This window comes from Cetorhinus maximus, chromosome 25 (assembly GCF_964194155.1).
Source record: "Cetorhinus maximus chromosome 25, sCetMax3.hap1.1, whole genome shotgun sequence".
Lineage (NCBI taxonomy): Eukaryota > Metazoa > Chordata > Chondrichthyes > Lamniformes > Cetorhinidae > Cetorhinus > Cetorhinus maximus.
Window position 1 is genome coordinate 11,909,074 of NC_135903.1, and position 72,089 is coordinate 11,981,162.

General features: G+C 45.1%; 1 protein-coding gene across 1 annotated transcript; it reads right to left on the reverse strand.

Moving 5' to 3' along the window:
* Positions 1-21,181: 21,181 nt before the first annotated feature.
* Positions 21,182-54,233, reverse strand: cdk5rap3 (CDK5 regulatory subunit associated protein 3). The gene is made up of 14 exons (XM_078529464.1): positions 54,138-54,233; positions 52,088-52,133; positions 44,883-45,014; positions 43,852-43,952; positions 43,712-43,760; positions 41,854-42,032; positions 37,937-38,073; positions 34,262-34,418; positions 33,586-33,669; positions 33,381-33,474; positions 30,968-31,056; positions 28,458-28,663; positions 23,997-24,168; positions 21,182-22,011 (listed from the first exon to the last, which is right to left on the reverse strand). The coding sequence occupies exons 1-14, from the start codon at positions 54,141-54,143 to the stop codon at positions 21,946-21,948; spliced, it is 1,518 nt and encodes a 505-aa protein (XP_078385590.1). The 5' UTR covers positions 54,144-54,233; the 3' UTR covers positions 21,182-21,945.
* Between the last annotated feature and the right edge of the window lie 17,856 nt (positions 54,234-72,089).

The following is a 72,089-nucleotide window of genomic DNA, read 5'->3' on the forward strand; positions in this document are numbered from 1 at the left end:
AGGAGTTGGATCAGTTTTTGTTTCTCGCTGACCTCCCTGATGCTGGGCTGCAATGATGTGATGTGGGAGTCAGTGAATTGAATTAAAGTTTGTTATTATTGGTATAACTTTCTTCGTTTTGTAAAAAGTCATAAAATTGTAGAAAAAGTTTAGCTAGGAGTTACTTATATTGATGAATCAGTGGTGTTTACTGGGTGCTTCACGTTGTGATTGATTTTGCAGATACATCAGTGGAAGGACATAAGTGGGTTTTTATTTAATCTATCCTTAAATTTTTCTACTCTTTTGTGTTCTTCCTTTGAATTATAAATGATGTTATTCAGCTCACTATAAAACAAAATGTTAAATATTTTATTCTGGACTTATACTGATACTGGGACACTTAACTGCAAATGTCATGTGCTCAGATGTCATGTGATTAAGAATTGCTTGAGTAGTGCCACATGATTAAATTCCATGAGATCAAATGTCACATGGTCAAATCTCCAAGAATATGTCATACCAGAGTTGTCAATTCTTCTGAAGGCTCTGCGGGGCCACAAATGAAAATCGGGGATATGCAGGAGGCAGGAATTGGAGGAGACAGGGAGGTTAGAGGGTTTTAGAGATAGAGAAGGTAAGAGAGATAACTTCTCTCTGTCAGCGAGACAGTTTGGACCAACGACCAAAGAAAAACACCTTTCACAAAAAGAAAATTAGTTTTCCACAGTAGGAGTTTCAGATGTGACCTGCTTCCAGATGAAAGTCTCACATTCTGGCGTCTGACTGAAGGTTTTTAATTTCATTACAATTTATTACTGCCTTTATAAGATTGACTGGGATCCTGATGGTTTGTGACAGATGAACATATTACATGTGTAAGTGTATCAATCACAATGAGAGGCAAAGTGCTCTCAGGTGAACACATCTGAAACCTGAAGCCACATATCAATCCAACAATATCACATCAAATATGAAGTTTTGAGTCATTTTTCTGTAATCACCATCCTCAGCTGTTATTTCTCTCCCCTCTCCTGACTCAGATAACAAGACACCTTCCAGTATCTTGTCCAAGTGGTCATTCTTTAGTTGTGACTCTTCAACCTCACAGGGAATCACACTGAGCCTGAACTTGCCTTTCCACCTTTCATCCATATCTGGGAACCTTGCAGCTGCTGAGGGTGACTGAATTCATCCCCAGGATGCAGACATCACTGGCAAAGCTGGCATTTAATGCCCATCCCCTAATTGGCCTTGAGAACAACAGCAACAACAACGTGTTTATATAACATTTATATTATTTTACATATTTATAAAAGCAAAAGCAAAGTACTATGGATGCTGGAAATCTGAAATCAAAATAAAAATGCTGGAAATACTCAGCGGGGTTCAGGCAGCATCTGTGCAGAGAAACAGAGGTTTCCAGAACCTTTCATCAGAACTGTTCAAATGCAGTTTGATACCCAGCCACGTGAGGCAATGTTATGGTAGATGGCCAAAAGCTTAGTCAAAGAGGTAGGTTTTAAAGAGTGTCTTAAAGGAGGAGTGCCAGTTAGAGAGATGGAGAGGTTTAGGGGGGGAATTCCAGGTTTAAGGTCCAGCCAGAAGACATGTAGCTATCAATATTGGAGAACTTAAAAGTCAGGGATGCTCAGAATTCGAGGAGCACAGATATCTCAGAGACTTGCAGGGCAGGTGGGGATTACAGAGATAGGAAGGGCGGGTGAAGCCATAGAGAGATTTGAAAACAAGGATGAGAATAGGCTATCTTCTTAAACCACTGTAGTCCATGTGGTGAAGTTACACCCACAAAGCCTTTATTCCCTCAGTCTTTTCTCGATTATATCCAGTCTTCAAATGAGAAAGGTTGCTGGTTCTAACACAATAGGATAGAGTTTCAGCTCAGTTAAGCTGTTCTTTTCAGTGCAATTTTCACAAAATTTGTAGAGCTTGCACAAAAGATGACAGCTTTAAATGCAAATTACATTGAGTGCAAATTGAGTTTATGGGGGAGACTGTGGTGCAGAGGTAATGTCACTGGACTGGTAATCCAGAGAGTCAGAGTAATGATCTGGGGACCAGGGTTCGAATCCCACCATGGCAGATGTTGGAATTTGAATTCAATAAAAATTTGGAATTAAAAGTCTAACAATGTGCTTGACTCTTAATTGGCCTAGCAAGCCACTCAGTTGTAACAAACTGCACAAAGGCACAAAAAAGGAATGAAACCGGATGGACCACCCGGCATCGACCTAGGCACTGGAAATGACAACGGCAATCGCAGCCCTGTCGACCCTGCAAAGCCCTCCTTACAAACACCTGGGGGCTATTGCCAAATTTGGGAGAACTGTCTCACAGGTTAGTCAACAGCCTGACATTGTCATCCTCAAGGAATCACACCTTTATAGATAGTGTCCTAGACACCACCATTACCATCCCTGGGTATGTCTTATCCCACCAGCAGGGCAGAGGTGACAGCACAGTGGTATACAATCAGGAGGGAGTTGCCCTGGGAGTCCTCAACATCGGCTCTGGACCCCATGAAGTCTCATGGCATCAGGTCAAACATGGGCATGGAAACCTTCTGCTGATTACCACGTACTGCCCTCCCTTAGCTGATGAATCAGTGCCCCTCCATGTTGAACACCACTTGGAGGAATCACTGAGGGTGGCAAGGGCTCTGGATGGGGGACTTCAATGCCCATCACCAAGAGTGGCTTGGTAGCACCACTACTGACCGAGCTCTAAAGAACATGGCTGCTAGACTGGGTCTGCAGCAGGTGGTGAGGGAACCAACAAGAGGGAAAAATATACTTGACCTCATCCTCACCAACCTGTCTGCTGCAGATGCATCTGTCCATGGCAGTATTGGTGGAAGTGACCACTGCACAGTCGTTGTGGGGACGAAGTCCTGCCTTCACATTGAGGATACCATCCATCATGTTGTGTGGCACTACCACTATGCTAAATGGGATAGATTGCAAACAGATGTAGCAACTTAAGACTGGGCATCCATGAGGCACTGAGGGCCATCAGCAGCAGCAGAATTGTACTGGAACACAATCTGTAACCTCATGGCCTGTCATATCCCCCACTCTACCATTACCATCAAGCCAGGGGATCAACCCTGGTTCAATGAAGAGTGCAGGAGGACATGCCAGGAGCAGCACCAGGCATACCTAAAAATGAGGTGTGAAGCTATAACCCAGGACTACATGCGTGCCAAACAGTATAAGCAGCAAGTGATAGACAGGGCTAAGTGATCCCACAACCAGCAGATCAGATCTAAGCTCTGCAGTCCTGCCACATCCAATCATGAATGGTGGTGGACAATTAAACAACTCATTGGAGGAGGAGGCTCCACAAGTATCCCCATCCTCAATGATGGGGGAGCCTAGCACATCAGCGCAAAAGATAAGGCTGAAGCATTTGCTACAATCCTCAGCCGGAAGTGCCGAGTGGATGATCCATCTCGGCCTCCCTCCAGGGGCCCCCAGCATCACAGATGCCAGTCTTCAGCCAATTCAATTCACTCCACGTGATATCAAGAAACGGCTGAAGGCACTGGATACTGCAAAGGCCATGGGCCCTGACAATATTCCGGCAATAGTACTGAAGACTTGTGCTCCAGAACTTTCCGCGCCCCTAGCTAAGCTGCTCCAGTACAGCTACAACACTGGCATCTACCCGGCTATGTGGAAAATTGACCGGGTATGTCCTGTACACAAAAAGCAGGACAAATCCAACCTAAACAATTTCCGCCCCATCAGTCTACTCTCCATCATCAGTAAAGTAATGGAAGGGGTCATCAACAGTGCTAGCAAGTGGCACTTGCTTCGCAATAACCTGCTCACTGACGCCCAGTTTGGGTTCTGCCAGGGCCCCTCAGATCCTGACCTCAATACAGCCTTGGTTTAAACATGGACAAAAGAGCTGAACCCCCAAGGTGAGGTGAGAGTGACTGCCCTTGACATCAAGGCTGCATTTGACCAAGTGTGGCATCAAGGAGCCCTAGCAAAACTGGAGAATGGGAATCAGGGGGAAATCTCTCCGCTGGCTAGAGTCATACCTAGCACAAAGGATGATGGTTGTGGTTGTTGGAGGTCAGTCATCTCAGCTCCAGGATATCACTGCAGGAGTTCCTCAGGGTAGTGTCCTCGGCCCAACCATCTTCAGCTGCTTCATCACTGACCTTCCTTCCATCATAAGGTCAGAAGTGGGGATGTTCGCTGATGATTGCACAATGTTCAGCACCATTTGCGACTCCTCAGACACTGAAGCAGTCCATGTCCAAATGCAGCAAGACCTGGACAATAACCACGCTTGGGCTGACAAGTGGCAAGTAACATTCACGCCACACAAGTGCCAGGCAATGACCATCTCCAACAAGAGAGAATCTGACCATTGTCCCTTGACGTTCAGTGGCATTACCATCACTGAATCCCCCACTATCAACATCAATATCAACATTGACCAGAAACTGAACTGGACTAGCCATATAAATACTGTGGCTACAAGAGCAGGTCAGAGACTAGGAATCCTGTGGCGAGTAACTCACCTCCTGACTCTGCAAAGCCTGTCCACCACATGCAAGGCACAAGTCAGGAGTGTGATGGAATACTCCCCACTTGCCTGGATGAGTGCAGCTCCAATAACACTCAAGAAGCTCGACACCATCCAGGACAAAGCAGCCCCGCTTCATTGGCACCATTTCTACAAATATTCACTCCCTCCACCACCGATGCACATTAACAGCAGTGTGTACCATCTACAAGATGCACTGCAGCAATTCACCAAGGCTCATTTGACAGCACCTTCCAAACTGGATGACCACTACCATCCAGAAGGACAAGGGAAGCAGATAGATGGGAACATCACCAGCTGGAATTTCCCCTCCAAGCCACTCACCATCCTGACTTGGAAATATATCGCCGTTCATTCACTGTCACTGGATCAAAATCCTGGAATTCCCTCCCTAACTGCACTGTGGATGTACCTACACCAGAGGGACTGCAACGGTTTAAGGAGGCAGCTCACCACCACCTTCTCAAGGGCAATTAGGAATGAGCAATAAATGCTGGCCTAGCCAGCGAAGCCCACGTCCCGTGAATGAATAAAAAAAAATAATAATTAGCTTGAAACCAGCAAACCCCACAAAATTTTCCACACCCCAGGATAAATTATATATTAATTACATCCCTTTCTGGCTCTTTCAGGAGGCTCTTAGAAGTAAGCTGGCCTTTTAGGATGCAAGGACATCAGTAGGCACATATTAAAAGTTTTTGAATATATTTTTTAAAAGTTTACTCAGAAGCTAACTACTGTACCCCAATATAACTAGCAAGTGGTTCTGTAAAGTTTTTAAATGTCATTTCCAGTGATTTAAATTGGGTTACTCACAAGTGGTGGATTGACACTGATATTTAAAATGCTTCTTATTTGTGATATAAACCCATTTTCAGCTGTCTTAATAAAACTGCACCGAGTTATCATTCTGAAACACATAAAGGAATATTTCTCACAGTGACATTTTTTCAAAAAAAAATGCATTTTAGAATGGTATCCAATTCATGGCAGATTTTGTGCTCAGTGATATGCAAATAAGCTTGAGTGGAAACTGAAGGGGAAAAAAACATTTTTCAAAACAGAATCACAGAATTGTTACAATGTAGAAGGAGGCCTCTCAGCCCATCTTATCTGCACCAGCTCTCCAAATAAGCATTATGACTTAGTGCCATTCTCCTGCCTTATCCCTGTACCCTTGCACATTGTTTCTATTCAAATAATCATCTAATGCTCTTTTGAATGCCTCGATTGAACCTGCCTCCACCACACTTCCAGGCAACGCATTCCAGACTTGAACCACACGCTGTGTGAAAAAGTTTTTTCTCATATCACATTTGCTTCTTTTGCATATCACTTTAAATCTGTGCCCTCTCATTCTCGATCCTTTTACGAGCGGGAACAGTTTCTCCCTATCTACTCTATCCAGCCCCCTCATGATTTTGAACACCTCTATCAAATCTCCTCTTTGCCTTCTCCTCTCCAAGGGGAATAGTCCCAACCTCTCCACCCTATCCTAATAGCTGAAGTTTCTCATCCCTGGAACCATTGTTGTAAACCTCTTCTGCACTCTCTCCAATGTGTTCACATCCTTCTCATAGTGTGGCACCCAGAACTGTACATAATACTGCAGCTGAGTTCTAACTAGTGTCCTATAAAAGTTCAGCATAACTGCCTTGCTCTTGTACACTGTGCCCCTGTTAATAAAGCCCAAGGTACTGTATGCTTTATTAACCGCTCTCTCCACCTGTCCTGTCACCGTCAATGATCTATGTACATATACACCCAGGTCCCTCTGCTCCTGCACCCCCTTAAGAATTGTACCCCTTATTTTATATCATCTCTCAATGTTCTTCCTACCAAAATGCATCAACTCACAATTCTCTGCATTGAACTTCATCTGCTGCCTATCTGTCCACTCCACCAACTTGTCTATGTCCTTATGAAGTTCTACACTGTCCTCAAAGTTTACAATTCTTCCAAGTTTCATTTCATCCACAAACTTTGAAATTGTCCTTTGCACACCAAGATCTAGATCCTTAATATATATTAGGAAAAGCAAGGATCCCAATACTGACCCCTGGAGAACTCTACTATAAACCTTCCTCCAGCCTGAAAAATATCCAATGTCCATTATCCTCTGATTCTTATTTTTCAGCCAATTTTGTATCCACGTTGCTACTGTCTCTTTTATTCCATGAGCTATAACTTTTCTCACAAGTCTGTTGTGTGGCACTGTATCGAATACCTTTTGAAAGTCTATGTACACCACATCAACAGCATTACCCTCATCGACCTTTTCAGTTACCTCTTCAAAAAAACTCCAGCAAATCAGTCAAACATGATTTCCCCTTTAGAAATCCATGTTTGGGTCCTCCTAGTCAACCCACATTTTTCCATGTGACTTACTAATTCTGTTTCGAACAATTGTTTCCAGCAGCTTCCCCACCACTGAAGTTAAACTGACTGGTCTGCAACTGCTGGGTTTATTCTTACAACCATTTTTGAACAAGGGTGTAATGTTTGCAATTTTCCAGTCCTCTGGCACCACCGCTGAGTCTAGGGAAGCCTCTAAGACGGACACAATATTAGGCTTTTGTTTTCCCATTTGCACCTCAGTTTGCCTTGCACATCATCCTGTCCTACTTCCAACCTGTCACACAGCTTCCCTTTTGTTCTTCCCTCCCACACCTTCCCACCTTAAAACCTTTTACATTTCAAACTTTCTCCTGTTCTGACGAATGCTCATTCACATGAAAAGTTAACTGTTTTTCCCTCCACATACGCTGCCAGACCTGCTGAGTATTTTCAACGTTTTCTGTTTTTATTATAATTTTAGACACGGTTTGCACGCCAATTACACTCAACGTGAAAACTCTGCCCCACCTATTGCCAACTGTGGCTGGATGTTTGGAGGTTTAATTATGTGACTTTCCTCCAACTCACCTCGCCATTGGTTGCTTAACATGTCCATCATCATGTAGCACCACCTTCCCACAGCCAATCAGAACACAGACAGACTCTGTTATCAATCGGATGATCCCTGCCTGTCTATCAAACTGCCTTTTCTTTCCCATCAACAATATTTTTCTAACAAACCAACAACAGTGTTGAAAGAAAATGTTTTTTTTTTAATGTTGCTATGATTTTTATCTTGGGTCTGCACGCAGCAGTATCCTGGAGATTAATTAGTAACTGTAACCATGTTACTCAGGAACTTCAAAAAGATTGATCTTCATCCCCTCTTGCTCAACTGGATTTGAACTCTAATTCAGGAATTTTACACTTGTCAATGTCACCCGGCTCCAATCAGAGTGAGGAGATCTTTACATTCCTCTTTCTAGGTTAGATTATTAATTCAGGAGAAAAGTGCTCTAGAACTAGCCATACCCCTAGCCAAGCTGTTTCAGTACAGCTGGCATCTACCCGTCAACGTGAGAAATTGTCCAGGTATGCCCTGTCTACAAATAGCTGGACAAATGCAATCCAACCAATTACTGAAACAAAAACAGAATTACCTGGAAAAACTCAGCAGGTCTGGCAGCATCGGCGGAGAAGAACAAAGTTGATGTTTCGAGTCCTCATGACCCTTCAACAGAACTGAGTAAAATTAGGAGAGGGGTGAAATATAAGCTGGTTTAAGGTGGGGGTGGGTGGGGGGAGAGAAGTGGGGTGGGGGTGGTTGTAGGGACAAGCAAGCAGTGATAGGAGCAGATAATCAAAAGATGACCAACCAATTACTGCCCCATCAGTCTACTCTCAACCATCAGCAAAGTGATGGAAGGTGTCATTGACAGTGCTATCAAGTGTGCCACCTGCTTGATTGGCATCACATCCACCACCTTAAACATTCACTCCCTCCCCCACTGTTGCACAGTGACCGCAGATGATACCATCTACAAGATACAACACTCGTCAAGTCTCCTTTGACAGCACTGTTGTATTATGGCTTATGTGCACAGCAGACAGGTACTGTATCTTTAAGAATGCATGGTGCTTACTTCATCATGACATCAGAGCATGTGATGTAACAGTAAAAGAACCTTGGGCACTGCCTAGTACATTCAGTGTCAGTGAGGAAATTAACATTGAGAAAGAGGAGGTGCTAGCGGGTTTAGCGGCCTTAAGAGTGGATAAATCCACAGGCCTGGATGAGATGTATCCCAGGCTGTTGAGGGAGGCAAGGGAAGAGATGTGAAGGCCCCTGGCAGTAATTTTCAAATCCTCTCTGGCCACAGGTGAGGTGCCAGAGGACAGAAGGACTGCTAACGTTGCCCCATTATTAAAAAAGGGAGGAAGGGATAGACCAGGAAATTGCAGGTCAGTCAGTCTAACCTCAGTGGTGGGGAAGTTACTAGAAAGAATTCTGAGGGATAGAATACATCTGCACTTGGAGAGACACGGATTAATCAGGGGTAGTCAGCATGGATTTGTTAAGGGAAGGTTGTGTTTGACAAATTTGATCGAATTTTTTGAGGAGGTAACCAGGAATGTTGATGAGGGTTATGCACTTGATGTGGTGTACGTGGACTTTAGCAAGGCTTTTGATAAGGTCCCTCATGACAGACTGGTCAAGAAAGTAAGAGCCCATGGAATCCAAGGCAAAGTGGCACGTTGGATCCAAAATTGGCTGAGAGGCAGGAAGCAGAGGGTGATGGTAAAGGGATGTTTCTGTGACTGGAAGTCTGTTTCCAGTGGGGTTCCGCAGGGCTCGGTGCTGGGCCCCTTGCTGTTTGTGGTGTACATAAATGATTTGGACTTAAATGTAGGGGGTATGATCAAGAAGTTCGTGGATGACACGAAAATTGGTAGGGTGGTAAATAGTGAGGAGGATATCAATGTACTGGTCAGGTGGGCAAAGCAGTGGCAAATGGAATTCAACCTGGAAAAGTGAGAGGTAATGCACTTGGGGAGGGCTAACAAGGCGAGGGATTACACTATGAATGGTAGGACCCTGGAAAGTATTGAAGATCAGAGGGACCTTGGTGTGCCTATCCACAGATCCCTGAGGGTAGCAGGGCAGAAAGATAAGGTATTTAAGAAAGCATATGGGATACTCCCCTTTATTAGCCAAGGCATAGAATACAAGAGCAGGGAGGTTATGCTGGAACTGTATAAAACGCTGGTTAGGCCACAACTGGAGTACTGTGTGCAGTTCTGGTTACCACATTATAGGAAGGATGTGATTGCACTGGAGAGGGTGCAAAGGAGATTTACCAGGATGCTGCCTGGGCTGGAGGGTCTGAGCTATGAGGAAAGATTGGATAGGCTAGGGTTGTTTTCCTTGGAGCAGCGAAGGTTGAGAGGGGACCTGATAGAGGTGTATAAGATTATGAAGGGCATAGATAGGGTGGATAGGAAGGCACTTTTTCCATTAGTAGAGGGGTCAATAACCATGGGGCATAGATTTAGGGTAAGAGGTAGAAGGCTAAGAGGGGAGTTGAGGAGAAGTTCCAGGGCTATGGGTCAAGCGCTGGAAAATGGGATTAGTGTAGTGAATGGGATCTTTGTATGGACGTGGGGAAGATGTTTCCATTAGTAGGAGAGACTAGGACCCGAGGGCACAGCCTCAGAGTAAAGGGAAGACCTTTTAGAACAGAGATGAGGTGAAACTTCTTTAGCCAGAGAGTGGTGAATCTATGGAATGCATTGCCACAGAAGGCTGTGGAGGCCAGACATTGAGTGTATTTAAGACCGAGATAGATAGGTTCTTGATTGGTAAGGGGATCAAAGGTTACGGGGAGAAGGTGGGAGAATGGGGTTGAGAAACTTATGAGCCATGATTGAATGGCGGAGCAGACTCGATGGGCCGAATGGCCTAATTTCTGCTCCTATGTCTTATTTGTTGACCGGCACAGACATGATGAGCCGAATGGCCTCCTCCTGTGCTGTAAACGTCTGTGAGTCAATGAGGGTCAGTGAGTCTCAGCCAGTCAATGCCAGTGTGTAAGTTGGTCGGTCAATCAGTCTAGCATGTGTAACCAATCTGTCTGTATACTAAATAAGTACTGGTAGCCCAGACACGATATGTGCCTGTGAGATATACATTACTCTAAAGAGTTAGCTTTGTTCAATAAACCTTCGATGAGATCTTTACTACCTCAAACCTATCCTCAACTCTTATGTTGCTTAAGATAGCATAAGAACAATATCACATCAAGCACCTTCCAAACCCTTGACCGCTGCCACTTGAAAGGACAAGGGCAGCAGACACTTGGGAACACCACCACCTGGAAGTTCCCCTCTAAGCCACTCACCATCCTGACTTGGAAATATATCGGCCGTTCCTTCACTGTCGCTGGGTCAAAGACCTGGAACTCCCTCCCTAACAGCACTGTGGGTGCACCTACACCACATGGACTGCAGCGGTTCAAGAAGACAGCTCACCACCACCTTCTAGAGGGCAATTAAGGATGGGCAATAAATGCTGGCCCAGCCAGTGACACCCTCATCACACGAACAAATGAAAAAAAGTTTGGATTAAACACAGAAATGCTGGAAATACTCAGCAGGTCAGGGAGCATATGTGGAGAGAGAAACAGAGTTAACACTTCAGGTCAATGATCTTTCATCATTGGGCTGGATTTCTAACTAGGTGCTGGATTTGAGGGTCTCTGGCTCACTGCTATGTCCTGAACATGTGATGTGCAAGGTGAATATGGCTGCGTCCTTTCACAACTCTTCTATCACTCTGTGCAAGCTGATGCCAGTTTTAATTTATTTTATACAGAGGAATGTTTTTATACAAGAATTAACCACTCTAATAATCAGCAGAAATGTACACAGCATTCCCCGAAGTCCAGCTGTTTTTAAGCAGATTAAATGCCAATTTGCATAACACCTTCATAAGCTTTCCATTATGCCCGTTACCATTTGTCCTTTCAGACTGGGACAAGTGTAGCCTGCGGGAAGTTTGACAAATGAATTTCCACAGCACTATTTTCAGGGTGTGGATGGGGCAGAAAATGTTGTGACATTAACAGATAGCAAACATTGTAAATAGTTCATAACTCCTACCACATTTCCCTGCTGAAAGTGCCCCCTTTTCTCCAGGTCTGGTGATTAATTTGGGCCATCACTCTTGTGTCAATGTACCTCCCCAGCTCACAGAGTCCCCTGTCCTCGCCACAGCACTGATAACAAGCGGACAGAATAATGAGAGATGTCACTTCACTTTTCATTCTGAAGGCAATCCCATTACATGAGTCAAGCTACTGCCTGACAAGTCATGAATCAACCAGTCTTCTATGAAATTAAAATCAAATTATCAGTGCTGTTCATAGGCTACCTGTAACTGCAGCAGGTAGGGGAAAAATACAGAGATTGTTTATTTGTTAAATGAGGGAAGAGAGAGCAGGGAGAGTGAGGAAGCAGGCCAACAGTGATTGAAATGATGGCCAAACTCCGTGTCTTGGATCAAGAGATTCAGTGTCTCAATCCCGACTTGAAAGTCAAAGGGTTTCCTGAATTCCCATGGCCATCTCTCATTCACTTTCTCTCACTGGCTCTTGGAATGAGAATCCCAATGGATTTCTATGCAGGAGACAGAATAATCTCATGTCAGGGACATCATAAAGAATCATACCACACAGAAGAAGGCCATTTGATCCATCATGCCAGTGCAGGCTCTTTGAGAGAGCTATCCAATTAGCCCCACTCCCTCCACTCTATCCCCCATCGCCCCGTAAACTTTTTCATCTTCAAGTATTTTTCCAATTCCCTTTTGAAAGTTATTATTGAATCTGCTTCCACCGCTCTTTCAGGCAGCGCATCCCAGATCAGAACAACTCGCTGCACAAAAAAAAAGTTCCCTCATTTTCCCCCCCCGGTTCCACCTGAGTCAGAAAGTTGTGAGTTCAAGTGCCACTCCAGAGACTTAAAATCTAGGCTGACACTCCAGTGCAGTACTGAGGGAGTGCTGCACTATTGGAGGTGCAGTCTTCCAGAGTCAATAAACCAAGGTTCCGTCTGTCTTCTCAGATGGATGTCAAACATCCCATGGTTCTATTTGGAAGAGCAGGGGAGTTCTCCCTGGTGTCCTAGTCAACATTTATCCTTCAATCAACGTCACTAAAAATATTATCTGGCCAGTAACACATTGCTGTTTGTGGGAGTTTACTGTGTGTAAATTGGCTGCTGCGGTTCCTACATTACAACAGTGACTACACTTCAAAAGTACTTCATTGGCTGCAAAGCACTTTAGGATGTCTTGAGGCAGTGAAAGATGCTATATAAATACACGTCTTTTCTTTTCTTTGTACTTTGCTAGGAAGATTGGAAAATGTCCAGGTTAGTTGTTATGGCTTGGCATGATGATTGGAACAGGATGATTAATCCTAGTGTCCCTGAACTGGAGAGGGGAATCTTCCTGCTTTTGGGATGTCTGTGTCTTCACCAGTTTGTGTAGGTATGGGTGAGGATAGTGGCTATGATTCCTTCCATAGTTGAACAGCCTGTCACCATTCACTGCCTAGCACGTAGTCAATGGCCAAATGGTGATGTACCAAATGATATCAGTATTCCAGCTCCAGGCAAAGTCTAGAGATGGGGATGGTTATTGGCAGTATCACCCCAACAACAGTCACTTGCATTTATATAGCATCTTTAATGTAGTAAAACAACCCAAGGCTCTTCACACAAGTGTTATCGAACAAACATTTGACACCTAACAAGATATTCAGACACAAAGGCAAAAAGTGCTGGAAAAACTCAGCAGGTCTGACAGCACCTGTGGAGAGAAAGACAGAGTTAACGTTTCGAGTCCCTATGACTCTTCTTCGGAACTGACCAACAGCGATTGAAATGATGGCCAAACTCTGAAGAAGTCATACGGACTCAAAATGTTAACGCTGTCTTTCTCTCCACAGATGCTGTCAGACCTGCTGAGTTTTTGCAGCACTTTTTGTTTTTGTTTCAGGTTTCCAGCATCCGCAGTATTTTGCCTTTAAGATATTCGGACGTGTGACCGACACCTTGGTCAAAGAGGCAGATTTTCAGGACATCTTCAAGGAGAAGAGAGAGGCAGAGAGATTTGGTGATGCAATTCCAGAACTTAGGGCCTTGACAGCTGAATGCATGACCAGAAATGATGGAACGATGGCAATGGGGAGTAGGCAAGATGTCAAAATGTGAATCCTTATCATCAAAGTGGGGTTTGTGGAGCGAGGATTATTATGTGGGCCTGGGGTTCTGGTTTTCAATCCAACCTCTTATTGAGGAATCACTGCCGAATGAACTCTGCTTTTTCATAGATGCTGGGCTTGAGGAGTTTTGCCAGAATCTTCTCTTTCAAATATTCCAACACCTGCATTTGCTTTTTTTGTTCTTCCATCTCTTTTGGAATAATTCTCAGGACTCCGGGAGCTCCAAAGATAAAACTGGGAATGTGGAAGGTGATTTAAAGTTGACTGTGAGTGTAAAGGAATATCCAATTGATAGAAGCAACCAAATTAAGTTTTGATTCACCTGAATTGAATTTTTTTTAACCAGTTTCCATGTCAACAGTTTCATGACTTAAATGGAAATGTAACTTCAGAGCCTGATGTGAGAAGGAACTCTTTGTCCTTAGATGTTTTCCCCAGGGATCAGTGTCACTGATTCTTTCCCTGTCATGATTGTAATTTCTTTTCTGACCTCCTATTTCATCTCTTTCTCCCTTTGCCTTTTCCCTCCTTTAAGATTCTCTTGTGACATGTATTGATTCTACAGTTCCCACCACAGAGCCAGACAGGGATCTGGACTGAGGGTGGATTAGGGTTGCCAACCCTGATTGACACACTCCTGGAGCTTTCAGTACATGACCTCCTTCCCTAAAATGCCCAGCACCACCACCCCCCACCCCCCAACCACCAACCATGGTTGCACCATTGGTCACCCGACGTGTCAATCCTCAAGATTGCCCCTCCTACCTGTGCCAAACAGGAAAGTGACTCTTTATTACCTGATTGGCTCAGAGTCAAGAATCAACCAATCAGCCTTTCTTTGCCACCTCCAATACCTTTTTGTAACCAATATACAAAAGCATTTAAAAGAAAATACAATTATTTATTGCCCTCTCTCACAGCAGCAGTGCCCTAGAGATAAATCTTTAATTGCTGGAGACTCCAGGGCAATCCTGGAGGGTTGGCAACTCTAGAATGGATCTATGTGTACACAGACATAAACACAGAGACAAAAACACATGCACAGATGTAGACACAGAGACAAACACACACACACCCACAGACATAGAGACAAACACACACACACAGACATAGACACAGAGAAAAACACAGAGAGACAAACACACACACATAGACATAGACACAAACACACACACATAGACATAGACACAGAGACAAACACACACACACACATAGACACAAAGACAAACACACACACACAGACAGAGACACATACACACAGACACAAACAGACATAGACACAGACACAAACAGCAATACTTTTAAATTTAGGGACAGCAAACCAGAACGTGATTATAAAACATTCTGAAACCAGGTGGTTGCTCCTTGTACTGATTCTTTATCGAGCATTGCCAAGGTTTCTGATCCTGTTGCCGTCCTGTCCCCTCCCTCTTATCAAGGGTCATTTTTGCTCCTCTAACAGCGAAGTTGGGAAGGGTGGAATGTGGAGAGCAAGAGGAGGCAGGGGCAGAGATTGGGAGATATCACTCCTCGTTAGATAGACCTGGCAACAATCCAACATCTTTCCACCCTCATCTCATCCCTTCACCCCAGTTTTCTCCACTTGTTTCCTGAAGATGGCAACACTCATATCCTCTGAAATCATTCCCAAATAGCCACCCTTTATCCATGAGATTTGGAAAGTGAGTGTTGGCAAGACATTCGACCCAGACAAAAGATTGACATCAAACCACTTACAGAAATATTAGGACAGATGACTAAAAGTTTAGTCAAAGAGGTAAATTTAAGGAGCTTCTTAAAGAAGAGGGGTAGTGGGATGGTACAGTTTAGGGAAGGAATTCCAGAGCTTAGGGCCCAGGCAACTGAAGGCATGGTTGTCAATGATGGCATAATGAAAATTGGAGATGTACAAGAGGCCAGAACTAGAGGAATGGAGAGATCTTGGATGGCTAGATTACAGAGATAGAGAGGGAATGAGGGCACAGAGGGATTTGAACACGATGATGAGAGTTTTAAAATCGAGGCTTTGCTGGACCAGGAGCCAACTTAGGTCAACTGACACAAGGATGTCGGGTGAATGGGTCTTGGTGGGAGTTAGGATATAGGCAACAGAGTTCTGAATGATGTTACAAAATATTTCTAAATACCCGCTCCACACATTGACTGCTTTAATATACTCCCTGCAATTACAATTCACCAAATCTGTTAGTTTAATAACCAGCGCTGACAGACTGTCGCAAAGGTCAAAAACAGTGTGCTTTATATTCAGGGTAGCAAGTGCTTTAATTTAATTGAAAATTGATTGTCGGGGGGAAGTTATTAAGGGTGATTACTGTCTTGAGAGTGTGGTGATTGGATTTATGCAAATGAGTGGGTTCTCCAGGTCTACACTGCAAGTACAGAAACCTGTGTAATTAGGCAGTAGGTATAACCAGTTACCTTGGTTACTTATTAATTTAATGTTGCACAGTGGCAGTATAACACTGCTGGGAAACATTAACTGTTAGGGATGTCAGAATGAGTTTTACTACGTTGAACTCAGCTGGCTGTGAATATTTTTTTTATTAATTATGATTGCTAGTTGGATCATTTTGGTTTAAGGTTGTGGAAAGTTATTCCAAGCAGCAGCACTCACTTCTGAGGAGTTGGGTTTGGGTGTTGGGGATGGGGGGTGCTGTATAAATGCAATTTAACCCTGTACAAGCCTCCAATGTGATGGTTCAGTGCTTACCCAGGTACTGAGTCTGACAGCACAGGAAGATCCCAGGTTCAATTATCCCGATCAGAGTTATTGAGCACATACCAGGCAGCAGTACAGTCTGGTATAATTGGCTTCAGTAGATGGTAGAAAGAAAGACGTAATTTCTATGGAACCTTTCTAATGTATAAACACAGTAACCAATTTGCACACAGCAAGATCCAACCACCAGCAATGTGATAAATGATCAGATAGATAATTTGTTTTGGAAATGTTGGTTGAATGATAAATACCCACTAGACCTCCCCTGCTCTTGTTCAAGTACCACAAGATTTTTTACATCCTTCTTACAGAACAGATGGGGCCTTAGTTTAACATCTCGTTCTTACATCACTTTTTACCGTGCTGCACTTCCTCATGGAGCCACTGGGTGTGTCAGCTTATTTTGTGCTCAATTCTCTGGAAAGGGATTTAAACCTATAAGTTGCTGAATCAGATGCAAGAGTCTGTCCACTGAGCCACAGCTAACACCTGATAATGACAGAGACAGGTTCAGCTGTGATGCTCCTGGAGTTGAATAGACACACACATGAGGAACAGGAATTTGAGCAAGGTTACAAAGGCTGGTTAGTATCCATGTGATTGTAACCCAGCCAGAGGCAGCAAGAGCAGTAAATCTGGACCCAAATTGTGGTTGAATCTCATGCATTCCCATCTACTTGTTTGATCTTTTACTTCAAAATATCTCAAACAGAACCTCATTCATTCAGAATATGAAAACAAAATTTTACCTCTCAACATCCACAGGGTGAATTCCTGAAATTTTGTTAATAACACATGATCAAATAAAAATTGAGCTCATAGTCCAAGCTGACACTCCAGCGCAGCACTAAGGGAGACTGCATTGTTGGAAAGGCAGTGCTAAGGAAGTGCTGCATTGATGGAGGGTCAGTACTGAGGGAGTGCTGCATTGATGGAGGGTCAGTACTGAGGGAGTGCTGCATTGACGGAGGGTCAGTACTGAGGGAGTGCTGCACTGTCAGAGGGCCAGTACTGCAGGATTGCTGCACTGTTGGAGGGTCAGTATTGAGGGGGTGCTGCACTGTCGGAGGGTCAGTAATGAGGGGGTGCTGCACTGTCAGAGAGTCAGTACTGAGAGAGTGCTGCACTGCCGGAGGGTCAGTACTGATGGAGTTATTACCACCTGGAATGAGCTGTGTGAAAGTGGTGGAAGCAGATTCAATGGTAACTTTCAAAATGGGATTGGATAAATACTTGAAAGGGAAACATTTCGCAGGGTTATGAGGAGACTGAGATTAATCAGGTAACTCTTTCAAAGAACCAGCACAGGCACAATGCGCTGAATGCCTTCCCTCAATGCTGTATTATTCTATGAAGTCCCGTATGCGAAGCCTGGTGGGGTGGGTGAGGTGAGGACAATTCCAGCCTCCTGGAAACCATTCCCAAGCACCAAGCCTGTACTGGAGGGGCACAGGCCAAAGAAACAGACATGAGGAAGGTTGTTGGTGGGGAGATTGAATTGTTACAGGACATGGTAAGGTGACAAGTGTTGTAGCTCAGAGACACAAATTGACAAGGTCTTTGTTACACGTGTGAACGGGTACAGCCTCTAACTGGGAAAAAGAGCGCGCTGTAATTTGCGCTGCCGATACATGATGCCGGTCCAATAGATGCTGACAGCAGTGACTCTATGAAAGGGGAGTAACTCCTGGGATGTGTGGAGTCTCACATTCTTCAGCTGTTGCCATGCCAGCCTGTAGCAGCGAGTGAGTTAAAGTATTCGTTGAGGCAGAAACAAAGTGGCCTAACCCTGTGAGGGCTGAACCTTTAACCAGTGACCTAGGAGTCAATCCGCAATGAATAGGAAAGAACTCCTCCGCTGTCCAACTGCTGAATCTGTCTCAGTCAACATGCCCTGGTCACCCATAAGACTCAATAAAAACTCCCCACAGGCAACACCGAGCAAAGAATGTTACTTAAATATTAGAGTAACAACTTCATTCAGTGAGGTAGAAGGAAGGATTTGTACTACCGCAGCACCTTTCACCACCTGAGGACCTCCCAAAGCACTTTACAGCCAATCAAGTACTTTTTGTGTAGTCACTGTTGTAATGGAGGAAATGTGACAGCCAATTTTGAGCAGAGCAAGATCCCACAAACAGCAATGAGGTAAATGATGGGGTGGCCCTCTGATACTGCAGCATCTCAGCACAGTATAGGTTTGGAATTGCGCTCTTGGTGTGACGGATGAATAAACCACCTTCGGACCCAAAGAAGTGTGTTTTCCAGTAAATGCCAATTTTAGACCCATTGCTCAACACTGAGAACACGGTCATTAACTATGGGCTCTTACTGTGCAGCAGCACTTAAAGGGTTAGCACCAGTTATATTTTAAGTTATTTATGATCAAAATAGTGCCCAGAGTCTTCAGCTGGCTGTTGCCAGCATGGGGGGGGGGGGGGGAGGAAGCTTATTCCTGGAGGTTTCATCACATGACCTCCTGTCTCAAACCTCTTCCCTCGTTTCCCCCCCACTGCTTCCCCCCCTCCCCCCACCCCCAGGTTCATCATCTAGGCGATGCTGTCTTCCTGTTGCTAATTGGAATGGGAACAAACCCTATTGGATTCATTTGACTGTTGGTGGAAATAGCCTGGTATTCCCATCTCTGGTACCTTTATAATTAATACAATGAATCTTAGATACAGTGTCCCCCTCAGTACTACTGCAATCCATTATAGTGAGCAACACCTGGCTGGGGAACCCAGTGATTTGAAGTGGGTTTTACACCGGGTGTTACCATAAATAGGTCACTGGCCCAATCTAACACAACGTTCCAGCACAGTGGCTGCTATCCACTTACCTTCAAGAGTAAAACCTTCTCAGTCTAGCTCACACACTTGAAATGTTAACTCTATGTTTCTCCCCACAGATGCTGCCTGACCTCCATGAGCATTTCCAGAATTTTCTGTTTTTATTTCAGTCCAGTGTCCACTGGACAAAGATAAAGGTTCCAGGTTTGTGAATTATTGTACAAACTGCAATGGTCTCAACTCTAGGGGTCACGTCAGTTAGGGGTTAGCCCCCTAACCCTTCCTGATCAAATTCCAGGTGCATAACCTAGGCCAGAAAATGAAGAAGATTTCGCTACTAAATATATATTTAAATATAAATAAATTTAAATATAAATAAATATAAAAATAAATAAATATAAATAAATAAATTCGCTACTAAATACTTCCCCCACCAGAGGAAATAGTTTCTCTCTGTCAACCCTATCAAATCCTTCAATTATGTTAAACAATTCAATTATACCACCCCTACATTTAGGGAAATCAAGCCCAGTTTATGCAACCCATACTCATAAATTACCCTTTAAACCCTGGCATCATTCAGTCAAATTGGAAATCCCAGGACCTTGATAATTAAGTCAGAAAATGCGAAAGGGAGCTGCTGGAGGAGAGGATAGGTCAACTACACAGTCACTTGGAGAGTCCAGTACAATCAGCAGAGAAAAAGATCACAGCAAGTTGCAGAGCTGCACCTGAACACTGTTACAAAGCTGCCCAATAACAGTAGGGAGATTACACAATCATCTGCATCTGTGTTCAGTGTTGTGCTAGTTAAACAAACCTCTGGTCAGATCCTATCTGCAGGAACTGCATTCATTTCTGGGCACTGCACCTCAGGAAGGATATATTGGCACTGGAGGGGATACTGCACAGATTTACCAAAATGATATCGGGAGAAAGTGGTTAAATTATGAGGACAGGTTCCGTAGACTAGGCTTGTATCTAGGCAATATCATCCAAAATCACAGCATCAAATTCTGCATGTAGACTGACGGCACTTGGCACGATCTCACCATCACCCCTCTTGATCCTTTCACTGTCTCTGATTTTCCACACTTCTTGTCCCACATCCAATATCGGATGAGAAAAAATTTCCTAAAATTAAATACTGGGAATATGAAGTCATTGCCTTTGGTGCCGATCATAAACTTGCGCCCTGATCACTATTTCCATCCCTGGCAACTGTCTGAACCTGAGTAAGGCCTTTCACAACCTTGTTGTGTTTGACCCCAAGACGCGCTGTCAAATACATTTGTGCCATTTTAAAGACTGCCTACTTCCAAATCCATAGCCTCAGCTAACTCCAATCCTGCCTCATCTGTTGCTGAAACCCTCATTCGTGCCTTTGTTACCTCTAAACTATAGTAATGCTCTCCTGACCAGCCTGCCATCTTCCATCCTACATAAACTAAAGCTCAGCTAATATTCTGCTGCTTGGATTTCCAAAAGGCATTTGACAAGGTGCCACATCAAAGGTTACTTCACAAAAACCTCATGGAGAGGGGGGGTAACATATTAACATCGATACAGGGTTGATTAGCCACACGAAGCAGAGAGTGGGGATAAATGGGTCATTTTTAGGTTGGCAAGATGTGACGAGTGGAGTGCCACAGGGATCCATGCTAGAACCTCAACTATTTACAATCCTTTTTTAAAAATTCATTCATGAGATGTGGGCTTTGCTGGCTCGGCCGATCCCTAATTGCCCTCGAGAAGGTGGTGACGAGCTGCCTTCAGATACAGATCATCGGAATCCCTGGGACAACAATGCACGCTGTAGAGAAAGCGGCTGCATCATCTGAGGCAGATAGTAGCAGAAAGTGTACTCGATGCATGCATTCACCACAGATGCATACCTATCAAAACACAGAGAGATATGCACACAGGACTCAATATATATTTACAATGCAGGACGAGGAAGGAATTGGCACAATGTAAATACTATTTTATTGCTGGGTTTAATAATTAGTGATTTTTGCCTGTGAGAGGCAGGGGTACAGAACAACAAACAGCTCTACCACGCACGTGTCTCTGAATGTGTAAGAATGCTTGTGCATATCGGAGTATGTCAGTCTGCAAATGTTTCTGCATGCAGGTTTCTGCAAGTGTGGACATTTGCATGGGTGTGTGGGTGTTTGCCTGCGTGCGATGTCAGAGTAAAATCCATGTATGCTGACTGCGTATACTGATATGAACACCACAGCTTCACGTTCTTACTTAACTGGGGAGTGAGGTATCCAGCTGTGTCCTGGCCGGGTTTATTTTTTTTAACACGAGTTGAGGCCTGACCACCATAGTCTGAGTTAATTATTAACCAACGATAGTTAATGGGAGCTGCAGCTTTACTCACTTGGTTAAACAGTTCCTCCTCACGGGTAGAAAATACAATTTATTTAGTTACAAATGTTAACAAATATAAATCCCCCCCCAACCGGTACACCTGCAATATTCAGAGGGTTTTGCAAGGTCTGCTTTCTGCACAGATGGGGGGGGTTATGGAGCAAATTCAAATCTCAAAACTCTCAGAGCTCCTAAAGTATATTTGAGATTTGAGTCTCCATTTCATTCTGTTCCTGTTAAACCCTTGGTAAAATCATCATCATCTTTGGTGTGAGCAGCAAGTCCACAAGCAAGTACCAAATAATTCGGTGTGTGCTGGAGGGCCAGCTGTGCCAGGGCACTGCGCAGCTAGTTAGACGATGACCCCCATCAGATTTACACGGCGGTTCTGATACCGTTTGGAAATATCGGCCTCGATCTGAAAAAGATAACAGAGCAAAAAAAAAACATATACTAATAGTCCCATGTTCAACTCAATCGCTGTCACACGCCAATACCAGAGTACAGTCAAAAAAAAAGACTTGCATTTATATAGAACTTTAAATGACCTGATGTCCCAATGCCAATGAAGTACTTTTGAAGTGCAGTCACTGTTGTAAATGTGGGAAATTGGCAGCCCATTTATGCACAGCAAGCTCCCACCAACAGCAATGACCAGGTAATCTGTTTTTGAGATATTGATTGGGGGATAAGTATCAGTCAGGACATCGGGAAGAAACCCCCTGCCCTTCTCCCAAATAGTGTTGTGAGATCTTTTACATCGACCTAAAAGGGCAGACAAAAGGTTTAATATCTCATCTGAAAGACAGCACCTCTGACTGTGCAGCACTGGGGTGTCAGCCTGGATTTGTGCACTCACGTTCTGGGGTAGGGCTTGAATACACAATCTTTTGACTCAGGGGCAAAATAGCTGAGCCATTGTTGACACATCATATACAGAAATACTCATACGCGGATGCTAGTAATTTACTAATTTACCACTGGACATGCCAAGAATGAACTTTTTAATCATTTTCAATCATTCCCTATGCCCTCCTCTTTCCCAGCCTTAAGTACAGTGAGCTTCAACTGTCCAATGTAATTCTATTTAGGGTTACTGGGTGCTACAAGGAATTACTGCAGCATGCCGAGATTGTACATACAACATATTGAGGTATTCCATGGGTTCTCTCTGTCTACGATTCCATAGAACCCCAATTTCTCATTTGGGATACCTGGGCATTGAGCACAGGACAGGCTGTAATCCAAAGGGGAAACTGCGAGGAAACAAAATTGAGCCTCAGAGCTGCACTGTCAGTGGGAGGCCCGAGTAGTCCATGGTAACTCAACAGCCTGCAAGCACACGTAGGGGATAAGATGGAGTAAGAAAATCAGAACTGGTGGTCAGTTTTGTTTGTAAACATGTTAAATTATGCATCAAATTGTTTCCATCTAATGGATGAGAAATGTTAAATATCCCAAGTAGTAAACTCTTGGATTAGAAAACAGCCACAATATTTAAAATTCCTCAGACTCTGCATCACGCAGACTGATCTAGCTCTTGATGGAAAGAATTGCATTTAATTAGAGCCTTTCCCGACCACAGCATGTCCCAAAGAGCTTTATACTTAGTGAACTACTTTTTGAACTGTAGCCATTCTTGTAATGTAGGAAATGCAGGAGCTAATTTGTGTACAGCAAACTCCCACAAACAATATGATAACGATCAAATAATCTGTTTTAATGATGTTGGTTAAGGGCTAAATATTGGCCAGGACATGGAATAGTTCCACTTCTCTTCATCGAAATAGTGCTATGGGATCTTTTACGTCCACACGAGAGGGCAGATGGGGCACCGGTTTAATAGCCCATCCAAAAGACAGCAGACTGTGGTGTGGGAGGGGAGCACTCTCTCACTTCTGAGTCAAATTCAAGTCCCACTCCAGAGAGTTGAACATACAGCCTAAGCTGGCACTTCCAATGTAGTACTGAGGGAGCACTGCACTGTTTAAGGTGCCATACTTTGGATGAGACACAAAACCGAGGCACTGTCTGTCCTCTCAGGTGGCAAGAGCAAGAAGTCCCAAGGCACTACTGGATGAAGAGCAGGGAAGTTCTCCCCAATCTCCCTCAATCAACAACATTAGAATAGATTATCTCCCCATGATCACATTACTGTTTCTGGGAGCTTGCTGTGGCAACTTGACTGCCGTGATTCCCACATTGGAACAGTGACTACACTCCATTGGCTATAAAGCACTTTGAGACATCCTGAGGTTTTGAATATAGAAATATAAATCTTCTCATTGGTGACACCCAATGGTGGCAATAGGGACTGCAACAAACATTTTCATTTTTAATCTGACAGTGGAGTTTCTAACATCTTTAAACCCATGCATGCATGTGCCCAAATGAGTAATTTACCAGCTTCCGAAGATCTTTGGTTCTCTGGATTAGAAGGTCTAGTTTGGGTTCGAGGGCAGCCTGTTCCTCCAGAGACTGCTGTTGCTTTTTGACCATCAGGTGCTGCTTTTCTCCCACTGCATCTGCTTGTTTCAGCTTCTGTTGCAGGAGCTCAGTCACACGGTCTATGTACCTGCAGCAGTGAAACAGCAGCACCATTAAATGAATCCTCATTTCACAGTGTGATTTTTCATCTCCTCCCCATGCCCCAGATTTTGATTGTTGAAGAAGGGGAGGGGTGTTTGGTAGGAGGGGTGGGGCAGGAAGGGGAGGATTGGTGGTGGGGGGTGCAGGGAGGGGAGTTTTTTTAAATTCATTCATGGGATGTGGGAATTGCTGGCTAGGCCAGCTTTTATTGCCCATTACTAATTGCCCTTGAGAAGGTGGTGGTGAGCTGCCTTCTTGAACCGCTGCAGTCCATGTGGTGTAGCTATACCCACAGTGCTGTTAGGGAGGGAGTTCCAGAATTTTGACCCAGCAACAGTGAAGGAACGGCGATATATTTACAAGTCAGGTTGGTGTGTGGCTTGGAGAGAAACTTCCAGGTGGTGGTGTTCCCACGTGTCTGCTGTCCTTGTCCTCCTAGATGGTAGAGGTCGTGCGTTTGGAAGGGGCTGCCTAAGGAGCCTTGGTGAGTTTCTGCAGTGCATCTTGTAGATGGTGCACACTGCTGCTACTGTTTGTCAGTGCTGAAGAAAGTGAATGTTTGTCGATGGGGTGCCAATCAAGCAGACTGCTTTGTCCTGGAGAGTGTCAAGCTTCTTGAATGTTGTTGAAACTGCACTCATCTAGGCATGTGGCCAGTATTCCATCACACTCCTGACTTGTGCCTTGTAGATGGTGGACAAACTTTGGGGAGTCAGATGGTGAGTTACTCACCGCAGGATTCCTAGCCTCTGACCTACTCTTGTAGCCACAGTATTTATATGGCTAGTCCAGTTCAGTTTCTGGTCAATGGTATCCCCCAGGACGTTGATAGTGGATGATTCAGCAAGGGTAATGCCATTGAATGTCAAGGAGTGATGGTTAGATTCTCTCTTGTTGGAGATGGTCATTGCCTGTCACTTGTGTGGCACGAATTGTGTGCTGCATTTGGACATGGACTGTTTCAGTACCTGAGGAGTTGTGAATGGTGCTGAACATTGTGCAATCATCAGCGAACATCCCCACTTCTAACCTTATGATGGAAGGAAGGTCATTGATGAAGCAGCTGAAGATGGTTCAGCCGAGGACACTACCCTGAGGAACTCCTGCGGTGATATTCGGGAACTGAGACGATTGACCTCCGACAACCACAACCATCTTCCTTTGTGTTAGGTATGACTCCAACCAGTGGAGAGCTTTCCCCCTGATTTCCATTGACTCCAGTTTTGCTAGGGCTCCTTGATGCCACACTTGGTCAAATCCTGCTTTGATATCAAAGGCAGTCACTCTCACCTCACCTCGGGAGTTCAGCTCTTTTCTCCATGTTTGTACCAAGGCTGTAATGAGGTTAGAAGCTGAGTGACCCTAGTGGAACCCAAACTGAACATCAGTGAGCAGGTTATTGCTAAGCAAATGCCACTTGATAGCACTGTTGATGACTCCTTCCATCACTTTACTGATGAGGGAGAGTAGATTGATGGGACAGTAATTGGCCGGGTTGGATTTGTCCTGCTTTTTGTATGCAGGACATACCTGGGCAATTTTCCACATAGCTGGGTAGATGCCAGTGTTGTAGCTGTACTGGAACAGCTTGGCTAGGGGCGTGGCAAGTTCTGGAGCACAAGTCTTCAGAACTATTGCTGGAATATCGTCAGGGCCCTTAGCCTTTGCACTATCCAGTGCCGTCATTCGTTTCTTGATATCATGTGGAGTGAATCGAATTGGCTGAAGACTGGCATCTGTGATGCTTGGAACCTCTGGAGGAGGCCGAGATGGATCATCCACTCAGCACTTCTGGCTGAAGGTTGGTGCGAATGCTTCAGCCTTATCTTTTGCACTTGATGTGCTGGGCTCCTCCATCATTGAGGATGGGGATATTTGTGGAGCCTCCTCCTTCAGTGTGTTGTTTAGTTGTCCAACACCATTCATGACTGGATGTGGTAGGACTGCAGAACTTATATCTGATCCGTTGGTTGTAGGATCACTTAGCTCTGTCTATCATTTGCTGCTTATGCTGTTTGATACGCAAGTAGACCTGTGTTGTAGCTTCACCAGGTTGGCACCACATGTTTAGGTTTGCCTGGTGCTGTTCTTGGCATGCCCTCCTGCATTCTTCTTTGAACCAGGGTTGATCCCCTGACTTAGTGGCAATGGTAGAGTGGGGGATATGCCAGGCCATGAGGTTAGATTGTGGTTGAGTACAATTCTGCTGCTGATGGCCCACAGCGCCTCATGGATGCTCTGTCTTGAGTTGCTAGATCTGTTTGAAATCTATCCCATTTAGCACGGTGGTAGTGAAGGGTATTGAGGGTATCCTCAATGTGAAGATGGGACTTCGTCTCCACAAGGACTGTGCAGTGGTCACTCTTACCAATACTGTCATGGACAGACGCATCTGCGGCAGGCAGGTTGGTGAGGATGAAGCCAAGTATGTTTTTCTCTCTTGTTGGTTCCCTCACCACCTGCCGCAGACCCAGTTTAGCAGCTATGTCCTTTAGGTCTCGGCCAGCTCGGTCTGTGGTGGTGCTACCGAGCCACTCTTGGTGATGGACATTGAAGGCCCCCACTCAGAGTACATTCTGCACCCTTGCCACCTTCAGTGCTTCCTCCAAGTGGTGTTCAACATGGAGGAGCACTGATTCATCAGCTGAGGGAGGGCGGTACGTGGCAATCAGCAGGAGGTTTCCTTGCCCATGTTTGACCTGATGCCATGAGACTTCATGGGGTCCAGAGTCGATGTTGAGGACTCCCTGGGCAACTCCCTCCCGACTGTATACTACTGTGCCGCCACCTCTGCTGGGCCTGCCCTGCCAGTGGGACAAGATATACCCAGGGATGGTGATGGTGGTGTCTGGGACATTATCTGTAAGGTATGATCCTGTGAGGATGACTATGTCAGGCTATTGCTTGACTAGTCTGTGAGACAGCTCTCCCAATTTTCACACAAGCCCCCAGATGTTAGTAAGGAGGACTTTGCAGGGTCGACAGGACTGGGATTGCCGTTGACACTTCAAGTGCCTAGCTCGATGTTGGGTGGTCTGCCAGTTTTTACCGGTTTGATACAACCGAGTGGCTTGCTAAGCAATTTCAGGTGGCATTTTAAGAGCCAACCACATTGCTGTGGATCTGGAGTCACATGTAGGCCAGGTGAGGACAGCAGATTTCCTTCCGTAAAGGACATGGGGGCAGATGGGTTTCTACCACAATTGGCAATGATTTCATCGTTGCTTTTAAAGTTTTAATTCCAGGTTTTCATTGAATTCAAATTCCACCATCTGCCGTGGTGGGATTCGAACCCAGGTCCCCAGACAATCACCCTGAGTCTCTGGATTATCAGTCCAGCAAAAATACCACTATGCCACCTCTTCCTCTCGTGGGTGTGGGGGGCAGGCAGGGATGGTTGGTGGTGGGGGATGTGGGGAGGGGAGATTGGTGGTGGGAGGCGAGGGGAGGGGTGATTAGTAGTGGGGGACGTGGGGGCGTGGGAAGGGGTGATTGTTGTTGGGCGACGTGGGGAGGGGTGATTGGTGGTGGGGGGAGCAGGAAGGGGCGACTGGTTGGGGGCCGCGGCCGGGAGGGGTCTTTCCACAGGTGCTGGATACTCTGGGGTACCCCGCTCAGTGATGTTAGAGGAGGAACATCGTTGGCCTATTTAACCATGGGGGCATCACGGTTGTTAACAATGTCATGCTAATGTGATGATAATCTCCTGACTGCTTGGCATGTTAACAGAGGATGGATTGGATACAGAAGTATGACAAAAGATGAGCAGTTAGGTACAAACTGAGGTGTGGGGGAAAGCAATGATGGTGTTGCACGGACAATTAAGTAATTTACAAGATGGCTAAATGGTTTAACAGCAGTCAAGTTTATCCCAGCCTCAGGCTGATGTCAGACACATTCAGGTTAGAACCGTTTAGGGCTGTTGTTTCCCCTCCTAATTTCGGATGCTGCGTCTAAGTGTCGCACCCTGACTTCTGTTGCAATTCAGATTCACTTAACTCAGCGCACTCAGGATTAAAACATTGAAACACAAAGGGTAGTGGAAACCTGGAACACTCACTCCCTAAACAGTTGTTGAGCGGGGTTGGGGGGAGTCAATTTAAAATTTCAAAACTGAGTTTGAGAGGTTTCAAGGATTTGCGTAACCTATAGATCTAATGGAATGGCAGGCTCAATGGGCTGAGTTACCTCCTCCTCTTCCTACGCAAACCTCGGAGGGAGCAAATTAAAATTTCCAAGACGAAATTCAATGGATAAAACATAATTAGCACCAACCTGGGAGAGGCATGGATCATGAACAGATGCCTCATCTTCACGTTGGTCAGTCTCTGGGCGAGGTCCCTCACAACAGTCATCATGGCAACAACCTTAGCTACATCCTGACTCTGGACAATGGCCGGGGCAGTTTGAAATTGGTTGATGGAGAGGATGTCTGCCTCCTCGTTCATCTCGGTGAGTCGCTGGCTCAGGAAGTCCTGTAACTGGGAGGGATAATTTAAAAATTTCAATCAGGAAACCAGTTCCCAATGACGGATGGCAGCAAACAAGGTCACCAACAGTTTCGGAACAAAAACCAATCTGGTGTTTGGCCAACAGTGGCTCATGGAAATGTTCGATCACACATTAAGAAGTTTGCTGCTCTGGTTCGCCCACAGGTCGGGCACTTCCTGACCAGAAGCAATAACCAATCAAATAGGGAGTATTGGACCAATACCCCTCAATGTTTACTGAAATCATGCATCTCGACTACTATACAAGGACTGGGCTAGCCCAGCTTCCAACTAGCATTTCAGACTTTGCTAGGATTTTCTCAGCAGCAAGAGGAGGAAGGAAAGCTACTCTGTGTCTCGGACCAGGCAACATCACACGGTTGGGCATATCATGCAGAGTGTTTCCGTTGAAGGTCGGAGGTGAAATGGTAGTGGGCGCAAGGTGGCCTCCCTCAGACTTTGAGTACAGCTGGTGTATAGTTATATATATGAGAACAACTTGGAAATACAAAGTTTTCAACAACCTATCTGGAGAAAACTTTTGAAAAAGTCCTTGCCGTCCTGGGACTACAAACCGTGGCCCCTTCTACCCTCTCAGGTGGATATAAAACATCTCATGGCAATATTTCAAAGAGCAAAGGAGCTATCTTTGTATTTATCTCCCAAACAACATATGAACGTTAGAGTTAGGAGCAGGAGTAGGCCACTCGGCTTCTCGAGGCTGCTCTGCCATTCAATAAGATCATGGCTGATCTGATTGTAACCTCAACCCCACATTCCCGCCTACCCCTGATAACCTTTCACTCCCGCTGCTTCCACCACCTTTTGAGGAAGAGAGTTCCAAAAGCTCACAACCCTCAGAGAAAAAAATTCTCCTCATCTGTCTTAAATGTGACACCCCCTATTTTTAAACAGTGACCCCTAGCTCTAGATTCTCCCACAAGAGGAAACATCCTCTCCATATCGAACCCGTCAAGAGCCCTCAGGATCTTCTATGTTTCGATCAAGTCGCCTCTTTCTCTTCTAAACTCCAGTGGATACAAGCCTAGCCTATCCAACCTTTCCTCATAAGACAACTTGCCCATTCCTGGTATTAGTCTAGTAACCCTTCTTTGAATTGCTTCCAATGCAGTTACATCCTTCCTTAAGTAAGGAGACCAGTATTGTACACAGTACTGCAGATGTGGCCTCACCAATGCCCAGTATAACATCACAAAAGCAGATTATCTGGTCATTTTCACATTGCTTTGTGGGAGCTTGCTGTGCACAAATTGGCTGCCATGCTTCCCACGCTACAACAGTGTTTACACTTCAAAAGTACTTCATTGGCTGTAAAACACTGAGACGTCCAGTGGTTATGAAAAGCGCTACAGAAATTCAAATCTTTCTTTCTTTCAAAGTGTCAAAGACATTTTAAAAAAACAATGCTGGTTATTTTAGGTTGAGGTGAATTCCTGGCTGATGTTATAAGAAAAATCTGCAGAGTGCCTCCAGCTGGAATTGTATAAGCAGCATGCAATCTACAAATTTTCCTCACTAGCAGTGATGAACGTCAGTACTCGTGCCCCACGGGGAACACCAAACCAGTGAGGAAATTTATCAGCTGCAGTGATAAGAAACAAAGACAGTCTTCAGTCTCTCTCCCTTTCTGTACCAGGCAGCGTGCATTTCAATGGGGAGTGAATTCTACAGTGATGTGTTGGAGTCTGCGGCTAGGAACAAGGGCAAAACCTAATCAGCCAAGGGCTACTGCTCCTCTCCAGGGGCCCTTGCTGTGAATTATAGAAAAATTATATTGAAACTCATGCTTATAGCGTTTGAAGTGTTACACTCGCTTATTCTCACACTTAAGTCACCACACTTTGACTCACCACAAGCAACTCCACAGAAGATCTGAAGAAGGTCAACATGGGGGAAAGGTGGGGGTGGGCTGGAGAAAAGATAGATATAGCAACTTCAAAAAAAGTGTTTACCCTAAGGCCCCCCAAGATTGCCTGCACCACAGTGGAACTGCAGGCATTCACTTACCCCGACATGAACAAATGGATAGGAGGCCATTCAGTCCCTCGCACCTGTTCTGTCGTTCAATCAGGTAATAACTGAATTGTACCTCAATCCACCTTAGCTCCATAACCTTTATCCAACAAAATATTTGCTCACTGGCACCACACTGTGGCCAGAAGTTGCCCATGCACTCCACTAACGTTTAGCAAACACTGCAGCAATACATTTCATTCCTGAACATTATATTTTGCACATTTTTCAAGTCTTCTTATATTTGTAACTGAAAAATACCTCCATGAGTTCATTAACAAACTGGTTTCTGGTTTCTGTAGTTTCCAGGATTGTCAGAGCATCATTCCCCTTTGCCACTCCGTCATCACCTAAAATCACAAAGGAGAATTTCACCGATCAGAGAACGAGTCAGCCTGTGATTTTAAAATCATTGCTCAAAGTTGGATTTGAATATTACCCATAACTGGTCTGAATCCAAATAATTTGTTCAGAATGAATGACAGCCCCAAGATAGAATATTCACCTGTTTGATATTTTGGAGCTGACCATAAGAGCAGAAGTAGGGGCCATTTGGCACATTGAGTCTGCTCCGCCATTCAATGAGATCATGGCTGATCTGATAATCCTCAACTCCACTTTCCTGCCTTTTTCCCCATAACCCTTGATTCCCTTACTGATTAAAAGTTTGCCTATCCCAGCCTTGAATACTTAACGATTCAGCCTCTATATCCCTCTGCAGTAAAGAATTCCACAGATTCGCTACCCTCTGAGAGAAGAAATTCCTCCTCATCTCTGTCTTAAATGGGCTGCCTCTTACTCTGAGATTATGTCCTCTGGTCCTAGACTCTCCCACAAGGGGAAACAACCTCTCAGCATCTACCCTGTCAAGTCCCCTAAAAGTCTTATATGTTTCAATAAGGTCACCTCTTATTCTTCTAAACTCCAATAAGTAGTCCCAACCTACTCAACCTCTCCTCAGAAGAAAATCCCTCCATACCCTGAATCAACCTAGTGAACCTTTTTTGGACTGCCTCCAATGCCAGTATATCTTTACTTAGATAAGGGGACCAAAACAGTTCACAGTATTCTAGGTGTGGTCTAACTAGTGCCTTGTATAGTTTCAGCAAGACTTCCCTAGTTTTATACTCCATTTCCCTTGAAATAAATGCCAACATTCCATTTGCCTTCCCTATTACCTGTTGAACTTGTATGTTAGCTTTTTGTGATTAATGCGCAAGGGCCCCCAAATCCCTCTGTGCTGCAGCTTTCTGCAGTCTTTCTCCATTTAAATAATATTCAGCTCCTCTTATTCTTCCTGCCAAAGTGCATAACCTCACATTTTCCCATATTATATTCCATCTGCCAAGTTTTTGCCCACTCACGTAACCTGCCTATACTCCTCTGTAGACTCATGTCATCTTCACTCAGCACTTGCCTTCCCACCTATTTTTGTGTCATCCACAAACTTGGCGATTGTACATTCGCTTCCCTCATCCAAGTCATTAATATATATAGTAAATAATTGTGGCCCCAGCACTGATCCATGTGGCACCCCAGTAGTTACAGGTTGCCATCCTGAAAATGCTTATCCCAACTCTCTGTCTTCTATTAGTTAGCTAATCCTCTATCCACGCTAATATACTATCCCAATACCATGGGCTCTTATCTTATTAAGTGGCCTTATGTGTGGTACCTTATCAAATGCCTTTGATGACAGGTCAGTGATCTCACCACCAAGAAATGTTCTTTCACAAAAAATCCAATATCATGAGCCACGGAAGCAGATAGAGTGAGTGTGAAAGTCTCAGCATAACCTGCAGTACAGGTTCCTACCCCACCATGATTCCATGAGTGGCACTGCCACCTACTGCCCAAAGAGCAAAGGTTTCCCATTTAAAAGGAATTTACGTTGAAAACAACAATCTCATATTTATATTGCACTATTTTGCTGTTGAATTTATGTAGCGCCTCTCACATCCTCAGGACATCCCACAGCACTTCATAATCACACGCAGCAATGAGTTAAATGACCAATTGATCTGTGTTTTAGATGTTGAGGGATAGGTATTGGCCAGGATACCAGGGAGAACTCACCTGCTCTTCTTTGAAACTATGTCATGGAATCTTTTATGTCCACTTGAGAGGGCAGACAGGGCCTCGGTTTAACACCTCAACTGAAAGACTGCGCCTCTGGCAGAGCAGCGCTCCCTCAGTACTATGCTGAGAGTGTCAGTTTAGCTGCAGTGGGACTTGAACCAACAACCCTCTGACTCTGGGGCTCTCAACTTATCGAGAAAACTAAAGCCAGTTGAGAAATATACTGGCAGACTATGGAACGGAAATTTTACAATTTTTGTATTGACAGGTATTTAATATCAAAATCACCAAACCATCTGAACCAATGACTGATCCCAGGGTGTCCATTATTGTCCATCTATCAGAATCATATTTTAAAGAATTTAAACTTTACAAAACAAGAAGATACCCAGGTGTGAGTTACAGGCTGGAATCTAATCAAGGGTTTGGGTGGTTTACATATGGAATAAGACACCCAGAGGCAAGTTGCAAGCTAGAATCTAATCAATCTAACTTCAAAGATCTTTGCAATCCACAAGATTAGATTACCAGATTGCAACTCAATCCCCTGTTCGGATATGTACCATGCATCAGTAGAAGGTATCTAGGAGAATACCTTCAGCCTCAGATTCCATCACATCGATTTCCACTGTAGCATTTGCGTTTTCTCCCCAGTCGATCACATCAGCTCCTTGTTCCTCACCATTCATCTTGGAGAAAATAAAGTAAAACTATCAAAACCTGGAGAAAACAACATCAGGACAGGAAGATCTGAGAGTTGAGCACAATGACACTTTCATTAAGTGGGTTTGGTGATTTACCTCGGTACTTTCTCCCACGGTGATTCCCCAGTCAATGCCACCTGACTGGTCTATTCCAGCCATGGTATCATCCCCCCAGTCAATCTGGAACACGAAACACACAGAGTTAACTGAAAAAGACCAAATAATGCAGCAAAGAACGGCTTCGGTACTCATACTCCTTAACTGGTTAGGGTAAGTCAGAGTGTATCCAAGACAGGACGTGCAGTACAGGGCAGGGTTTGTTGGAATGCATCTTAGACCCTGGGAAACTCCTGGCACGTGCCTCCCATAGCACCGAGTGATCGGGAAGTAAAGCAAGCTCCAATTAATCTCTGCGATGTCGGCAATCTAGTCTCCAACATCATCTGAACCAAACCTCAAGCAACATTGGCTGTGCACTCTTCACAGCATTGAATTACAAGATAAAATAGACTCAAAATTACAGGATGACGAGAAATCATCAAAGCCTCACGCAATTTTGTATTTTTTTAAATTGATTTTAAAACTCTACAAACTCTGTAATAAAACAGAAAAAGTAAAACCATCTCCTGATGCCCCACTAATCTGAGCACCAGGGAGTCCTGTAGTTAGCAGTAAACAATGAACTCTCCTGTGTTTGCATAATCAACAAGGAAAGTGGCTGTTCATAGATTCAGCCTTGAAAGGATTAAGAGAGCGGGCTCATTACACTCACTGTGTTCGCAGGCTCCGTTGGTTGTTGTGTCTCCACATTCTCCTTGCTAACTGGCCGCTCAATGGCCAATGGCGTCTGTCCAGTTCTCCACTCATAGACAGTTGTGTTTCCTTTGAGTTGAACATGTTTCAGTAACGGAGCAATGGGCTCGGAGACACTGTCAGCCACAACACACCGGAATTAGTCAGAAGCAAAACACAAGGGAGCATGGGTTGTGGAGGATGGGGTGGAGGGAGAGTGAGGAAGGAATACTTCAGAAGCCCCCAGGGTGTATAGACCAGCTGGTCTTTTCCTGCCCCTCAATTTACAATAAAACAAAAGTTTCCTTTAACAGAAGTTTCTAACAGCCCTCCTTTGGATCAATGATGCATTTTAAAAGAGAAAGGGTGATTGGTTCACCTTGATACCATAGTCAACAGTATGGCTGGCAAAATTTTATGATTCGACGAATTTATTTTGTTTTCTCACACCGTTGTCATGCTCTTTTGCTCTTCCTCCCCTCCTGTCCTCAATCATTTCTACGCCAAGAGACAGAACAGATGCCCTGTGCTGTGGACCCTATGAACAGCTACAAGATGTGCCACTGGCCCCAACTGACTCGTAGGATTACATACAGCGCAGACACAAGCCATTCGGACCAACCAGTCCATTCTGGTGTTTATGCTTCCCTCAAGCCTCCTCTCATCTCTCTTCATTTAAATCTATTGTAACCATCATTCCCTTTTCCCTCATATGCTTGTTTATTTTCCCCTTCACTGCATCTATACTATTTGCTTCAACCGCTCCCTGGGGTAGCGAGTTCCATATCCTCACCACTCTGAGTAGATCAGACCCCATTCCTGGCAGCCTCCACAGAGAGCACCTCTACAACTATGGGGAAGGATCAGCGCAGGCATAAAACATCAGCAGCGTTCTAGCACTGCGGCAACTGGATAGGAACAAGAGGAGGCCATTTTATTGCAAGAGGATGTCAGTACAGGAGTAAAGATGTCCTGCTGCAATTGTATTTAGAGCCTTGGTGAGACCACACCTGGAGTATTGCGTACAGTTTTGGCCTCCTTACCCAAGGAAGGATATACTTGCCATAGAGGGAGTGCAACAAAGGTTCACCAAACTGATCCCTGGGGTTGTCCTCTGAGGAGGCTGGGCCTGTATTCTCTCGAATTTAGAAGAATGAAAGGCGATCTCATTGAAGCATACAAAATTCTTACAGGCTCGACAGGGTAGATGCGGGAAGGATGTTCCCCCTGGCTGGGGGTCTAGAACCAGCGGACACAGTCTCAGAATTAGAGGTAGGCCATTTAGGAAACTGAGATGAGGAGGAATTTCTTCACTCAGAGGGTGGTGAATCTTTGGGATTCACCCCAGTGTCCAGTGGCGTACCACAGGGATCTGTGCTGAGTCCCCTATTATTTGTCATTTATATAAATGACATAGACAACTATGTGGCGGGTAGGATTAGTAAGTTTGCGGATGACACAAAGATTGGCTGGGTGGTTAACAGTGAGGTTGAGTGTCTTGGGCTACAGGAAGATATAGACGGGATGGTCAAATGGGCAGATAAGTGGCAGATGGAATTTAACTCTGAAAAGTGTGAGGTGATACACTCTGGAAGGATTATTTGACAAGGAAGTATTCAATCAATGGCATGACACTAAGAAGTTCTGAGGAACAAAGGGACCTTGGCGTGTGTGTCCATAGACCTCTGAAGACGGAGGGGCATGTTAGTGGGGTGGTGAAAAAAATCATATGGGAAAATTGACTTTATCAATTGCGGCATAGATTACAAAAGTAGGGAGGTCATGTTGGAGTTGTATAGAACCTTGGTGAGGCCACAGCTAGAGTACTGTGTGCAGTTCTGGTCGCCACATTATAGGAAGGAGGTGATTGTAGTGGAGGGGGTGCAGAGGAGATTCACCAGGATGTTGCCTGGGATGAAACATTTAACTTATGTAGAGAGGTTGGATTGACTTGGGTTGTTTTCGTTGGAGCAGAGAAGACTGAGGGCGACCTGGTAGAGGTGTACAAGATTATGAGGGGCATGGACAGGGTGGATAGGGAGCAGCTGTTCCCCTTAGTTGAAGGGTCAGTCACAAGGGAACATAAGTTCAAGGTGAGGGGCAGGAGGTTTAGGGGGATGTGAGGAAAAACTTTTTTACCCAGAGGGTGGTGATGGTCTGGAATGCACGTCCTGGGAGGGTGGTGGAGGCGGGTTGCCTCACATCCTTTAAAAAGTACCTAGATGAGCACTTGGCACGTCATAACATTCAAGGCTATGGGCCAAGTGCTGGTAAATGGGATTAGGTAGGTAGGTCAGGTGTTTCTCACATGTCGGTGCAGACTCGATGGGCCGAAGGGCCTCTTCTGCACTGTGCGATTCTGTAATTCTGGGAGTGGCTTGCTAGGCCATTTCAGAGGGCAGTTAAGAATCAACCAGATTGCTGTGGGTTTGGAGTCACATACCAGGTAAGGACATTAGGAAACATGGATTTTTATGGCAATCAATGACAGTTTCATGGTCAACATTACCAAGACAAGGTTTATATTCCAGACTTAATTGGATTTAAATTCCACCAGCTGCTATGGTGGGATTTGAACACGTGTCCCCAGAGCATTAGCCTGGGCCTCTGGATTACTAGTCCATTGATATTACCATTACACCACCTATCTCCTACCAAATCTTTTAATCATCTTAAAACACCTCAAAAGGATCCTGTCTTATTCTTCTATACTCAAGGGAATACAAGTCCAGGCTTGGTTGAGAAATGCACATCGGACAGGAAAACAGGGAAACTGCCCTGATTCTTTTTAAAACAGTGCCATAGGATTCACCCCAAAAGGCAGACAGAGCCTCGGTTTAACACCTCAGCTGAAAGACACCACCAGCAATGTCACACGCCCTCAGTATTGCACCGCAAGTGTAAACCTAGGTGTGAGCTTAGGTCTAAGCGTCAGCTTAAACCACTTAGACCTTCTAACTCAGAGGTGAGAGTGCTACGCTGAACTACCCTTCACTTCCACTCCCCCACCCCCCCCCCCACCCCCCCGATCCCCACTGTGAAGCATTTAGTGACTTTGCTGGTGAGATTCCCCACAGTGCAGCATTGTTACAGAGAGTTCAGTTATGGGGATCAGTAGCTTAGGAAGCTCCACCCAGTGGCAGAAGCGAGCAGCTGCAGTTTTTACAGTGCTTCACAGAACAGCAACCCTCACCCCGCCACCCAAATAAAGAGACTGTGCCAAAGGCAGATTGAATTTCTTATCACTGAGTGATTCTTGTTAATTCACTCGCTCACTTTTCCAGAATCACTGCGTCCAATTCAGGGTCGCGGGGATTTGGAGCCTATCCCGACAGGCAATGGGTGCTAGGCAGGGCACACCCAGGACGAGATGCCGGTCCATCACAGGGCACACACTCTTCACGCACTGGGGACAATTTACCATAGCCAATCCACCTAACCAACGCGCCTTTGGACAGTGGGAGGACACCTGAGCACCCGGCAGAAACCCACACGGACATGGGGAGAACGTGCAAACTCCACACAGACAGACACCGGAGGTCAGGATCGAACCCGGGTCCCTGGAGCTGCGAGGCAGCAGCGCTGACCGACAATTCATTTCGATCAAAACTCAGTGGGTATATTCCAGCTCAAATGCTTCTTGCCACATCCTTACCTGCCACACACAAACGCCACACAGGCTTCGTACAGTTCAAGAGTATTTGTAAGATTCCTGGTTCCCTCAGCGATACCATCAAGGCCAGATGGGAGGTCATTGCACAGGGATAGCAGTTCTTGTCGGACATCATTGCCCTGTACAGTGACACAGAGACTTCAGTCATTTAGAAATCAGGAAAGAATGCTCTATAGCCCTTGTATTATTTTTGGTAGGAAAGTTACTTTCTTTCCTTTAAAGGGGGAAGCAGGAACACAGAGGCCTGGGGTTCATGGACATAAATCATTGAAGGTGGCACAAGTTGTTGAAGTTATTTAAAAAAACACATCTGTGATGCTTGGCTTTACATTAAGATGTAGAGTCTATAGCACAGTAACCGGCCACTTAGCCCAAATGGTCTATGCTGGTGTTTATGCTCCAGGTGAGCCTCCTCCAATCCTAGCAACACATCCTTCTATTCCTATTTTTCTCATCTGTTTATCTAGCTTCACCTTAAATGTAGCTATGCTATTCACTCTAACCACTCTCTGGGTAAAGGGTTTTATAAATACAGTAGAGGCATTAAGTAGAAAAACAAGGAAATGATGCTAAAACTTCAAAAATCACCGTTAGCCCAGCTGGAGTACTGAATACAATTCTGGACATCATGCTTTAGAAAAGATGTCAAAGCCATGGAGAACGTACAAAAGGAGATTTATTTACCAGAATGGCAGCAGGGACTTGGGTTATGTGGAGAGACTGGAGAAGCTGGGATTGTTTTCCTCAGGGCAGAGAAGGTTAACAGGAGGTTTAACGGAGGTGTTCAAAATCAGGAAGGGTTTTGATAATTTCTCCTTATTCTGTTTCCACTGGCAGGTGGGTCGGTAACCAGAGCAACAAAGATTTAAGGTAATTGGTCAGAGAGAAAATGATAAAAATGTTTTTAATGCAGGAAGTGGTTATGATCTTGGAATGCACTACATAAAAGCAAATTTAATAATAACTTTCAAAAATAATTGGATCTCTATTTTAAAAGGAAAATGTACAGGGGCTCTGCAGAAAAAGCAGGAAGTGCGAAGGATTGAATAACTCTTTCAAAGGACCAGCAAAGGAATGATGGGCTGTGTGATTCATTTTGTTCTTTGATGCTCCTGGCCTGTTCCCTTTGCCATTGCGAGGCTGGAGCACAACTCTCAAAATATGGTCCTGGGGTCAGATAAGGTTCAAAGGTTCAAACGTCTGGCCGTCCATCGCCTGTATCTCACCAACTTTCAGCCTGCGACTGACATCAAGCAGAAAACTCAACAGTTTTAACTTGGGCGAGGAGTGGCCTCTTTGTTGGCTCCCTGAATACCATGTAGTTCTGTGTACGGACCATGGAGTTTCACAATACGTAGCTGAATGTCCATCATGGCCAAAACATCAAATTACAGGAGCTTCTTCCTGAGACAACAGCATGGCAGGACACAGGCTCACGTAGCTGACACGGAGACTTTTTAAATAACAAAAAGTTCAAAATTCCACAACAAAAGAACATAAGAAATAGGGGCAGGAGTCAGCCCCTCCAGTCTGTTCCACCATTCAATGTGCCAATGACTCATCTTCTACCTCAATGCCACCTTCCTGCACTATCTCCATATCCCTCAATTCCCTTGGAATCCAAAAATCTATCAATCTAAGTCTTGAATACTCAGCAACTGAGCATCCACATCTGTCTGAGGTAGATAATTCCACAGATTCACAACCCTCCAAGTGAAGAAATTTCTTCACCTCTCAGCCCTGTTATATTCTGTGATTCTATGTAAGTGGTCAACCCCATATCCTAAGAGTATGACCCCGAGTTTTACATTCCAGCCAGGGGAAATAGTCTTCGTGTTTGGCAGAATGGGGTGTTAAGAGCGGATGAGGAGGGAAAAGACATTTCTGTAGCACCCTTCATGATCTCTGGGCATTTCAAAGTGCTTTATTCGTTAAAGTACTTTTGAAGTGTAGTCACTGTTGTAATGTAAGGAGGAAACATTTTGGCCAAACTATGCACAGCAAGATCCCAAAACTGCAATGAGGTCACTCAGGGGTTACAGACATTCTGGTCCCTGTGTCACATTACTATCTTAGCTGCATTTATGCTTTTTTAAAATTAAAAAAAGAGAAATTAGCAGTGTAATACTTAAATGTATCGCTCACCATCCCTCCCTCCCTCCCTTGACAGGCGGAGAGTCTGGGCTAAACAAATCATCTTATGTTATATACACCAGCTGACCTCCCAACAACTTGTATTTACATAGCACCTTCACATAGTAAAGTATCCCAAAGCACTTCTCAGGAGTTTTAACAGACACATATTTGACACCAGGCTACCTAAGTGGATACTAGGTCAGGTGATCAAAAGATGTCCCAAAAGGAGAAGAAAGAGGCAGACAGGCTGAGAATTTTTGGGAATACCAGAGCTCAATTTCTAGGCAGCAAAAGATGCGGGCACTAGTGGTGTGAGTAAAATTGGGGAAGGAGAGGAGGCTAGACCACAGAGATCTTGGAGAGTTTTAAAGGCTGGACAAGATTAAAGAGATGGGGGCGGGGGGGGTGAGACCACAGAGAGATTTGAACACAAAGATGAAAATTTTAAAATTGGGACATTGCCAGACAAAGTCAGCGTAGGTCAGTGAGCACGTGGGTGATGGGTGAAAAGGACTCAGTGCAAGTTCGGGTATGGGCAGAAGAATTTTGAATGAGCTGAAGTGTATTGATGCTAAGTCCCAATAGTTGTTTAGAAATGAAGACCGAAACCAAGACAGACTGCTTCAGACAGAGTTTTTGTTTGTCATAAAACTCTCCACAGACAGCACCAGTCTCAGCTTTTATACAGCTAAAAATCTTTCGAGTTATCAACAGTCACAGATTGTAACTCTTTCGATTACGTTCACAGTTCTTGGTTTTCCGGGAGTGGGACATGAACCCACAACCCTCTGATTCAAAGGCGAGGGTGCTATGAACTGAGCCACAGCTGACACCTCTGGGTACTTAGTTAAACAGCCTAATAATTAGCAATTGAGCTTCTTTAACTGTTTCCTTCCCTAACAGATTCCCCTCTTCTTTAAAAGTAACCCTTAAGTTTATATAATCACACAAAAAAATAATGGTAATAACAAACATCAATACATATTTTCATTCAATAAAGTGACCTTATTCCCCTCCTTAATGAAAAAGAACACATGTATAGATGTGCCCACACAACTGAGGGTGCAAGGTGGGAGGTGGCCAGGGGAGCACTGGAATAGATAACTCAGGAGCTCATGAGCTGAGGCTACAGGAGTGTTTTATAATTTCAATGATAGCTGCATGGATCTACCCTGAAGTTGTTGCTGGACAGTCAGACAATACCTTTGTTTAATAAGGAACATTATCGCATGTCATTCGCATTGCATTATTCTGATGCACCTATCACATTGGTTTTCACAAGTATTTATTCCACCAGATGTGGTTCAATCCCTTATCCCTGTGATTTCACTCCCCGAGCTGCCTCTCTGTCAAGAGCTGCAGTGGGCCACAGACAATTAAAAGAAACTAAACACAGTAGAAGAGCTCCAAGGTAGGTGCAAAAGTATAAAAGTTTAAGCTTTTTGAACTATGATGAGGGTAATTTACATTTTCTGCACTGGGCTCACTTTGCGAGAGAGCACATGTGTAAGAGAGACAGAGCATGTGCATGAGAGCTTCCTTCCTCTAAATTAACCTGCCAAACAAGCAAAGTCAACATTCTAATCTGCAACCTGACCTCAAAACGAATGCACTTATAGCTCACTTCAAGGATGCTGAGCAACTATCCATTCCAGCATTAAAGGAACATAGGCCTACATTCTGGTTTTCCAATGTCTGATTTCCTGTTATTGATCGTTTTGTGTGAATTACATAGTCTATCAAGAGCACAGACATAGACCCACCATTATTCCAAACTGCTTGCAGGAGATGAAAAACTTCTCCCGTAAGGCAGCTGCATTGTTGATATAATCCAGCTCCTTGCGGCTGTACTCCTGCTGCAGCTGTTGACACTTACTGATCTGCTTCTTCAGTGATGGGATTTCATAGTTCACATTTCGCACCAGTAAACTGGAGAGTTCAGCTGTTGTAAAATAAACAGAAAGCATGCCTGTGAAAAATGAGAGACATCAAAATCACAGCCATAGACAGAGAGAATTCCTCGCATTCCCATCGCATTTAAGAGGAAGCTGTATAAACGCACAAGAGAGAAAAATATACCTATCAGGAAAGACTGAACAAGCTGGGCTCCTTAGTTTTTATTCTAGAAAAAAGAAAGGTGTGACCTGACAGAGTTAGAATTTGAAAATTAAAACTTTTGATAGGGTTGACATAGAGATGTTTCCACTTGTGGAGGAAACCAAAACTGGGGGCCCTCAATATAAGACAGTCACTAATAAATGCAAGGAACTCAGGAGAAACTTCTTTACCCAGAGAGTGGTGAGAATCTGGAACTCGCTTCCACAGGGAGTGGTTGAGGTGAATGGTTTGGATGTATTTAAGGGGAAGCTCGATAAACACATCAGGAAGGAAGGAATAGGAGGGTATAGTAATGGGATTAGATGAAGACGTGTGGGAGGGGGCTCATAAAGACCAGCATGAATTGGGCTGAATGGGCTGTTTCTGTGCTTTATATATTGCACTATATGTTTTCTGCTGCCAGAGGGCACCGGCCACATAGTTCATTGTGGTTCTAGTCAGGGACTGATAATAAACTCCCACAGCCCACAACAGTGGGTTGATTTTGATTTTTGGGTCCTGGCCAATAATGTTTGCTCTAAGCTGTATGAGTGTGCAGCAATCTCGAATGTACTGCTTACAAAGAAAAAAAATGATCCTGTCTGGGGATCATGCTGACGATCATCAGTTCCGGTGGTTAAAAAGCTCCACTTCGCAACCCCCCATGATTTCGAGACCTCAAACTCATTTCGATTTGGTGTATGAGCTGCAAGGAGTCAAACAGGCAACTTATGCTGGGCGGGGGGGTAGCTGCCAGCAAGGACAGTTTTGCGTGGTTGGGGGTTGCAATGGCAGAGGTCTCGTGGATGGCAGTGCCTCAGGTTATTTTTGTGATACACTCCCTCTGGGGCCCACAGAAATGATTCCACACTTGCCTTTGGCCAAATCTCTCCAGTTCCATCTCTTACAGAGCTGGTCAGAGAGAGTACAGCGCAGACTCCAACTTGTCCTGACCTAAAATGGCAATTGAGAATCCTGTTTATATTATAGAGCACCAACCATCCCAGAATTCTATATTAAAGGGGGCCAATTGTCCACATTTATAATGGAACCTTCTTACGTGAACTGGTCACAGTGTAATTACAAACTCCCACCAGTGCTGGTGCTGCAGTGTAACAAGCTTAAATAGGAAATTACAATTATAAATCTTAACAAAAGGTGTTATGCCAGGTGCACTATTTTTAATATATCAATATATACGCTACAAGAAATTTCAGATCATCTGTTTTAGATGTTGGTTGAGGGACAGCAGGAAGAACTCTCACTTTTTTCTTGAATAGTGCTGTGAAATCTTTGACATCCACCTAATGGGGCCTTGGTTTCACATCTCTTCTGAAAAACAGCACCTCCAACAAGCGCAGCACTTACTCAGTACTGCACTGGAGTGTCAACTAAGCTGATGGGTTCAAGTCTCTGCAGTGGGGCTGGAACCCATGTGTGTTACCCACAGCTGATATTTAGGCTTCAGCGGGGTCCTGGATTTAATGAGCTTATTGTAAAATAGCAGCAAACTGGCTTCCTTACCTAGATAGACGTTGTCTTTTTCATATAGACACACTACTTCCTGCCAGTCCTGTAGCAAGAATATAAAGAAAAGGGCTAGCTTTAGATTTTAAGAGAAAAAAACCAGAAGGAACTGTCTGTTAAATTTGGAACAAACTTACCTTCATTCGCTGAGAGGAATATCCACCAAAAATATTCTTTGTGGAAGCTTCAGTCCTTCTGAGGATCTCTACAATTCTCAAGCAATGGAAATAATGGATATCTGCAGGAGGGGGAAAATTATCAGTCCACAGAAAAGGAATATCACATCAATACAAAACCACAACTGCCTGATTTCCATTAAATGCTGATGGTTCCACCATATATTTCCAATCTCATAAACTTTCTCCACAGTATTTGTGAAGCCTGTTAAGAATAATTGTTGCCAAAACAGCTTGTGTTTATATCCTATAACGTGGTAAAACACCCTAAGGCACTTCACAGGAACGTTATTGAACACAATTTAACAACGAAACACAGCACGGATAGTTGGACAGCTGACCAACATATTAATCAAAGAAGTTTTTTAAGTAGCAACCTAAAGGAGAGAGAAGTAAGAGAGATGGAAAGGTTTAGAGAGGGAATTGCAGATGTTAGGGCCTAGGCAGCTGAAAGTACAGCTGACAATGGTACATCGATTAAATCGGGAATGCACAAAAAGATCGAATTTGAGAATTGCAGGGATCTCGGAGGGCTGTAAGGCAGGAGGAGATTACAGAGACAGTGTGGGGTGAAGCCATGGAAGGGTTTGAAAACAAGAGCAGGAATATTAAAATTGAGGTGCTGTTGGACCAGGAGCCAATGTAGGCCAACAAGCTCAGGTGGTGATGGGTGAACAGAATTAAATTATCAAAAATTTAGATGTATTTATCTAGGTTCCCCTCAAATACACAAGGGAGAAAGGAATAGAAAGATATGCTGAAGGGGTGAAATGAAGTCAAGTGCGAAGATGTCGGTATGGAACATAATTATTAGTATGGACATGTTGGGCCATATGGCCTGTTTCTGTGCTGCGGACTTGATGTAAAGCATCTAACAGACAGAATTTTCTTCTGCTCAATGTGCGCTGCTCCTGGACTATCGCAAAGTTAACCATAAATCCTGTTTACACACACAGGCTGCCAGGATGAGACATGGCAGAAATGGCACTGACATGATCCTGACAGCAGCTGTTTGATCTCCTCATTCTCTGGCATATCCTGGATTGCGTTGTTTATTTTCTCACGAATCACCAGCGCCGAGTTCTGCCACTTCAGCTTGCAATGTCGCCTATCCACCAGCCAGTCTGTGAGAGACAGGGAACAAAATATCCGTGTGAGGCATGTCATGCTGAACATTCAGGAAACAACTTAATTACAGGGGTTTCTTATTTTTTGTTAGGCATATAGATGTACGTCTTTTTTTTAAATTCATCACGGGATGTGGGCTTCACTGGCTGGGCCAGCTTTTATTGCCCATCCCTAATTGCCCTTGAGGTGGCGATGGTGAACTGCCTTCTTAAACCGCTGCAGTCCACGTGGTGTAGGTACACCCACAGTGCTGTTACGAAGGGAGTTCCAGGATTTTGACCCAGCGACAGTGAAGGAACTGCAATATACTTCCAAGTCAGGATGGTGAGTGACTTGGAGGGGGACTTCCATGTGGTGGTGTTCCCAACTATCTGCTGCCCTTGCCCTTGCCCTTCTAGGTGGTAGTGGTCATGGGTTTGGATGAAGGAAGGTCATTGATGAAACAACTGAAGATGGTTGGGCCGAGGACACTACCCTGAGGAACTCCTGCAGTCATGTCATGGAGCTGAGATGACAGACCTCCAACAACCACAACTATTTTCCTTTGTGCTAGGTATGAATCCAACCAGCGGAGAGTTTTCTTCCTAATTTTCATTGACTCCAGTTTTGCTAGGGCTCCTTGATACCACACTCGGTCAAATGCAGCCTTGATGTCAAGGCAGTCACTCTCTCCTCACCTCGGGAGTTCAGCTCTTTTGTCCATGTTTGAATCAAGGCTGTAACGAGGTCAGGTGCTGAGTGGCCCTGGCAGAACCCAAACTGGGCATCATTGAGCAGGTTATTGCTAAGCAAGTGCTGCTTGATAGCACTGTTGACGACCCCTTCCATTACTTTACTCATGATTGAGACGATGGGGAGGTAATTGGCTAGGTTGGATTTTTCCTGGTTTCTGTGTACAGGACATACCTGGGCGATTTTCCACATAGCTGGGTAGATGCCAGTGTTGTAGCTGTACTGGAACAGCTTAGCTAGGGGTACGGAAGGTTCTGGAGCACAAGTCTTCAGTGCTATTGCTGGAACATTGTCAGGGCCCATGGCCTTTGCATTCAGCCGTTTCTTGATATCACATGGAGTGAATCGAATTGGCTGAAGGCTTCTGTGATGCTAGGGACCTCTGGAGGAGGCTAAGATGGATCATCCACTTGGCACTTCTGGCTGAAGATTGTAGCAATTGCTTCAGCATTATCTTTTGCACTGATGTACTGGGCTCCCCCATCATTGAGGATGGGGATATTTGTGGAGTCTCCTCCTCCAGTGAGTTGTTTAATTGTCCACCACCATCTATCCGATTTAGCACGGTGGTAGAGCCACACAACATGATGGAGGGTATCGTCAATGTGAAGGTGGGATTTCATCTCCATAACGACTGTGCGGTGATCACTTCTACCGATACTGTCATGGACAGATGCATCTACAGCAGGCAGGTTGGTGAGGATGAGGTCAAGTATGCCTTTCCCTCTTGCTGGTTCCCTCGCCAGTCTTGCAGCTATGTCCTTTAGGACTCGGCCAGCTCGGTCAGTACAGGTGCTACCAAGCCACACTTGGTGATGGACATTGAAGTCCCCCACCCAGAGTACATTCTGCACCCTTGCCACCCTCAGTGCTTCCTCCAAGTGGTGTTCAACATGGAGGAGCACTGACTCATCAGCTGAAGGGTGAGCAGTACGTGGTAATCAGCAGGAAGTTTCCTTGCCAATGTTTAACCTGATGCCATGAGACTTCATGGGGTCTGGAGTCAATGTTGAGGACTCCCACGGCAATTTCCTCCCGACTGTATACCTCTGTGCCGGCACCTCTGGGTGGGACAGGACATACCCAGGGATGGTGATGGTTGTGTCTGGGACATTATCTGTAAGGTATGATTCCGTCAGGATGACTAGTCTGTGAGACAGCTCTGCCAAATTTGGTACTAGTCAAATGTTAATAAGGAGGACGTTACAGGGTTGGCACGGCTGAGTCTGCCGTTGTCTTTTCCAGTGCCTAGGTCGATGCCGGGTGGTCTATCTGGTTTCATTCCTTTTTTGGGACTTTGTACCAGTTTGGTACAACTTCAATGGCTTGCTAAGCCATTTCAGGGGCATTTAAGAGTCAATGTGGGTCTAGAGTCATATGTAGGCCAGGCCAGGTAAGGATGGCAGATTTCCTTCCCTAAAGGACATTATTGAATCAGATGGGTCTTTACAACAATCGACAATGGTTTAATGGTCATCATTAGACTTTTAATTTCAAATTTTTTATTGAATTCAAATTCCACCATCTGTCGTGGCAGGATTCAAACCCAGATCCCCAGAGCATTACCCTGGGTCAACAACAATACCACTATGCCACCGCCTCCCCCACTCTACCTTCCACTATGGGCTACACATTGTTTTCTGACAAGAGGGTATCCTAAAAAACCTGGGCTGACACTCCAGTGTAACATTCCCTCAATGTTGCACTGTCAGAGATGCTGATTGTCAGATCAAACTTTAAACTGCGGCCACGTCTTCCCTCTCAGATTGGCTGAAAGGATTCCATGGACTTGTTTTGTAGAAGAGCAGAATTCTGGTGGCATGGCCAATAATTATCCCTCAATCAGTATCACGAAAAAACAGATGATGTTATTTGTGGGAGCTTGCCATGGGCTAATTGGCTGCTGTGCTTCCTATGTTAAAATAGTGACAGCAACACCAGACTCCCAAAGCAACTGCTCTACTCAGAGCTCAGTCACAGCAGGAGAGTCCCAGGAGGCCATAAGGCATAGAAGAAGTAGGCCATTCGGCCCATCGAGTCTGCTCTGCCATTCAATGAGATCATGGCTGATTTGATAATCCTCAGCTCCACTTTCCTACCTTTTTCCCATAACCCTTGATTCCCTTACTGATTAAAAATCTGTCTATCGCTGCCTTGAATATACTTAACGACCCAGCCTCTACATTAAAGAATTCCACAGATTGACTACCCTCTGAGAGAAGAAATTCCTCCTCATTTGTCTTAAACGGGCGACTCCTTACTCTGAGATTATGCCCTCTGGTCCTAGACTCTCCCACAAGGGGAAACAACCTCTCAGCATCTACCCTGTCAAGCCCCCTAAGAATCTTATATGTTTCAATAAGGTCGCCTCTCATTCTTCCAAACTCCAATAAGTACAGGCACAACCTACTCAACCTCTCCTCAGAAGAAAATCCCTCCATACCCGGAATCAATCTAGTGAACCTTCTCTGGACTGCCTCCAAATCCAGTTTATCTTTCCTTAGATAAGGGGAACAAAACTGTTCACAGTATTCTAGGTGTGGTCTAACTAGCGCCTTGTATAGTTTTAGCAAGACTTCCCTATTTTAATACTCCATTCCCTTTGAAATAAAGGGAAATTGTACTTTAGCTTTTTGGGATTCATGCACAAGGACTCCCAAATCCCTCTGTGCTGCAGCCTTCTGCAGTCTTTCTCCATTTAAATAATATTCAGCTCCTCTATTCTTCCCGTCAAAGTGCATAACCTCACATTTTCCCATGTTATATTCCATCTGCCACTTTTTTGCCCACTCACTTAACTTGTCTATATCTCTCTGTAGGCTCCTTGTGTCATCCTTACCACTTGCCTTCCCGCCTGGTGATAGTACATTCACTTCCCTCATCTAAGTCATTAATATATATTGTAAATAATTGAGGCCCCAGCACTGATCCCTGTGGCACTCCACTTGTTACAGGTTGTCATCCTGAAAATGCCCCCCTTATCCCAACTCTCTGTCTTCTATTAGTTAGCCAATCCTTTATCCATGCTAATATACTACCATCGACACCATGGGCTCTTATCTTATGTATGGTACCTTATCGAACGCCTTTTGGAAATCCAAATATATTACATCTACGGGTTCTCCTTTATCTATCCTGCTAGCTACCTTCTCAAAGAATTCTAATAAATTTGTCAGGCATGATTTCCCCTTCATGAAGCCATGCTGACTCTGCTTGATTAGATTATGTAATCCTAAATGCTTTGCTATTACATCCTTTATAATAGACTCTAACATTTTCCCAAAGACAGATGTTAAGCTAACTGGCCTATAGTTACCTGTTTTTTGTCTCCCTCCCTTTTTGAATAAGAGTGTTCCATTAGCAGTTTTCAAATCCTCTGGAACTTTTCCAGAATCTAAGGATTCTTGGAAGATTACTACCAGTGCATCCACTATCTCTGTAGCTACTTCCTTTAATATCCTGGGATGCAACCCATCAAGTCCAGGGGACTTATTGGCCTTTAGCCCCATTAGTTTCCCTGGTACTTTTTCTCTAGTGATAGTTATTGTATTTATTTCCTCCCCTTTGGTTATTTAGTATTTTTGGAATGCTATTAGTGTCTTCTACCATGAACACTGAAGCAAAGTATTCAACTGCTCTGCCATTTCCTGGTTCCCCATTATTTCTTCCCCAGCCTCATTCTGTAAGGGGCCTATGTTCAGTTTGGTCTCTCTCTTCCTTTTTATATATTTAAAGAAGCTCTTACTGCCTGTTTTTATATTATTTGCTAGTTTACACTCAAAGTTTATTTTCTCCCTCTATTTTTTTGGTCATCTTTTGTTGGCTTTTAAAACTTTCCCAATCCTCTGGCTTACAACTAATCTTTGCCACATTGTATGTCTTTTCTTTTAATTTGATACTATCCTTAACTTCCTTGGTTAACCATAGTTGGTTTATCCCCTTCCTTGAATCCTTCTTCCTCACTGGGATATATCTTTGTTGTGAGTCATAAACTATTTTCTTAAATGTCTGCCATTGTTCAACCACCATTTTTTCTGCTAAAATCCTATCCCGTCCACTCCAGCCAACTCTGCCCTCGTTCCTTTGTAATTACCCTCATTTAAGTTTAGCACAGTTGTTTCCGACCCAAGTTTCTCACTCAAACCGAATGCTAAATTCTATCATATTATGGTCACTGTTTCCTAGGGTATCTTCTAATCTGAGATCATTTATTAAACCTGTCTCATCACACATTGCCAGATCCAAAATAGCTTGACCCCTGGTTGGACCCACAACATATTGTTCTAGGAAACTGCCCCGATTACACTCTATGAATTTTTTCTCATGGATATCTCTGCCAATTTGATTTTCCCAATCTATGTGAAGATTAACGTCATCCATGATTAACATACTGCCTTTTTTACATGCCCTCATTAACTCCTGATTTATTGTCACACAGCAGAAACTTTAGGGATGTCATCAAAGCGTTCCTGAAAAGGTCAAACATCCCCAACGACTCATGGGAGACCCTGGCTTGTAACTAACCAAAATGGAGAAAGTTCATTCGGGACAGCACCAAACACATCGAGAGACTTCGTCGGGAACATGCAGAGGCGAAGTCAAGGCATCAGAGGGAGCAAAAACCTCCAAACAACCCATCAACCCAACCCTTATAGCACCACCTGCCCCACATGTGGTAAAGTTTGCAGATCATGCATTGGACTTATCAGTCATCTCAGAACCCATCGAACCAGAGTGAAGCAAGTCATCCTCGAACCCGAGGGACTGCCTAAGAGAGTAACAACAGGGATTACACTTCAAGAAGTGCTTCATTGGCTGTAACACAATTTAGGATGTCCTCAGGTTGTGAAAGGTGCTACATAAATGCAGGTCTGTCTTTCCTGCTTCCAGACTGTTCTCAATGCACCTATCAACCAACTACCGGGTGGCAGGGGTGAGCAGGCTGGGAATGACCTCCACCCCTGCCCCCCTTCAACACCACTGATGGCAGGTGCCATGCTAAATAACTGTCCTATAAACTTGATAATTTTTAGATGTAATTTCTAACCCTTTAGGTTTTCTCACAAGAATTGTTTTGGTAGAATTATTGCCGTTCAGTCTCATTGCTACAGAAACACCCGCCTTGCAGCTCCGGGGGTTCACAGCATCAAACACTGACATGCCCTCTTTATACTGTTCCAAGCTGCAGCAATTGACTCTAATTCACCAGATACTCCTTGGTACACTCTGCTGTATCCCGAACCTGTGCCTTACCACAAGGGGCATTTTGCCCGATTAGGGTGCCTTTTCGGGACCTCCTTCTCCATAGGGAATGTGACAACTGAATTGTACACAGCAAGTACAGCAATGGGAGATAAAAGCAAAATACTGCAGATGCTGGAAATCTGAAACAAAAATCGAAAATGCTGGAAAAACTCAGCAGGTCTGACAGCATCTGTGGAGAGAAAAACAAAGTTAATGTTTTGAGTCCGTAAGAAGGGTCATACGGACTTGGAACGTTAAATTTGTTTTTCTCTCTCCACAGATGCTGTCAGACCTGCTGAGTTTTTCCAGCATTTTCTGTTCTTGTTTCAGCAATGGGAGTGTCAGTCTTGGATTTTGTGGCCTCTGAGAGACTGAAGGAATATCCTTCTACTCTTATTTTTCCTCATGTGCTTATTTAGTTTCCTTTAAACACATCTAAAGTTTTGCTGTGTTATTTTTCTCTCTCTACATTTATTCCTGTTTTCTACAAGTCCTGTTCACCCACCATCCACTGGGTTCACATTGACTCCCAGTTTGGCAAAACCTGTTTTTCATACAGTCATTCCAGTGTGAGGTTTGAACCCACAGCCTTCTGACCTCAAGGCGAGATGCAATTTCAGACTCAGGACAGTAGATACCTCAGGGGAACAAGTCTCCTCAGCTGATTCTGGCCAATGCTATGTGCAAGTTAAAAATTTTAGGTGTTCTGCCTGCAGCTCGTGTTGCAATCACATCCACTAAGCTCCTAAAGTTGGAAAACAGTAGCAAAATATATTCTCCAAACAGATTTAGGATCATTGGCAAAAGAACCAGAGGTGAGATGAGGAAAATTGCATTTTTGAGTAAGTTATGATGATCTGGAATGCACTGTCTGAAAGGGCGGAAGAAACAGGCCAATGATAACTTTCAAATAGAATTGGATAAATATCTGAAAATATTTGCAGGAATGTGGAGAATAGCGGGGGGCTGAAACTAATTGGATTGTTCTTTCAAAGAGCTGGCACAGGCGCAATGGGCCAAATAGCCTCCTTCTGTGATGTTCCATTCTATGTTAACCAGTTTTTTTAAACAACTCAGCGGTGCAGAGATTTACCCAAGAGCTTGCTGGTCTGTATGTCGATCGGCCATTTCCTTTGTTCCTGAAAAGAAAATAAACACAAGCTAAACCTCAATGAAAATGGGAAGAGTGTGTTCCTACAGCAGCCCTCACACAGCACTTCACAGAGCAAGAGGCGAAGACGGTCAGGTAGAGCAAAAGTGAAAGAAAAGGGTTTTGAAGAGACAGATGGAGGATGCAAAGAGCAGCTTGTGTAGTAGAGGCTGCAGATGGTGCAGGAATAGCATGTGAATAAGGTGGGAGCTGGGAGCAAGAAGTTCATGTGGGAGGTTCAGGCTAAACAGAGCAGTTTACATACAAATATACAAACAAGGAGCAGGAGTAGGCCATTCAGTCCCTCAAGCCTGCGCCACCATTTAATAAGATCATGGCTGATCTGATAGTAACCTGAAATCTGCTTCCGCCTACCCCCAGTAACCTAGCACCCCCTTGCTTACCAAAAATCGATCCATCTCTGCCTTAAAAATATTCAAAGACTCTGCTTCCACTACCTTTTCAGGAAGAGAGTTCCAAAGGCTCTCAACCCTCAGAGAAAAAATTCCTCCTCATTAAACAGTGACCCCGAGTTCTAGATTCTTCCACAAGGGGAAACATCCTTTCCACATCCACCCTGTCAAGGCCCCTCAGGATCTTATGTGTTTCAATCAAGTCGCCTCTTACCCTTCTAAACTCCAGCAGATACAAACCTAGTCTGTCCAGTTTGCTGAAGAAGGGCAAGTGACAGGAGCATGGGCAAAGACACAGACTGTAATTTCTGGATAACATTCAGTTTGTGGTCAAAATAATGACAACAGAATGTCAGACACAGGCTCCTTTCCCAGGGCACTGTTCACGCCAAACAGAGGGCAGCTTTGTCCCATTCGGACACCGAGACACTAAGCACTGCCCAGCTTGGACACCGTCGCATGGTCAGCCCCGCCTGGCTCGGCTCGTTGCTGGGACAGTGCCTGCCCCGGCTCAGACCGTCGCTCGGACAGTGCCCTCACCGGGCTCAGATCCTGACGCTCGGACAGTGCCCTCGCCCGGCTCGGACCCTGTCACTCGGACAGTGCCCCCTCTGGGCTCAGATCCTGTTGCTCGGACAGTGCCCCTGCCCGGCTCGGAGCCCGTCGCTCGGACAGTGCCCTCGCGCGGCTCGGAGCCCGTCGCTCGGACAGTGCCCTCGCCCGGCTCGGACCCTGTCGCTCGGGCAGTGCCCTCGCCCGGCTCGGACCCTGTCGCTCGGGCAGTGCCCTCGCCCGGCTCGGACCCTGTCGCTCGGGCAGTGCCCTCGCCCGGCTCGGACCCTGTCGCTCGGGCAGTGCCCTCGCCCGGCTCGGACCCTGTCGCTCGGGCAGTGCCCTCGCCCGGCTCGGACCCTGTCGCTCGGGCAGTGCCCTCGCCCGGCTCGGACCCTGTCACTCGGGCAGTGCCCTCGCCCGGCTCGGACCCTGACGCTCGGACAGTGCCCTCGCCCGGCTCGGACCCTGACGCTCGGACAGTGCCCTCGCCCGGCTCGGACACTGCCCCCTCTGGGCTCAGATCCTGTCGCTCGGACAGTGCCCCTGCCCGGCTCGGACCCCGTCGCTCGGACAGTGCCCTCGCCCGGCTCGGACCCTGCCGCTCGGACAGTGCCCTCGCCCGGCTCGGACACTGCCGCTCGGACAGTGCCCTCGCCTGGCTCGGACACTGCCGCTCGGACAGTGCCCTCGCCTGGCTCGGACCATGCCGCTCGGACAGTGCCCCATCCGGTCCCGGGCCCTGCCGCTCGGACAGTGCCCCTGCCCGGCTCGGACCCTGTCGCTCGGACAGTGCCCCTGCCCGGCTCGGACCCTGTCGCTCGGACAGTGCCCGCTCCGGGCCCGGGCTGTGACCCTGGCGAATGATCAGCCATTAACTCAGTTCCTCCTGCACAGTTGATAATGTTTTGTTAATGATGTCATTCCGCCCTTGTTATCCGCGCTTCCTTGGGGCCAAACCCCCCTCAGCAGCGGCCGGGCGATCAGAGGGAGACCCCTACCGCCGCCCCGGCTTCCCTCACCCTCACCTCCATCCTGCTCAGGCCCCGCCTCTGTCACGTGTCCTTTCCCCCTGCAGCAACAGCAAATCGAAAAGCCGATTACCATGAGCCAATCAATTTAGACGACCTTACAACAGCCAATCGACGACCGCCTGGTCACGCTTCAGGCTACCAATCAGATCTGAATACGGGTACGAACCTTTGACCAATTAAACGTCGCGCTATCACGCCTAACCAATGAATTGTCTCGTTTATTTTATTGTCCAATCAAAATGGATCAACTCACCGATTATTGGAGGAGTTGGATAGAGGCGGGACTTCTTTCATCCAATAGGACAGAGCCTTCTACACTGACCAATCAAATTGCAAATGAAAATTAACTGCCCGTTTAGCAGCTCCTATCGCTGCAGAAAGTGAGGCCGGCGGGAGGGTTTAGCTGCAGTTTTATTACTGGGCTGAGTAATCGAGAGAGATTGATGATGGGGGAGGGAAGTTCAAATCCCACCACAGCAGCTGGTGAAATTTAAATCCAATTAAACAAACTGGAATAAATAACTGGTGATGGTCATGGGATCCACTGGATTGCTGCAAAAACCCATCTGGTTCACTGATCTCCTCCAGAGGAGGGAATCTGCTGACTTTACCTGGTCTGACCTACATGTGACAGTCAGACCCACAGCAATGCAGTTGCCTCTTAAATGACCGACGCTGGGAGTTTTCTGCCCGAGGTCAAGGGTAGTCCTTTGGCTAGTCCGTCAAATGGCTGCTGGCGGAACTCGGCCCCCGTGATTCACTTAGTTTTGTTCAAGAAGACGGCTCGCCGCCACCTTCTCAAGGGCAATTAGGGATGGGCAATAAATACTGGTTTTACTAGTGACACCCGCATCCCAAGAATGAATAAAAATGGTGTGGGGGCGGCGGCGGTGGTTGGGAGGTAGAGGATTGAGGGAGTGTTTCTATCAACCGTATAAAGGAATGTTGTGGGGGCCATTCAGTTAATAAGTGCCCTGAAGGACCAGCCAGCCACAAGCTAACATCCCTCCACCGAGGTCCTGATGAAGTATTTGTGTTGATTCTATGCTAACTGTGTTTGGAGACTGGTGATGGGTATCCCTCCATGTGCCAAGCCCAAAGCTGACTAAAAGAACAGTAAGTTAATCGATGGAGCCAGAGTAAGGGAGCAAGTAATGAATTCTAAATTGGGGTTGCACTGCATATATGTGAATGCACGGAGTATAGTGCATTCTCCGCGCAATAGGCACAGGCACAGATTACCTTGTGGGATTATGATGTTGTGGCAATAATGGAGACCTGGTTTAAGGAGGGGCAGATCTGGGTGCTAAATATTCCTGGGTACAAAGTGTTCAGGAAAGATAGAGAAGGGGAAAAAGGAGGAGGGGTGGAGTTTTCGTTTAAGGAGAATACTGCAGTACTGGAAAGAGGACATGTCAGAGGATTCAAGGGCAGAATCGATTTGGCTAGAGCTAAGGAATAAGAAGGGTACAATTACATTGCTCGGTGTAATATATAGACCACCAGCTAGTGGGAAGGATGTAGAGGAACAAAACTGCATAGTGTAGTTATAATGGGGGACTTTAATTACCCGTATATAGCCTGGAATTGTGGTAGTGTAAGGGGTAGTGAGGGACAAATGTCCCTAGATTGTGTTCAGGAGAATATCCTACAGCAGTATGTGTCAATCCAACAAGAAAGGACTGCTAGACCTGGTTCTTGTGAATGAGGTGGGCCGAGTGGATCAAGTGACAGTGGGGGAACATTTAGGGGACAGTGATCATTGTATCATAAGGTTTAGGACGACAGTGGAAAAGGATATTGATCAACCCAGAGTAAGAATAATCAACTGGCACAGTGCGGACATCAATGGGACAAGAACAGAGCTGGGCCTGATAGACTGGAACCAAAGCTTGGCAGGAAAGACAGTAGCTGAACAATGGCCTACTTTCAAGGTATATTCCCTCAAAAGGTAAGGGTAGGACAAACAAACCCAGAGCTCCCTGGATGACAAAGGAGATAGAAATTAAGTTAAAGAAGAAGAGTGTGCTCATGACAAGTGTCAGGTAGCAAATAAAATTGAGAACCAAGCTGAATATAGAAGGTTCAGAAGGGATGTCAAAAAGCAAATATAGAAGCAAAGAGGGATTATGAAAGAAGACTGGCAGCTAACATAAAAGGAAATCCCAAAGTATTCTATAAACACATCAATAGTAAAAGGTGGTAAAAGGAGGAGTAGGGCCAATTAGGGGCCAGAAAAGGGATTTACACATAGAGGCAAGAGGCATGGCTGAGGTGTTAATGAATACTTTACATTTGTCTTTACCCATGAGGCAGATGCTGCCCAGGCCATGGAGACAGAGGAGGAAACTCCTCTGTCAGCGAAGCCCACATCCCATTGATGAGTCAAAAAAAAACGTCACTAGAAGGGTTTAAAATTGATAAGGAGGAGATATTGGATAAACTGTCAGTACTTAAAGTTGATAAGGCACTGGAACTGGATGAGATGCATCCAAGAAAATTGAAGGAAATGAGAGTGAAAATTGCAGAGGCACTGTCAATAGTCTTGCAATGTTCCCTGGGTTTGGGGGAAGTGCCAGGGGACTGGGGAATTGCAAACATTACGCCCTTGTTCAAAAAAGGTTGTAAAGATCTGCCCTGCAATTACAGACCAGCCAGTTCAACTTCAGTGGTGAGGAAACTTCTAGAAACAATTATTTGGGATAGAATTAATAGTCACATGGAAAAATATGCATTGATTCGGAAGAGTCAGCATGAACTTGTTAAAGGAAAATCATGTGTAACTAACTTGCTGGAGTTTTTTGAAGAGGTAACAGAGATTGTTGATGAGGGAAAGCCATTGATGTGGTGTATATGAACTTCCAAAAGGCATTTAACACAGTGCCACACAACAGAGGAATGTTATAGGTCATGGAATAAAAAGGACAGTAGCAATATGGATACAAAATTGGCTGAGGGATAGGAAACAGAGAGTAATGGTTAATGGGTATTTTTCGGGCTGGAAGAAGGTTTGTAGTGGAGTTCCCCAGGGGTCGGGATTGGGATCCTTGCTTTTCCTGATATATATAAATGATCTAGATCTTGGTGTACAGGAGACAACTTCAAAGTTTGTGGACGGCACAAAACTTGGGAGAATTGTAAACTGTGAGTTTAGCAGAAAAGATGGTTGATGAACAATGGCAGACGTTTAAGAAAATATTTCATTACTCTCAATAAAGATATATCCCAGTGAGGAAGAAGGATTCAAGGAAGGGGATAAACCAACCATGGCTAACTAAGGAGGTTAAGGACAGTATAAAATTGAAAGAAAAAAATATACAATGTGGCAAAGATTAATGGTAAGCCAGAGAATTGGGAAAGTTTTAAAAGCCAACAAAGGATGATCAAAAAAAATAATAACAAGGGAGAAAATAGCCCTTAAGGGAAAACTAACAAGTAATATAAAAACGGACAGTAAGAGCTTATTTAAATACATGAAAAGGAAGAGAGAGGCCAAAGTGAACATAGGCCCCTTAGAGAATGAGGCTGTGGAAATAATAATGAGGAACCAGGAAATGGCAGAGCAGTTGAATAAATAGTTTGCTTCAGTCTTCACAGTAGAAGATACTAATAGCATTCCAAAATTACTAAATAATCAAGGGGCAAAAGTTGGGGGGAGGGGGGAGGAAATAAATACAATAACTATCACTAGAAAAAAAGTACTAGGGAAACTAATGGGGCTAAAGGCCGGTAAGTCCCTTGGACCTGATGGGTTGCATCCTAGGATAATAAAGGAAGTAGCTACAGAGATAGTAGATGCACTGGTAGTAATCTTCCAAGAATCCTTAGATTCTGGAAAAGTTCCAGAGGATTGGAGAAGAGCCAATGTAACACCCTTATTCAAAAAAGGAGGGAGACAAGATAAAAACAGGTAACTATAGGCCAGTTAGCTTAACATCTGTCTTTGGGAAAATGTTAGAGTCTATTATAAAGGATGTAATAGCAAAGCATTTAGAAATACATAATCTGATCAAGCAGAGTCAGCATGGCTTCATGAAGGGGAAATCATGCCTAACAAATTTATTAGAATTCTTTAAGGAGGTAACAAGCAGAATAGATAAAGGGGAACCAGTAAATGTAATATATTTGGATTTCCAAAAGGCGTTCGATAAGGTACTACACATAAGGCTACTTAATAAAATAAGAGCCCATGGTGTTGAGGGTAGTATATTAGCATGGATAGAGGATTGGCTAACTAATAGAAGACAGAGAGTTGGATATGGGGAGCATTTTCAGGATGACAACCTGTAACTAGAGGAGTGCCACAGGGATTACGCTGGGGCCTCAATTATTTATAACATATATTAATGACTTAGATGAGGGAAGCGAATGTACTATCGCCAAGTTTGCGGATTACACAAAAATAGGTGGGAAGGCAAGTTGTGAGGATGACACAAGGAGTCTACAGAGGGATAGAGACAGGTTAAGCGGGTGGGCAAAAACCTGGCAGATGGAATGTAATGTGGGAAAATGTGAGATTATGCACTTTGACAGGAAAAATATAGGAGCTGAATATTATTTAATTGGAGAAAGACTGCAGAAAGCTGCAGCACAGGGATTTGGGACCCCTTGTGCATGAATCCCAAAAAGTTAACATACAAGTTCAACAGGTAATAGGGAAGGCAAATGGTTCTGCCGAAGGGTCATGAGGACTCGAAACATCAACTGTTTTCTTCTCCACCGATGCTGCCAGACCTGCTGAGTTTTTCCAGGTAATTCTGTTTTTGTTAAGGCAAATGGAATGTTGGCCTTTATTTCAAAGAGAATGGAGTATAAAACTAGGGAAGTCTTGCTGAAACTATACAAAGCACTAGTTAGACCACACCTAGAATACTGTGAACAGTCTTGGCCCCCTTATCTAAGGAAAGATATACTGGCATTGGAGGCAGTCCAGAGAAGGTTCACTAGGTTGACCCCAGGTATGGAGGGATTTTCTTATGAGGACAGATTGAGTAGGTTGGGCCTGTATTCATTGGAGTTTAGAAGAATGAGAGCGACCTTATTGAAACATATAAGATTCTTAGGGGGCTTGATAGGGTAGACACTGAGAGGTTGTTTTCCCTTGTGGAAGAGTCTAGGACCAGAGGGCATAATCTCAGAGTAAGGGGGCACCCATTTGAAACAGAGATGAGGAGGAATTTCTTCTCTCAGAGGGTAGTGAATCCATGGAATTCTTTACCGCAGAGGGCTGTAGAGGCTGGGTTGTTAAGTCTTTTCAAGGCTGAGATAGAGAGATTTGTAATCAGTAAGGGAATCAAGGGTTATGGGGAAAAGACAGGAAAGTGGAGTTGAAGATTCTCAGATCAGCCATGATCTCACTGAATGGCGGAGCAGACTCAATGGGCCAAATGGCCTACTTCTGCTCCTACGTCTTAGGAAGACAGTGTAGAACTTCAAAAGGACATTGACACATTGGTGGTGTGGGTAGATAGGTGGCAGATGAAGTTCAATGCAGAGAAGTGTGAGGTGATGCCCTTTGATTCAAAGAACATGGAGAGAAAGTATAAAATAAAGGATACTATCCTAAAGGGTGTGCAGAAACAGAGAGACCTGGGTGTATATGTACATAAGTCATTAGAGGTGACAGGACAGGTAGAGAGAGCTGTTTCTAAAGCATACAGTATTCTAAGCTTCATTAACAGGGGCATAGAGTATAAGAGCAGGGAGGTTTTGATGAACTTATATAAGACACTGGTTAGACCTCAGCTAGAGTACTGTTACAGTTCTGAGCCCCACTATGGGAAGGATGTGAACACATTGGAGAGAGTGCACAAGAGGTTTACAGGACTGGTTCCAGGGACGAGACGCTTCAGTTATGAGGAAAGATTGGAGAGAAGTTGGGACTGTTTCCCATGGAGAGGAGAAGGCCAAGAGGAGACTTGATAGAAGTTTTCAAAATCATGTGGGATCTGGACAGAGGAGATAGGGAGAAACTGTTCCTGCTCATAAACGGATCGAGACCAGAGGGCACAGTTTTAAAGTGTTCTGCAAAAGAAGCAAATGCGAGGTGAGAAAAAACATTTTCACACAGCAAGTAATTAAGTTTTGGAACGCACGGCCTGTAAGTGTGGTGGAGGCAGGTTTGATTGAGGCATTCAAGAGGACATTGGATGATTATTTAAATAGAAACAATGTGCAGGGTTACGGGGAAAAGGCACTAAGTTAAAATGTTCAGAGAGCTGGTGCAGACATGATGGGCCGAATGGCCTCCTTCTGCACTGTAACAATTCTGTGATTCTGGATCTGTGACTGCACATGGTGGGGAATGTCCTACAAAGAGATGAAAATTTTCACTAACAAACCGATCAAACAAATAATTTTACCACAGGAGCGCACTTAAAAATTTAGGAAACTATGTATTTTAACAAAAATAAAGCAATACAACTTAAAAACAGCCCATGGCAGCACACAAAATGAAGCAGGTGCTTCAAATTATACCCTTAAATTGGAGATGTGAAGCTTGATAGATTAAATAAGAGAAAACTGTTTCCATTAGCAGGTGGATCAGTAACCAGAGGATATCGATGTAAGATAATTGGCAAAAGTCCCAGATGAGGTTTTTTTTACACACCAAGTTGTTATGGTCAAGAATGCGCTGCCTGAAAGGGTGATGGAAGCAGATCCAACCATAAATTTCAAAAGGAAATTGGATAAATACTTGAAGGAGGCAAACATTTTCAGGGCTGTAAAGAAAAGTGGAGTGCAGGCAATTGGGTGAATTGGATAGTTCTTTCAAAGACACAGGCAATGCGGGCCAAAAGATTTTCTTCAGTACTGTATGATTGTAGGGTGCGGAGGATGGAGGCTCTCCTTTTCATTCGCTGGCCTCCGCTTCTACCTTGAGACAAAGCAACCAATCATGACCCATACTGGAGCAATGGGAACCACAGTAATGCAGAGTGAAAGAGAACCACCAGAGGAGTTGTTTAATGGAGCCAGCACCCTCCCCATGGCACAGTGATAAAGGAACATGGTCACCACACTGCTGCAAATGCACATGTCTGAATATTGGGTGAAGTCAGAGGATTGGGTTCAGCTGTGATGCCCTCCACAGTATGTCAACACAGCTCACATTTATGTAGTGAGTTTATCCAGTGGGATATCCCTGTTACGTGGGTGTTGGTGATCCCATACCCCCATCATATGGGGTTGTGGGATGCCATAAAACTGTCCCACTGTAACTGTAGTAATTATGGTTTTATTTAGTGTGTAATGTACCTTTAAGAATAATATTTGTTAGGTAAGATCACATGATCTGTAATAACCAATAGGAGAGTAGTGTGGGCTACCTCAACTGGCAGTGGAGAGATAGAGTTGGAGTTGAAAGCACACGTGTAGTTGCTGCTGAGTATATTGTAAATACACTTAGTGTTTCTACCCAAGAAGTGTCTGCAGATCAACTCTATCACTAATAGTACAACTCAGCCACCGCTGTAACCCTCTATCAGCTGGGATAAAGATGATCATGACCTTGGAAGGAGTGTTCACATAACAGCCTATCAGACTGTTAATTCTCATCACATAAGAGTGTGTGAACAATAAAATGTGCCCTCAAATAACAAGGTGCTATTGAGAAGTAACTGGGCCGTGAGGTAAGGGTAACAATGGCAACTATGCTGCTACAATTGAGAAATTTATAGCATGAGATGCAATTTCTAAATAAAATTAAGCCTCAGTCACAATAGAACTCTCAAATCTCAGGATTTATTTTCTACTGGTGTGGTTTGCATGACACTTATCATTAGTCATGTCAGAAAAGGAAAATCAAAGTAAGTGGCACCACTACAGGTGCAAATACAATGCAGACCCCTCCGCCCCCCCCGGATCTACTTAGTCAAAAACAGCAAACTTGTTTGTTTTTTCTGAGACGGTAGTGCTGGCATTATTGCATCATGATGGCAATGATCAAAAATGGGGTTAGAAACAGGCTGCATTGAACAGAATAACAGGCTTCATTATTTAAAAGGCACATTTTGTTACCAATGGAGTTAAAGATGCACCTGGAAGATTCCAATAATGTAAATCAGGCTGTGGCCTTGAACAGTCGATGTTCGATGTTTTTAGCCCATGGTGGCAGCCTTTCGGTGAGAAAGTTACAAATGCTGCCGTCCTTTTTTGCTAATAACACACGTTAGCGATTGCATACACAGATCATTTTGCAAAACTCGTAGAGCTGATTCTTCCCAATTTGAACTTTAATCTTTCAAATGAAACATTAAACTGAAGCCCCACCTGCTGTCACAGGTGGACCTACAAGATCTTGTGACATTATTTTGAAGAAGAAGAAGGGAGTTATCGCCAATGTCCCGAGTCTAATATTTGCCCCTCAACTGTTTTCACTAATAATATATGATCTGGTCATGTATCGCATTGCAGTTTGTGGGAGCTTGCTGTGTGTAACCTGGCCACCATGTTTCTTACATTACAACATTAGGTACTTAATTGGTTGTTGTAAAAGGTGTTGGGATGTCCTGTGGTTATGCAAGGTGTTATATAAATGTAAGTCTTTCTTTCAAACATTGCAAAAGAAATTTCCTGTGGGCGAACATTATGGAAATCAGAATCAAGTAGATTCTGAACAGCCCAATTTCCAGCTTAGGGTAACAAGACTGGATGAGTGGTGGTCAAATGGGGACACTTGAAAAGCAATATACAACTCTTCGGAAATTGATTGCTACACTTCTGATACCCCATTATGTTCAGGCGAGCGTGGAGCATGTTTTCTCCCTAATGCAGAGGAACAAAACTACTATCTGATCCAGAATTTGCAGCAAAGTTTTACTCTACTCATAATAAAACAAACGGACAGGCCTTGCTCTGGACTGAAACCTTCCCAACGATGACTGGAAATTGCTAAATGCACAATATCCAGCAGGTGTCACCCCAATCACTGTCAACATAACCTGAAACTGAGATACATGGCAGCAACATTGTGATAACAGATAAGATTTTTTTTTAAATTTTCGTAAAATATTTTCAGGTGTAGGATTCAGGCAGAATCGTCCCCTCCCGCCCTAAGTTCCGTGGTGGGACCAGAGGGTCGGAGTGACTCCCACGCGAAACAGGGTGGGCTGTTACACACAATCGTGCGCCCCCACCTCATTTTTTATGCACATGTGTAGTCGCCCTGCGAGTTTCGTGGCAGGGTGGGCAGGAAGTCAGTCATGTCCGGGTGCCATATTTAAAAGGCACCTGGAAAGCCAATCATTAAGGACGCCAAGACCCTGGAACAAAGATGAGCGGCAGAAGGCAGCAAACTCTGATTCCGCAGTTCAGCGATTCCTCCTTGGAGAATCTCCTTTGGGCCATCGAGGAAAGCCAGGACATCCTGCTCTCAAGGGATGGCAGGAGGAGGCCCACCTGATTGACCGTGCCAGCCTGGGAGGAGGTCGCCAGGGTCATCAGCGCCGCTGGGGTCCAGAGGAGGACTGGCCGGCAGTGCAGGAAATGGGTGGATGATCTCATCTGCTCTGTTAGGGTAAGTGGACCCTCCACGCTCCCAACTCACATCACCACTCATTTTCTGTTTCTGTCATGGGATGTGGGCGTCACTGTCAAGGTCAGCATTTCTGTTGCCCATCCCTAAGTGCTCTTGAGAAGGTGGTGGGCTGCTGCCTTATTGAGCTGCTGCAGCCCATGTGCTGCGCTGTTAGTGAGGCAACTGCAGGATTTTGACCCAGCCACAGTGAAGGCACAACCATAGGATGGAGTAGAGGGCAACTTGCAGGTGATGGTGTTGCCATGCATCTGCTGCCCTTAACCTTCTAACTGGTAGAGCTCGTGGATTGGAAGGTGCTGTTGAAGGAGTCTTAGTGAATTCCTGCAGTGCATCTTGTAGATGTTAAACACTGCTGCCACTGTGCGTCGGTGGTGGAGGGAGTATATGTTAAGGGTGGTGGATGGGGTGTCAATCAAGCGGGCTGCTTTGTCCTGGATGGTGTCCAGCTTCCTGAGTGTTGTTGGAGCTGTACTCATCCAGGCAAGTGGAGAGTATTCCATCACACCATGGTGGTTGGATTTTGGGGAGTCACGAGGTGGGCTATTACCCACAGAATTAGCAGCCTGTGACCTGCTCTTTCATCATATGTGCTGACAATTCATCCATGTGTCTTCATGCAGGAGAAGGTGGCAAACAACAGGAGGAAGAGAGAGAGAAGACAAGAAGGGGGATGCCTGAGCTTAGGCCCCTCACTGTATTTGAGCAGCAGGCCTCTGACCTGGCAGGGGAGGATCGTGGCTGTGCCTGCGCTGACAGCGAGGTCAGTCTTCCCCAAGCATCCAGAGAAGAAGCATACATAATCCAGAGAACCTCAGAAAATCAAGGCAATTGATGAGTGCAATGTTTGAGTGTCTAGGCAGTCACTCTTTCTCTCTTCTCTCCCTTCTAGATGCTGGCAGGAAGAAGGGGAGGCCAGAGTCCTCCACAGAAGAAAGCCCCAATGCCCAGCATACCACAGAGGAAGAAGACAACAACAATTTCACACCTATATAGCTGTCACAGCATTCACCTGCACTCCCCACCAGCCCAGAGACACACAGACACACATACCTTGGTGGGTCATATATCTAGGCTCGTGCTCACACTCTGGTGGTCACCTCACGCACATATATCTATAGTAGGCAGCGGCAGTGACAGCCAAGGTCTTTGGCACTCGGAGGACGGCTGGAGAAGAGGCCACTGCTAAGTCTGAGTCAGATGATGAACCTCTGGATGCAGCTATGGAAAAGATGCTGGACTAGCAAAGAGATGCAAAGGAACATCAGGCAGGGCTGTCAAAGGCCCTCAACAGAGCGGCATGAGGGATGGAGGAGTGCTTCCACCTGCTCTCTGATGTTGTGGCTCTGGCATGGGAGCGCATAGAAGTCTCCATGGGGAGGATGGCAAATGCCATCCATGAAGACCCTGGTCGAGCAGAACACACGGTTTTTGCTGGATTCGTGCTCGGATCTGCACGCCATCGCTTTAGCCATGGGTGAGCTTCTCATGTGGTTACACGAGAGATGACAGGACACCTCAACCTTCCTCCAGGTACCCTTTCTCCTCAATGGGTCAGAGAGGGGCCCTCAGGCACTCAAAAAGAGGAGGAGTGTCAGGTGGACTCTCCAAGGGCATTCACCCAGGACACTCCAAGGCTGTCCAGGCATTCTCAATTGCCTCTGCCTATGACCCCATCATCTGCAGCTTCTGAGGCCTTGGAGGCTGGACCTGCCCCTGAGCAGGAGACCCAAAGAGGCCGTCCAGCCTCAGACCCCCAGAGGACGCGCACCAAAGCAATCACAGATAAGAGGGCATGGTAGTCAGCAGGCTTCCTCCACCTTGGCTGCGGAAGTCAGGAACGCACCCAGAACAAGTGGTAGAGTGAGGAAAATTAAGAAGATTTGAATTAACACTGGTGGTATGGGTGTACAATCATTGTATATAGTTTTGGCACTTGTAGATATATGTTAGTTTGCACTGACTGGAAGTCACCTGGATTCATTCTTGTGCTAGTTGTTTTAATGGTCACACTTACTCCACCCCTTCCAGGAGGGGACCAAGGGTGGGTCTTCCTTCCCCTAATATGTGGCTGCACAATGGAGACATCGCTCTTTGATGAGGGTGATGACAGCCCTGTGTGAGAGGCCTCCCACTCGCACTATTATGCTGATCTCCAATGCCCTCAAGACTCTATGGAGAGACCCCATCACAGTGGAAAGACTAACCACATGTGCCCTTGTCAGGCAGGTCCATTCTCCTGGGAGGATGGAGGTTTGCAGTCGCGAGTTGGCTGCCATTCACCTGCATGGCCCTCATAAGCAACCCCCCTCTCGCCCCACTTCTTCCCTAGCTCTGCCTGGAGCCGATGGCAAATGGCTCAGAGTGAACAGCAGCTCTACACCTTGCTGGGATCTTGTTGTAGTGAGAACTCTCTGGGCCAGACAGTGAGGATTTGCAAAGCCAAAAACTCTCATACAGTCTCCACATGATTATTAGAATTTTTCTTTAGTTGTCCAGTTGTGCTGACCTTCAGTTCCACCCACCTCAATGTTTAGCAGTAGGACATTGAGGCTGTTACCTTTCTGGTGAGCTGCCTGTGTCCCAGGATGGTGCGTGTAATGTTTGAGACCATTTCCACCACCTTTTACCCTCCTCCTGTCACCTAGCAACTTCTGCCCATCACCATCGACCCCCCCTCCCCCAATGTCACCTTCACTCTCCGCTCGGTAACCTTTCAGCCTCCCCCATCACCCTGGACCTTATCACTGTCGACCTGGACTTGTCTTCCCTCCCTGTTGAGCCCACACCAGTCACCGTGCCTATGCCACCCTGACCCTCCCCACTCCTCTAATCTCCCACCATCCTTATCCCCCTCAATGACCCTCCGATGAAAACTACATCATCATACCCAAACCCTGACCCTACCGCCCGATCGTATCCCACTTCCCCCTTCACAGTCACCGTCCCTTCCTGTCATCAGCACCCTCAGTCCTCCCCCCAGGATTCCAACATCGGTGCAACCACCCCCTCCCTCTGAAACACTCTCACCCCAAGCCCACTGCCTGCTCACTCCCTACCTTCGCCTTCATGCTTTCCTCCCTCACCCTTCCCCTTCATGCCTCCCTTTCCCCCTCATTCCAGCCACCCTCACCTTCTGAAGAGTCGTACGGACTTGAAATGTTAACTGTATTCCTCTCCACAGATGCTGTCAGACCTGCTGAGTTTTTCCAGCAATTTTTGTTTTTGTTTCAGATTTCCAGCATCCGCTGTATTTTGCTTTTACCCTCACCTTCGTGTCTTCCACCATCGTCTCCTCTGGTTTCACCCCTCACTCCCTGTCTCCCACACACACCATACCTGTAGTCATCTCCAATGGTGCAGGCAGCGTTGACTGTAAGGTAAGTGCTCTAAAATTTTTCCTTGCCTGGTGTATACAGCGTTTATGAAGTCGGGTAACTGAACAGTGTAAATTCCCCCACTGGCGGAATGAAATATTTGATATGGACGTACAATTCGGGTCTGTTGGGGTTTTAATGAGCATGCATGAGATGCAATATGGGTTCCTGTTGCACTTCAGTGGGAAAGTCGACCAGCCATCAACCCACCATGAAAGTTGGGAGAGGAAGATTCCGACCTCATTTCCCGACGTCGGGAAACCAATGTTTTACATCCTGCCATATCTTCTGCCCCTGCCGATGGCGAGAGGGGACGATTCTGCCCATAGTTTTTGCGAACAGCTCCAACCTGTTAGAAATTAAACAATCCACTAACGAGCTTTAAAAACCAACTGTTAATCTATATTGATTTATGTTTGAAAAAAATAGAAATGCACCATTTATACACTAAAACTCTTGATTTTCAGGAGTTTGTCTCTAGATTGAAGAGACAGTGGTGCTGACATTAATGCAATGTGATGGCAAGTGATTGGAAAGAGGGTTAGAAACAGGCAGTATTGAACAGAACAACAGGCTGCAATATTTAAGGGCATTTCTTTTACCTTTAGACTTGACTATTCCAATTCACGCCTAGCGGGCTTCTCATATTCTACCCTCTGTAATCCTGAGGTCATCCAAAACTCTGCTGACCAACATTGGCTCCCTAATAAACAGCAGCTCAACTTTAAGATTTTCTTCCCTTGTTTCACAGCTTCGTCCCTCTCTTTTTCTGCAATCTCCTCCCCTGCAACCTTCCAAGACCTCTGCACTTCTCTAATTCTGGCCTCTCGAGCATCCCCAATCTTAATCAGTCCATCATAGACAGACTTCCTTCAGGTGCCTTGGCCCTAAGCCTCTCCACTCCTTTTTCCTTCTTTAAGACACTCCTTAAAACCTATCCCTTTGACCAAGCTTTTGGTCATCTGCCCTAATATCTCCTTGTCATATTTGGGTGTCATATTTTGTTTGATAATGCACCCGTGAAGCACCTTTGGATGTTTTACTATATAAATACAGTGCTATATAAATGCACATTATTGTTGTTGTGGTTCAGACAGCTACCTCACCAGGTACAGTGGTACTTGGCCGATTTAGGGCCAAAGCCTCTTGTCACTCTTCTGTGAGCAAGTTGGAAGATCGAAGGCCTCGGAATACAGTTTATTTAGTAAACAAAGACCTGATTAACCAGTGCTGAAGTTTTGAATGGGATCCATATTATTAACCTCATGTTTAAGAATCAATAGCCAGAACTGTGGAGATAATCTATTAAACCTGAGCTCACAGCCGGACCCTGATTAATCACATTTGGCATCATGTGTGATTTCCTTGTTATAAATTTAACTAATGATACGAGTTTCCACTGTGAACAAGTTCTCAATCAACCTTGAGTTTCACAGCCTGGGGTGAGGTTAGACAGCTGGTTTCGAACTACACCTTTCTTAAATTCTTAACATTTTTAAAATCTCACCATCCTGAGCAGTTTAATATGTTTAATTTTGAACCGAGTTCCATATGCAGGATTCTGGAATATTCTATTACGTACATATAGTGCTGAGAAACTTGTTCATGCCACGTGTTTTACAAGTGTAGAAGTGTCCAATATGTTGAGTGGCATGGATATATTCTCCACCTATGGGAAATCTCTTGCCATATTGGTAAAGGCTGTAGTATAGATGCCCAAGGCTCACACCTGAAACTTGGGTATGGTGCTTTTCACATCCAAACAAGGACCTAAGCACCTGTTCCAAGGCTCCTTCCCCCCAGCACTGGGCTGCACCGATTGTAATCGGTATCAGGTCTACCTGTCGCCTAATCCATGGTTTTAAAGGAAAGCTCTCAGCTAAGTTCTTCCCTGAATGTGGAGCCAGGAGGGGGTTGATTTGCCGGCCTTCACTCAGCCCACTCTTAAATGCCTCCTCTTGGCTGATCCTCCCCTCCCTCCTGATTGCACTCGCTCTCAATCATCTCCTTCCCCACAATTGCCCCCTCCCTCCTAATTGTCCACAACTCCCAACCTCCCATCCTGCCTGATCACCCCACTGACCCTCAAATAGCTCCCTCCCTCTCCCCACCCCTCCAGCCTTTTAATAAATCTCAATCGGGGAGAGGGAGGGTGGGAGCTATCCAATATACTAGTCAGCCTCTTTCAGTATTGCTCATGGAAAATCGAGAGCCAAGAAAGAGAAAAAAGACTTGAATTTATATAGTGCGTTTGACAATGACCAGAAGTCTAAAAGCACTTTACAGCCATTGAAGCTCCCACAAAACAGCAATGTGATAATGACCAGATAATCTGTTTTTTTGTGTGATGTTGATTGAGAGATAAGTATTAGCCAGGGCACCAGGGGTAACCCCCCATTCTCTGCTCCAAAAGAGTGCTGTGGGATCTTTTACATCAGCTCAATCAGGCAGGTGGGGCCTCAGTTTAACATCTCATCTGAAAGACAGCACCTCCGACAGTGCATTGCTCCCTCAGTCCTGCACTGGAGTGTCAGCTTTGATTTTTGTGCTCAAGCCTGGGACTTGAATCCAGAACCTTGTAACTGAGAGTCAAGAGTGTTAACAACTGAGCCATGGCTGATACTGACAGGCTGACAGGACAGAACATTTGCCTTCAGTTGAGGGTGAGGGGGTGGAGGGGGTGGGGGGTAATGGGCGATTGGCTCAGACCACAACCCCAGTCACATGAAAGTTGCAAGAATAGTCTTTGGATGAAATAGGGTTAAAGCGTGGGAGACAATTGGAGAAAGGTATAAACACCATAATTCACTCAATCCTTTGAAGTGAAGCATCATGTCCTTATTGTTATATAATATTTGGAGTTTATATCATTTATAATTAAATAGCAAAAGTTATGGCAGTTTGGGAAGCAAAGTAGAGTTGTTTTTTAGCTGAGAAGGCTGGAGGGGCATACAGTGCAACCAATGGAGGAGAGTGTAATTACAGTGACAGGTTTACATGGACACTCTCCATCATAAACATGGACAGAGGAATTTGGAATGGAATGTATGCAGATGTAACTTATTTGACATCATACAGATGGTAACCCAGGGCATTTCCAATCTTAAACAGCCTATCAGATGATTGCAAAGCATTTGTGATGGAGAGGCAAATGCAGACTGTATAATCCACTCTCAACCATCTGTTATTCTGTATATACCCCACTCCCAACCATCTGTTAACTACCTGGATAGGTGCAGCTACAACAACACTAAAGGGACTCAGTGTTCAAGCCCTTTCCACTGGAGTACTGGGTCTGGTCATGTTGTCGTGGAATGCTCTAAGTAGATGGACCGTACTGTACCACCTGTCCTTCATGGAAAAGTTCATGCGGAGAAACACCTTTGACCACAAGTTCATCAGGCAGTTGCCTGCACATAACGTCCTGGAGGCCCTGCGAAGAAAGGAGATCATAGGTCCTGTCTGATGGTTCCCTGAGCAGACTGTCAAAGTCATTTGGCAGAAAGCCTCATCAGCAGAACTTTCAAACAAGCACCAAGACATAGCTTGGCTGGTGGTGAGAAAGGCCCTCCACATTAGATCCTCCCTATGTGCCCAGTGTCTCGCCCCCTTCTGCACGCTACCCTCGAGGTGGCTATGGTGGGGAAGAGACCGTTGTCCACCTCCTTAGTGAATGTACTTTTGCAAAGAAGGCCTGGAGAGAGTTGCTGTGATTTTTGTTGAGGTTCATTCCAAGCAACACAGTGACACAGGACTCTGTGCTCTCCGGGCTGTTCCACACTGAGACAAACATCAACTGCGACTGGAGGATCATCAACTCGGTGAAAGATGCTCTTTGGTCTGCCTGAAACTTGCTGGTCTTCCAGTGCAAAGAGTTGTCCTCAACCAAGTGTCGCAGTCTGGCACATTCCAAGGTTCAGGGGCAAGATTTTTAGCTCGGTGGGTGGGCGTGGGCCCGATAGTTCGGTCAGTGGGCACGCGCCGGAGTCAGCAGCACGCCCACCAACAATTAAAAGGCCTGTTAATGTCATTAAAGAATAAACTAAGTTAAATCTTTTGCTGCTTGGCGGGCAGGTGAAAAGGCCAAGCAGCCTTTGCATTTTTTTTGGAAACCTCAGGCACGGGTGGGATGAAATTTCCAAAAGCAAAGAAAAATTAAATAAAAGTTTTAAAATTTAATTGATAACATGTCCCTGTTCATGTGACAAAGCGACACGAGGGGACGTGTTTTATTTCTTTTTTCAAATCTTTAATTTTTTTTTAAAAGAACGCTTTATCTCCCTGAGGCAGCTCTGTGCCTCAGGGAGATTTTCAAGCGCTCACTCACGTGCAAACGCAAAGTTCGCACTTGCCGCGCTCGCCCTCCTACCCCCCGCCCCACACAGGCAGCGCTGAGCGCTGCCGCTTGCATTTCACGCTGGCCGGGCCTTAATTGGCCCGGCCAGCGTGAAATCGCTTTCTGCCCTCTATCGCGGGCGGCAGTCGGCTTCCCAACTGCTCCCACCCGTCCCCACCAGCCCGCCCGACATGGGCTAAATTCTGCCCCAGGACTATGTGCTCACGCACGCACTAAAGCTTAGGGCAGCTGTCACAGAGGCGCAATGGGGAAAGGCTGCCCTCTAAGGCCTTTCACCCTTGTCCACCGAGGGGCTGGAAAATTTGTAGAACCCCTGGGCTGTATGCCTGACATTGAATGTACTTTGTGAATACCAAGAGTATTGAAATTGCATTGAGGCACATCAGAGAGGAACATGCGCTTTCTGTAATCTTTCAATCTGAAATGTTTTATCCTCAGGCTGTATGCCTGTCATGGAATGTCTGTTGTAAGTATCAGGAGAATTACAATTGTATACAGGCACCTTAGAGTGGAACACACTGTATGGAGACATGTCGAATTTTATGGCAATTTCTGTAATTTTCAAGCTGAAGTCAAGTCAGCTCTATTTAAGAAAGGGACTATCTGGAAGCACGTTACAGTGTGCTTGCACAGGAACAGGAGAGCGAGCACATCCTGTGTGGGGCACAGCCAGAGTG

Bases quoted from the DNA above. Each gene is read 5' to 3' on its own strand.
- cdk5rap3 (XM_078529464.1), bottom strand. The intron at 38,074-41,853 runs GTGGGTCTATGT...GTCACTGTACAG, and splicing joins GCAAGCAGTTTGGAATAATG to GGCAATGATGTCCGACAAGA. The intron at 34,419-37,936 runs GTAAGGATGTGG...TGTGGCTGACAG, and splicing joins GTGGCGTTTGTGTGTGGCAG to TGTCTCCGAGCCCATTGCTC.